Genomic DNA, 70,859 nt, shown 5'->3' with positions numbered 1-70,859 from the left:
GTCTGGATGATCAGAATGTATGGGGGAAATTTTGTGTCAAAAAAATTAATATAAATATGAACGAATTTATAAATGTATATATAATTAATATAAATATAAAAATGTGACACACAAATAAATGTATATATGTATATAAATATACATACATTTGTAAATATGTTTTCAAGATTTTTTTTTATATTTTATTATTTATATTATTTTTTTGACACAAAATTTCCCCCATAAGAATAAGACTGAGGATGTTCCATTAATCTCACTTCTCTGTTCCTCTCTGACAGTAACAGCCATGTGTGTGCTGTGTTTGGATCCAGTGTGATTTCACCTGAATGTCTTAAGAATCCAGCTCTGCTCTCTGCTCGTGGGTTCTGCTTCTGGTTCAGGTTCTGGTTCTGGTCCTGGTTCAGGTTCAGGTTCTGGTTCAGGTTCTGGTTTTGGTTCTGGTTCTGTTTCTGGTTCTGGTTCTGGTTCTGGTTCTGGTTCAGGTCCTGGTTCTGGTCCTGGTTCTGGTCCTGGTTCTGGTTCTGGCTGTGACAGTAAAACATCCACTTCAGCGACTCTCAGTGAGATGTTGGCCCATTCCTCTCTCAGGATGTCCTGTAGTTTATCTCTGAGCTCTGACACAGCTGCTGTCACATCCTCAAAGTGCCTCAGAGGACGGATCTGGATGCTGGGTGAGTGTGTAGCCCCCCTGAGTGCTGCCACTGAGGGGCAGCTGTGCAGAAACTGGCTGTGATCCTCTGTGTGTGAGAGCTGCTGCAGCTCAGCATCTTTCCTCTTCAGCTCAGTGATCTCCTGCTCCAGCTTCTCCTGAAGCTCTTTGACTCGCCTCCCTTCGGCTTCCTGCTGGGATCTGATCTGCTGCTTCACATCAGAGCTTCTTTTCTGGAGGAGACGGATCAGCTGGCTGAAGATCTTCTGGCTGTGCTCCTCTGTTTTATCAGCAGAGCGATGGATGGCCTCCAGCTGCTGCTGAAGCAGCTTCACATCTTTCTCTGCGTCCTGGATTCTCTGCTGGATCTGCTGCCGACTCCCCTCCAGCTCTCTCTGCCTCTCAGTCCTTTCTGCTGCAGCTGACACTGTGTCGTGGCCTTTATGTTCCTCCACAGAGCAGAGATAACAGATGCACTTCTGATCGGTACGGCAGAACATCTTCATCACCTCATCGTGATCAGAGCAGATGTTCTCCTGGAGCTTCTTGGAGGGCTCCACCAGCTTGTGTTTCCTGAATGGAGCTGAATCATAATGAGGCTGAAGGTGTTCCTCACAGTAAGAGGCCAGGCAGAATAAACAGGACTTGGTGGCTTTCAGCTTCCTCCCAGAGCAGAAATCACAGGCCACATCTTCAGCTCCAGCATAGCAGTGATCAGCAGGAGCAGCACGGAGTCCAGTCTTCTTCAGCTGCTCCACTAAAGCTGCTAACATGGTGCTTTTCCCCAGGACAGGCCTCGGTATGAAGGTTTCCCTGCACTGAGGGCAGCTGTGGATCCCCTTCTGATCCTCTCCATCCCAGTGGGCTTTAACACAGCTCCTGCAGTAGCTGTGTCCACAGGGAATAGTCACCGGATCCTTCAGCAGATCCAGGCAGATCGAACAGGAGAAGCTTTCTCGGTCCAGCTGAACTCCTTTCTGCGCCATTTCTCCTCTCAGATCAGCACAGTAGCGGCTCATGGTCTGGAAAATAGGCGGGGCAGATGATCTGCGTTATCAAAATGCAAGCTTTTATGGAGCATACGCAATAGGCCAATAGTCTATGGAACCATGCGCAGGGGGGTGGGGGGTGCGCACTCGCATAAAAGTCTGCCATACAACAAACACAAAAGCCCCGTGAAAATGAGCAAAGAGAAAGTTTGTGAAAGGAATGAATACTGCCTTTGTTTCAATTAGAGGGAAACATGTCGCAAACCTAGCATGGCTAATTTCATGGCACAATGCAGATGCACCTTGCTGGACTCGTCTGCATACAGCACAATTTTACAATGACTAAGATATAGCTTTTAGGCATTTAGTTCCTCACCAGACCCCCAAGATCCTGCACACTGTAAACTGTAGAGTGGATGAGGTGATTTAAGCAGTCAGTGATGCACGCTCGCTGCACTGTTGCATCAAACCTGTGGAAGTTCTGCCTGTTCAGTGTGGCTTAAAGCAGGCCGACCCGTTAATGTTGCTTCCTGTTCTCTGTTAAACTGCACAGAACATGAAGAACCACCACCCCGTGTTGTCACTTTTCATAAAGCGTGTAGGAGCCATAATTATTTCCTTTATATTTTTTGTTTTCATTATGGTTATTGGTTCACTTTGATTTGTGTTTTTGTTTATTGGTTATCATTGGACATGGGTGTGACATTGGGCGTGTGTGGTGCGTAATTGGAAACCCTTAATTAGCCCTACCTGGCCCCTGTGCGCGAGTTCAGTTTGGCGTGGGGTGAGTACGGGGGAAGGCTATCCTTTTGTGTACCGCATCGCAATTCTCACATCGCACTGCTCCTTTGTCTCAACGTTTTTGCGCTATCTTGCAACTAGGAAAGGACTATTGGAGTCATATTGGATGATATGGAGAGCAATAAACGAAAGAAACCGGAATGAGTGTGTGTCTGCTTAGCCCACAGCAGCGCTGAACGAATTGGTGTTGGATTTAGCCGCAATAAAGCGTATCAGTGTTATATGCTCACCTTTTAAACTCGGGTCGTCCAAAGGGAAGAAGGATTATGTGACATTACTTTGATTAATGGGATTTGCACATTTAACAAAGAGAGGAAACTGAAGAGCATCCAGTATGTTGAATATACTAAACAACCGGAGGTGTGAAAATGAACAAAGATTTTCTGAATCGTGACATTTTTCACAGACATTTCATTTCTGCTGATGACGAAGGAAGCACAGAAACAATTTAAGAAACATCCGATGAACTTTTATTCAAAAGAATTTGAGAATAAGAAAGTTTGCACCCGTGGTCTGCTGACTGACCTGCCTGGATGCTTTTGTTGACAAGTTTAACAGCCTCTCTGGGTGGTGGATGTTCTGGCGATGGGGCCGAGACGGGTGGGCGGTCGGGCCCCGCCCTTGGGTGAGGATGAGGAGGGCTCAAAAAGGGTTCCAGCAACAGCCATCTTGGCTTTAGGGGTCCCAGTCATCATATCCTTGCCCTCCTCGGGTAGGGAGTTTGGGATATTGTTAATATTTGCGTGGGCCCGCCGCCCACCAGCCTCGGCCGCAACACCAGGAGGACCTGTCTGTGGTGATGGGGGAGAAAGAGGATTATTGTTGGAAAAAGTATGTAGCTGCAGTATGAGTATTATAGTACGATATCAAATGGTCCTGGAAATATAAAGATAGACCATTTCATTGCAATCACTCCTGAGACAACATACTAATCAACAAAAAGTACAAATTAACAAATGTATATTGTGTTGCGTAAATAAAGCTTTCTTGCCTGTTTATCCATAATGATGACTGACGTAATTCCAAACAATGCGATAATACCGTTAATTTACAGAAAGGCCCCTTTAGCGTCAAGTACACATTCCTAATATTTGAAACTGTCCATTTTGCAGCTCTTTGTCATATAAGACAAATCAACTATTGTTGTTACTGTTGAACCTGCAGTTTGGCCTTTGGGGAGCCCCGGTTAATTTCGTCAACAATGCGATTCATAACTGAAAGATTACTTCGTTGATAATCAGAGCAAAAAGTAAATGCTAACTGAATGCCAACAGGTTAATGTTAGCCAGGCTGGAGACATGGCCCCGTTCATTTACTAATTATCGTAGAATTGCAATGGGGTCGTTGCAAGGCAACCGTGCAGTTATCATCACTATCAGTGGACGAGCAATATTTTGTGAAGTGTTGTGAAGCGTTGGTTAGCTCACAAGCTAGCAAAGCGGTTAGCAGTTAGCTTCTAACATCGGAACATGCTAATTTAACTTTATCCCTGATTTCAGGGATAGGAATAAAGTTAAAGTGCACCGGAAAAAGGCATTTTTTTTTTCTTTGTCAAGATTGAAGTAGAATTACCTCTTGAGGCTCCATGTTGTTATCGATGACAGTCCGCAAAGGGGAGCGCGCTTCCTCCACGTCGTTACCAAGGACCGTTGCTAGGAAATGCAAGGAAGTGAGATTAATCTGACAATACAAAGCACACCCCCTTAATGACCCTGTGTTCAAACGTTGGTACTGTTTTTGTTTCATCAAAAGGCCCTGGGAGTGTTACATGCTTTGGCAGTTTGACAGACATCCCCCGCTGATGTTAACATCTAGCAACACATTTTAGTTGAGAACTTACCTTTTTGCATCACTGCAGTGCGGACTCCCCGTCTGTCCTGCTGCCATATCACCTTCACCCATTTCTTAAGTTTCTCATTGTGGTTTTGGAAAATCTGAAATGTTATTTCAGACCATTGTTCTGAAGTTGGGATGTTACGATGAAGATTGTTGGCAATAAAATGATCCATTACGGCGTCTCTTCCTCCTGCCTGTGTCCAGAGGTCTTTATTTTTTTGTTTCTGGCCTCGTCGAAAACGCCCCATCGTCACTAGCAATGCAACTGTTCTCTCTCTCTCTTTCGGGTTTTATATTGGTGGTTGGCAAACAACTTATAGTAGTGTTAAAATTGGCTTTGTTCTTAGACACTAAGGCTATGTACACACGTAGCCGGGTATTTTTAAAACCGAATTACATTACACTTTACTGACGCTTTTTATCCAAAGCGACTTACATCTATTTAGATACAGGGTATTGGTTACAGGCCCTGGAGCAATGTGGGGTTAGGTGCCTTGCTCAAGGGCACTTCAGCCATGAATAGAGGTGTAGGGCGAGGTAATGGCGGGACTTCAACTTGCAACCCTCTGATCTTAAGTCCGCCTCCCTAACCACTAGGCCACGGCTGCCGAATGTTTCCCCCCCTCCGTTTATAAAATAATTTGTATCCACATTACCTCGTTTTCGAAAAAAACACCATCCACACATAACCGAACATCTGCGTTTTCACCTGTCTTGACAACCCAAATGCATTTGCTGTTTTGCGCAAAAAAAAAAAAGGAGTACGACTTGGGCGTCTAAAATCAAGGCAATAAACAGCGCCTGCACAATGATAACCACCACAGTTCTCAGGGCATCCATGCTTCTTCAGTAAACAAAGGCCGCACTTTAGACTTTAAAGCAGATTTGTTGTTATTTTGGCGCATATTGTGACGTTCGAAAACGCAAAACTCCGGTTATCTCTGTCTACACGCAGCTGCATTAACGGAGTTTTCAAAAATCTTCACTTTGCCCGGAGTTTTTAGAAACATTCGTTTACGGTGCGTTTTTATGCGTTTTCATGTGGATGACAGGTCCAAACGTAGAAAAATATATTCGTTTTAGCAGATACCCGGCTACGTGTGGACGGGGCCTCAGCCTCAGTACTTTTCCATATGACCTAAAGTGATCCGGGAGTAGAAAGACAAAACAATTAGGAAAGCCTGGGAAAGCAAGGGCAGATTCACACACACACATTATTTGGATTACTCAGAGACATTATTTGGGTTAGTACGCATATCCAATCAAATTTGATCAACAAGGGATCCACCGTGTGAAACTACGAGATATATATACAAATAGGAGGGTTTCACTTGACGTCACTTCCGTATTTTTCTACCCAGGTGGTGGGCAACCTGAGCTGGCTCCCATTGAAAACACTGTTTTGTCTGCCACCTTTTGCCCAAAGTGCCTCAGTTTTGTGCCGTTTTTGGATGTAGCCATCAGTCTAACCGAGAGAAGGGAAAGGGTTACTATCGGGTACCTAAGGTCAGGGGCGTCGCACCCGTGGGGGATGGGGGTGTTTTGACACCCCCACTTTTACAGCAAGATGATTTCATCCCCCCCACATTTTCCAAAGGTAAACCCGTTTGCCCACCCTCGTAGTGCACCAACATACAAAAAGGAGCGCACTTCAGCTCCCTTACGCTGCACGAAAAGGCATTGGTCAAACTGAACGGACATTCACCCAATCACAGACTGTTGTCCGCGACACAGCCCGGGAAATTTGATATTACGTCAGAGACGAACAGCCGGAGCTAGTGATGGGAAGCTCGCATAGGCGTCGATTACGGGGGGACGGTGGGGACATGTCCCCCCCACTATTTATCATTTGAATTTTGTCCCCACGACTTTTAAAAATGTGCTCTGATGCGACCGAAAAAAAATCCCCACATTCTCAACCGAAATCGTCGAGTGTAAATCATGCGATAGGCGCGCACGAACATGTGAAAACCCCAATTTGGTATTTAGTCGTTTGATTTGCCGACTGTGAGCCACTGTGGAAACATGAAGTTGTAAAATGACAGCGGAGTCGGTGCATTCCAATGACGTCACACCAGAGGTCCGTTTCACGAAGCAGGTTTAGCGAAAACTCTGAGTTTATTAACCCTGAAATGAGAGAAACTTTTACTCAAGAAACCTGGAGTTTCTCTCTGTCTCCGCCCTCTTTCAGCCATTTGATTTCCTCATTCATTCAGTCAGCAGAGTGAGTTCTTCTGCTTCTAGAAGTCCTTTAGGTACAGTAGGAGGCGACTTTTTTCACCAACATGTCCTTCTGACAACGATCCCGTGGATGAAGGAGCAGCATTATTGCGCAGAGAAATAAATATTCATCAGGAGATGGTTATCAGACCGCGCATAGATTTTTGCATTTACAGACAATTATCTTTTTGAGCGGCACCATCAGAATGTGTTGGGACAAAAGAAAAAAAAAGACATAAAATACAAATAAATATTTGTATGAATAGGCTTAAATTATATAGGCCTATTATATTTTATAAAGACACTCGTGTCTTGGGGGTGGACTCCCTCAGCCACTGCACTTATTTCTAAAAACGTATTGAAACTCGCCGTATGAGCGCATTAAGATTTCCAATTCGAGGTTGGTGAAAAACGTAGCCCCTCCTCTTCCCCGTTGCCATGGTGACTCGTAGAATCGGGGCTCCATTGATGCTGGCTTTTTAAAGTTGTGGTGCACGCGCTAAACTCAAGGTCCTACTCAGAGTTGATTAACCTCACTCAAATCAGCGTTTGTGGAACTGAAAACGAAAGTTACGTATGTAACTACGGTTCTATGAATCCTGGATGACCGCCAGAGGCGGTGCTTTCAAGCACTGGATGATACATCTTGCGCATGCGCAGGTCGAGTGTTAATACCAACAACGTCACTCGTGACCCCCTGCTGACCCCGGAGAGCCTATATACTTCCGGCAACATCAGCAGGTCAGTCCTTACAGAATCTTCTCGCGAGTATACGAGGATTCTGAGTGACAGAACGCTCTGGCGGTCATCCAGGATTCATAGAACCGTAGTTACATACGTAACTTTCGTTCTATTTCATCCTTACTGACCGCCAGAGGCGGTGCTTTCAAGCACTGGATGACTAATACCAGAAGAGTCACGAGGAATCCGGCCCTTACTCACTTTATTGAGAGGAAGCAGCCGAGTCGGGCAGCAGGACCACAGCCAACGGGTTGGGAGTGGCAACATTCACCCGATAGAACCTGGAGAAGGTACTTGGTGACGCCCATGACGCTGCCTCACAGATGTCTTCCAGGGGAACGCCCCGTAGGGCTGCCCATGAGGTCGAGACAGCTCTGGTGGAGTGGCAGCTCACCCCAGCTGGCTGGGGGCGCCCACTTCCCTCATATGCCTGGGTGATGGCGTCCACCACCCAGTGAGACAGTCGCTGTTTGGAGAGCGCACAGCCTCTTCGAGGGCCACCGTAGCAGAGGAAGAGCTGGTCCGACTGCCTGATACCGGCAGTCGCGGCCACGTAGGCTCTCAGAGCCCGCACAGGGCACAGTAGGTGTAACCTGTCCTCCCCCTCCGGGGGAACAAACTGTGCCAGGTGGATAGGTCTGTTAGATGAAGACAGCACCTTCGGGAGAAAAGCGGGGTTCGGCCATAGGGAAACCCCTGAGCCATCCGAGTTCCACCTCATGCAGGAGTCGCTCACCGACAGAGCATGCAGCTCCCCGACGCGCTTCGCTGACGCGATAGCGAGTAGAAAGGCGGTCTTAGCGGAGACCCACCTCAGCCCTGCCTGAGCAAGGGGTTCAAAGGGAGGCGCGCACAAGGCGCTGAGCACCAGGTGCAGATCCCATGGCGGGGTGCGCCGCACTCGTGGGGGGCGCAGCCGCCGCGCACCTTTCAGGAAAAGAGACACCAACCTGTGGCTTCCCACCGTGCCGTTATCCACTCGAGCATGCCGGGAGGAAATGGCCGCCACATACACCCTCAGGGTAGCGGGGGACCGGCCGTCATCCAGGAGTGACTGGAGGAACTCCAGAATCCTAGGGACAGGACAGTGCACAGGGTCCTCACCCCTGTCCAAGCACCATGTAGTGAACAGCCGCCACCTCTGTTCATAAAGCGCCCGGGTAGAAGGCGCCCTCGCGTTTAGGATGGTATGGCATACCTCGCCAGAGCACTCAGTCAGCATCGGGTCGGGCCCTGCAGTGGCCAGACCCACAGCTGCAGGCGGGACGGGTCGGGATGCCAGATCTGACCCTGCCACTGAGACAGGAGATCCCTCCTGTCGGGGAGGCGCCATGGGGAACCGCTGCAGAGCCTGTGCAGCAGTGGAAACCACGTCCTCCCTGGCCAAAAGGGGGCTACCAACAGCAGCCTGTGGCCCTGCTGGAGGACCCTCTGTAGCGTAGGGGCTATCAGAGGGATCGGCGGGAAAGCATAGAGGAGAACCTCTGGCCAGTCGTGGGCCAGAGCATCCTGTCCCAGGGGACTGCTCTCCTCTGTCAGGGAGAACCAGAGGGGGCAATGGGTCGACTCTTCTGAGGCAAAGAGGTCCACGTTTGCTCTGCCGAAGGTGGCCCAGATATTGAGCACCACCTCCGGATGGAGCTGCCAATCCCCCGGCGGAGGCTTGCCACGGGAGAGCAAGTCCGCCGTCTGGTTGCGTTCCCCGGGCAAATACATTGCCTTTAGGCTGGCTAAGCGTGGTGCTGCCCACAGCAGGAGGTCCCGGGATGCCTGCAGTAGCAGTGCAGACCTGGTGCCACCTTGGTGGTTTATGTGGGAGACGGCCGAAACATTGTCCGACCGCACGAGTACATGTCGGCCCCTCAAGAAAGGGAGGAAAGCCTGCAACGCTCTGTGTACAGCCCGCAGCTCTAGTGCGTTGATGTGCTGTGAGCGGTCCCGCGCCGGCCACAGCCCCTGAGCCGTCCGGTTCTGCCACACGGCGCCCCACCCCGAGAGGGAGGCGTCCGTCGTGACTGCCTCGCGACGGGATGCAATGGAGCCCATGGGCATGCCCTGGAGGAGAAACGAACGCTTCCTCCACGGGGCCAGAGCAAGAAGGCAACGGTGTGACACCGCAAGCCTCCTGTGCCGGTGTCTCCTGGCGTCCAGGTGAAAGCTGTGCAACCACCTCTGGAGGGGACGCAGCGACAGCAATCCTAAGGGGACCACAGCAGCCGCAGCTGTCAGTTTCCCCAGGACGCGTAAGAACTCCACGTAGTGGAACCGCCTGCCTTCCCGAAACGGGAGGAGGTGGCGGAGGATGTCGCTCACCCGCCGTGGCGACGGGCAGGCCATCATGGTGACCGCATCGAGGGTCACCCCAAGAAAAACTGTGCTCTGTGATGGGACCAGGCCACTCTTTGTAGAATTCACCCTGAGGCCCAAACGGGCCACATGGGAAAGAAGACACGTCGTGTCGAGGGCCACCTGAGACTGGGATGGCGCACAGACGAGCCAGTCGTCCAGATATGGCAAGATCTTCATGCCCCGCGACTGTAGGTGCGAGAGGGCTGCCGTCACACATCTGGTGAACACCCGTGGGGAGAGGGAGAGACCAAACGGGAGCACCCTGAACTGGAAATGACGCCCCTGAAAGGCGAATCGCAGAAACTGCCGATGGTGTGGCGCCACAGGAACGTGAAAGTAGGCATCCTCCAGGTCTATGGAGGTAAACCACTCCCCTCTGGAGACCGTACGCAGAACCTCTGCAGTGGTCAACATATGGAACCTCAAGACCTTCAGGAACCTGTTGAGGTTCCTGAGGTCGAGGATAGGTCGAAATCCGCCATCTTTCTTTGCTACCAGAAAGTAAGTCGAGTAGAACCCCCCGGGGTGCAACAGGGGGTCTACCGGTTCGATGGCACCCTTGCCCAGGAGGACGAACAGCCCCTGGGCGAGGGCTCGGGCTTTCGCCGGGTCGCGGATGACAGTCATCCTGACTCGGCCATGGGTCGGGGGCCGACGTCGGAACTGAAGTTTGTACCCGTGGGTCAAGGTGGAGAGAACCCACGGGTCCCTGGTGGAAGCAGCCCAGTAGCTGAGCTGCTGCTGGGAAAAAAGGCCGACGGTCGGCCCCGTGGCCTCAGCGTCGGGCCCCCCGACCTCTAGGGGCTCCAGGGGCACGACGGGTAGTATGTGAGACCTGAGGTTGCCCAGGGGGCAGTCGCTCAGGCGCCCGAAAGGACTGTGCCTGCCGCTGAGCAGGCTGTGGGCGTGAGTACTGGGGCCGAGGGAGGCCCCTGGCCCGTGAGTGGGTGCCGCGCTGCGAGGCAGCTGGACGGCCCCTAGGGTCGCCAGGCGGCGGCGTGCTTCTGTGAAGCTCAGACAGCTGCTGTCGGGTCTTCCCAGCCTGGACCGTGCGCTCGAGGGCTTCCAGAGCCGCGGAGCCAAACAGCTCCCCCGGTTCCACCGGAACACTGCGGAGGGTTCTCCTGCAGGCCTCCGAGAGAGGGGACTGCGCCAACCAAACCTGGCGGCGAGCCTGAACGAGAGTTGCCATTACCCGTCCCAACTCTCTAGACATCAATGCAAAGGCCTGTAGAGAGGCGTCAGTAACACTGTGGACAGAAGTGTCCAGTTCGGTCTCCTGCAGGGATGATGACAGGGCGAGCAGCAGGTGGGACATGGAATTACCCATGCGAGCCATGCGTGCTGCCGCCTCATAGGCCTTCGACAGCAAGTCATCCGTTACCCGGCACTGGGGGCGAGGACACCTCGCCTCCCGTCTCAGAGCCTCATCGGGTGACACGATCAGGGCGGCTATAGTGGGCTCAACCGCTGGCATGCGGTCCAGGCCGAACTTGGATGCGTCCTGCATGGCTGCCAGGGTCCGAGCATCAGCTGTCGGACGGGCAGGGGCCCTAGGGTCCCTCCAGAACGTCTGTAATTCCCTCAGATACTCCTCTGATGGAGGTACAGTTAGTTCAGCGGGGGTTGAGGAGCGCCTGAAAAAGGCACTGGCCGAAGCTGGCTGAGCCTGCGGCACGTCCAGCTGCAGCCTGGCTAGAGCCGTACGAATGGCGGCTCCCACAGAGCCTTCCTCACTGCCACCCGCCGGGCTACGGGCTGAAGAAAGGGAGCCCGCTGCAGAGGGACGGGAGGCTTCGTCTCCCAGGAGCACGTCCGAAGCGTAGTCCTGAAACATAGTAGCTGAAGCTGCTATGGAAAACGCATCCTCCTCCGGACCGAAGGAGGCCGTTGGAGGAACAAGGGCACCCGGCTGGGTTGCTCCAGCCCCAGGCTGGAGAGCCAGGAGGAGGGACTTCATGCTGTCAAGCTCTGCTGTCAGCTGATCCACTCTAGAGGTAAGCCCGGACCCCTTGGCCCTCTTCCCGGAGGTGGGGCCTGCAGTCTCAGCAGGCCGACGCCGTGGTCGGCTAGACCGAGACGGGGCCAGCCGCTGGTCAGGGGTCAGCTGAGGAGACAAGGGAGGGCCCAACAGGCGCTCTACCTCGGCCAGCCTTGCAGCCCTGACAGCGTGAGGCAGGATGCCACAATTCATGCAGGACTCGTCTGAGAGACCCTGCCTCAGATGTCCGAGGCCGAGGCACGAAGGACACAGATCATGGCCATCCTCAAGTTGTAGAGGAGTCATACAGGCCGAGCAGGAGTGGTTGTGATCCATGTCGGGACCACCTCTGGTTCCAATATATAAATATATATATATATACACACAGTATATTTGCCGATAGTACGTATGTACTAATTCTTATTTATATATTTCGTCTTTTTTTTTTTTTTTTTCAGAAGAAAATTCTTTACTTATAGCTGAATGCTGGGAGCCGCAAACGGTGCCTTCACCGACAATCAACTATAGGCCGCCTGTTCTGGGAGCGGGGGGCGCACACGCCGCCATACACCAGGAGAGGGGCTATTGCTGTATTTATACACCGTCTATAGGGGTATGTCGGGAGCGGGAGCCGCAAACGGTGCCTTCGCCGACAACCACTATAGGCCACCTGTTCTGGGAGCGGGGGGCGCACACGCCGCCGTGCACCAGGAGAGGGGCAGAACAATAGCAGCAACAAAATCAAAGAACCGGCACAACCGAGTTGGCCGTTTAGCATAAGTAGGTTACAGATGCCGGGAGAGGGCTAGCAATGTAGCTTCACCGACAATGCAACTGTAAACAGACTGTTACTCACGTGCAGCGCACAGCACCGGGAGAAGGAGCGAGCATGCTACCTAGACCGGCGCTTGTAACAGCTGGCAGTAAACTTCATCAGCCGAGGGAAAAAAAGGTTACATACCTCTCGGCAGTTCGCCGCGGTCTCTGAAGGGCGAGCAGCTCGCAGCCTCGACGGGACGTCGCGAGACCACCAGCAGCGAACGATGAAGTAGAATTGGTTTCAGAAATCGTCTCATATGCAGACGCAGTACTTACCTTGCGCAGCGAGAAGATGAAAAAGGACTGACCTGCTGATGTTGCCGGAAGTATATAGGCTCTCCGGGGTCAGCAGGGGGTCACGAGTGACGTTGTTGGTATTAACACTCGACCTGCGCATGCGCAAGATGTATCATCCAGTGCTTGAAAGCACCGCCTCTGGCGGTCAGTAAGGATGAAATAGAACTCAGAGTTTTCCATCTCAGAGTAGATCAGCTCAGAGATCAGGAATAGACTCAGAGTTGGTGGAACCTGCTTTGTGAAACGGACCCCGGGTAAACCGCTTTCCCGGCGAAACTCATTCAGAGCTACTTCTACACAAACAAAAATGCAGCGTTTCTTCGCAACTTCGCTGGTGGTTCTTCCAAGGATAACTTTAGAGGATATACACAGGATCGTGGAGTCACACTCACCAGCACCACAGTCCAGGCTGAGGAAAGGGTACAAGTTATTTGTGGAGTATATACACAGTTATCAAGGTAAATTGTCTAACGTTTTATTTTTAGCAGTAGGCTACTCAATAGCCTTCCACATTCATGTTTTGTAATGATAAGCAAACCATATACGATCCATAGAAATCATCTGAAATATTGTCTGTGTGTGAAATGTGTGTTAAATATTTGTCATGTGTAGACTATAATATTATGAATATAATTTGCCATGGTGGCTATGAAGTCTCCGCGTGCAGCGTTAGCATTTTAGTATTAGGTTAGCCAAGGAAACGCTAAGCTAGTTATTTGCTTGTTTTTTTTAGCAACTCCAGAAAATAACATTCTGTATATGCTCAGTGTCAAATGTAGTTGATGGAAAGGTGGTAGTGAGAGGCTCGATGAGGAGGAATGAGGAGCCCCACAGACTACAGGTTTCTGCTCAGTTATAGGGCCTGTTGGCCGAAGTCTGTGTTTGTTTTGATAGTCTGTCCGGACAAACAGCTGCAGTTGCAATTAACAGTAATTAATTCATGAATAAATACATACTTTCGAATCATATCATAATGCGTTACTTTTTAATGTGCTGGATGGTGGGTGGTCCGTGGGGGGCATAGAATGCATTACGTTTTTTGTCCCCACCACTTCTAAAACCAAACTGACGCCCTTGGAAGCTCGGCTCTTTTGACTCGGCTATCAAAGAAGAGCCGGCTCCCGAACGGCCACCTCTGGAACCTGATTGGACACCTCAGGTGTCACTCCAGTTGATTGACAGGCAAGTCTCGTTGAAAGATGAGTGAGAAATGCGGCGTCTTTGAAATGAGTGGCAGAGAGTGTCCTGTTGCACTGTCAGAGTGAACCTACTTTGGTGGAATACATCATTTTGAGTTAAGTTTTAATGTGATTTCCAAATGAGTCATTGTTTTTAAAGACTGCACATTTAGAGAGGAGATTTGTTGCCAATTGTTAGGTTAAACGAGTAGGCTAAAGTTATGAAAGGCTAATGTCACGTTAGCATGAAGCTATGTAGCACTTTAAAGTGGTACCTTGAGTTAAGAGTGTCCCGACATGTGAGTTTTTTTAAGAGCTGTTATTCTGTCTATTTTTATTTCATGGAACGGATTAATGGCATATCATTGTTGTTTTTCAGTAAGTGTAATCAACACAGTTCATAAGGATTTCATAACTGTAACGTTAGATGAAACTGATGAAAAGCTTTTTTGTTATTATAAAGGTCTAAAAGTATAACTTTAGCCAAGGTACTCGGATTACATTGGACTTTCTGTTTCATATATATATATGTACATATGTGTATATGTATATATATGTATATATGTATATATATATATATATATATATACATATATACATATATATACATATATACCGGAACACCTCACCAGGGAGGCGTCCAGGAGGCATCCTAACCAGATGCCCCAGGAGGCGTCCTAACCAGAGGCCCCAGGAGGCATCCTAACCAGAGGCCCCAGGAGGCATCCTAACCAGATGCCCCAGGAGGCGTCCTAACCAGATGCCCCAGGGTCGGGATGCCAGATCTGACCCTGCCACTGAGACAGGAGATCCCTCCTGTCGGGGAGGCGCCATGGGGAACCGCTGCAGAGCCTGTGCAGCAGTGGAAACCACGTCCTCCCTGGCCAAAAGGGGGCTACCAACAGCAGCCTGTGGCCCTGCTGGAGGACCCTCTGTAGCGTAGGGGCTATCAGAGGGATCGGCGGGAAAGCATAGAGGAGAACCTCTGGCCAGTCGTGGGCCAGAGCATCCTGTCCCAGGGGACTGCTCTCCTCTGTCAGGGAGAACCAGAGGGGGCAATGGGTCGACTCTTCTGAGGCAAAGAGGTCCACGTTTGCTCTGCCGAAGGTGGCCCAGATATTGAGCACCACCTCCGGATGGAGCTGCCAATCCCCCGGCGGAGGCTTGCCACGGGAGAGCAAGTCCGCCGTCTGGTTGCGTTCCCCGGGCAAATACATTGCCTTTAGGCTGGCTAAGCGTGGTGCTGCCCACAGCAGGAGGTCCCGGGATGCCTGCAGTAGCAGTGCAGACCTGGTGCCACCTTGGTGGTTTATGTGGGAGACGGCCGAAACATTGTCCGACCGCACGAGTACATGTCGGCCCCTCAAGAAAGGGAGGAAAGCCTGCAACGCTCTGTGTACAGCCCGCAGCTCTAGTGCGTTGATGTGCTGTGAGCGGTCCCGCGCCGGCCACAGCCCCTGAGCCGTCCGGTTCTGCCACACGGCGCCCCACCCCGAGAGGGAGGCGTCCGTCGTGACTGCCTCGCGACGGGATGCAATGGAGCCCATGGGCATGCCCTGGAGGAGAAACGAACGCTTCCTCCACGGGGCCAGAGCAAGAAGGCAACGGTGTGACACCGCAAGCCTCCTGTGCCGGTGTCTCCTGGCGTCCAGGTGAAAGCTGTGCAACCACCTCTGGAGGGGACGCAGCGACAGCAATCCTAAGGGGACCACAGCAGCCGCAGCTGTCAGTTTCCCCAGGACGCGTAAGAACTCCACGTAGTGGAACCGCCTGCCTTCCCGAAACGGGAGGAGGTGGCGGAGGATGTCGCTCACCCGCCGTGGCGACGGGCAGGCCATCATGGTGACCGCATCGAGGGTCACCCCAAGAAAAACTGTGCTCTGTGATGGGACCAGGCCACTCTTTGTAGAATTCACCCTGAGGCCCAAACGGGCCACATGGGAAAGAAGACACGTCGTGTCGAGGGCCACCTGAGACTGGGATGGCGCACAGACGAGCCAGTCGTCCAGATATGGCAAGATCTTCATGCCCCGCGACTGTAGGTGCGAGAGGGCTGCCGTCACACATCTGGTGAACACCCGTGGGGAGAGGGAGAGACCAAACGGGAGCACCCTGAACTGGAAATGACGCCCCTGAAAGGCGAATCGCAGAAACTGCCGATGGTGTGGCGCCACAGGAACGTGAAAGTAGGCATCCTCCAGGTCTATGGAGGTAAACCACTCCCCTCTGGAGACCGTACGCAGAACCTCTGCAGTGGTCAACATATGGAACCTCAAGACCTTCAGGAACCTGTTGAGGTTCCTGAGGTCGAGGATAGGTCGAAATCCGCCATCTTTCTTTGCTACCAGAAAGTAAGTCGAGTAGAACCCCCCGGGGTGCAACAGGGGGTCTACCGGTTCGATGGCACCCTTGCCCAGGAGGACGAACAGCCCCTGGGCGAGGGCTCGGGCTTTCGCCGGGTCGCGGATGACAGTCATCCTGACTCGGCCATGGGTCGGGGGCCGACGTCGGAACTGAAGTTTGTACCCGTGGGTCAAGGTGGAGAGAACCCACGGGTCCCTGGTGGAAGCAGCCCAGTAGCTGAGCTGCTGCTGGGAAAAAAGGCCGACGGTCGGCCCCGTGGCCTCAGCGTCGGGCCCCCCGACCTCTAGGGGCTCCAGGGGCACGACGGGTAGTATGTGAGACCTGAGGTTGCCCAGGGGGCAGTCGCTCAGGCGCCCGAAAGGACTGTGCCTGCCGCTGAGCAGGCTGTGGGCGTGAGTACTGGGGCCGAGGGAGGCCCCTGGCCCGTGAGTGGGTGCCGCGCTGCGAGGCAGCTGGACGGCCCCTAGGGTCGCCAGGCGGCGGCGTGCTTCTGTGAAGCTCAGACAGCTGCTGTCGGGTCTTCCCAGCCTGGACCGTGCGCTCGAGGGCTTCCAGAGCCGCGGAGCCAAACAGCTCCCCCGGTTCCACCGGAACACTGCGGAGGGTTCTCCTGCAGGCCTCCGAGAGAGGGGACTGCGCCAACCAAACCTGGCGGCGAGCCTGAACGAGAGTTGCCATTACCCGTCCCAACTCTCTAGACATCAATGCAAAGGCCTGTAGAGAGGCGTCAGTAACACTGTGGACAGAAGTGTCCAGTTCGGTCTCCTGCAGGGATGATGACAGGGCGAGCAGCAGGTGGGACATGGAATTACCCATGCGAGCCATGCGTGCTGCCGCCTCATAGGCCTTCGACAGCAAGTCATCCGTTACCCGGCACTGGGGGCGAGGACACCTCGCCTCCCGTCTCAGAGCCTCATCGGGTGACACGATCAGGGCGGCTATAGTGGGCTCAACCGCTGGCATGCGGTCCAGGCCGAACTTGGATGCGTCCTGCATGGCTGCCAGGGTCCGAGCATCAGCTGTCGGACGGGCAGGGGCCCTAGGGTCCCTCCAGAACGTCTGTAATTCCCTCAGATACTCCTCTGATGGAGGTACAGTTAGTTCAGCGGGGGTTGAGGAGCGCCTGAAAAAGGCACTGGCCGAAGCTGGCTGAGCCTGCGGCACGTCCAGCTGCAGCCTGGCTAGAGCCGTACGAATGGCGGCTCCCACAGAGCCTTCCTCACTGCCACCCGCCGGGCTACGGGCTGAAGAAAGGGAGCCCGCTGCAGAGGGACGGGAGGCTTCGTCTCCCAGGAGCACGTCCGAAGCGTAGTCCTGAAACATAGTAGCTGAAGCTGCTATGGAAAACGCATCCTCCTCCGGACCGAAGGAGGCCGTTGGAGGAACAAGGGCACCCGGCTGGGTTGCTCCAGCCCCAGGCTGGAGAGCCAGGAGGAGGGACTTCATGCTGTCAAGCTCTGCTGTCAGCTGATCCACTCTAGAGGTAAGCCCGGACCCCTTGGCCCTCTTCCCGGAGGTGGGGCCTGCAGTCTCAGCAGGCCGACGCCGTGGTCGGCTAGACCGAGACGGGGCCAGCCGCTGGTCAGGGGTCAGCTGAGGAGACAAGGGAGGGCCCAACAGGCGCTCTACCTCGGCCAGCCTTGCAGCCCTGACAGCGTGAGGCAGGATGCCACAATTCATGCAGGACTCGTCTGAGAGACCCTGCCTCAGATGTCCGAGGCCGAGGCACGAAGGACACAGATCATGGCCATCCTCAAGTTGTAGAGGAGTCATACAGGCCGAGCAGGAGTGGTTGTGATCCATGTCGGGACCACCTCTGGTTCCAATATATAAATATATATATATATACACACAGTATATTTGCCGATAGTACGTATGTACTAATTCTTATTTATATATTTCGTCTTTTTTTTTTTTTTTTTCAGAAGAAAATTCTTTACTTATAGCTGAATGCTGGGAGCCGCAAACGGTGCCTTCACCGACAATCAACTATAGGCCGCCTGTTCTGGGAGCGGGGGGCGCACACGCCGCCATACACCAGGAGAGGGGCTATTGCTGTATTTATACACCGTCTATAGGGGTATGTCGGGAGCGGGAGCCGCAAACGGTGCCTTCGCCGACAACCACTATAGGCCACCTGTTCTGGGAGCGGGGGGCGCACACGCCGCCGTGCACCAGGAGAGGGGCAGAACAATAGCAGCAACAAAATCAAAGAACCGGCACAACCGAGTTGGCCGTTTAGCATAAGTAGGTTACAGATGCCGGGAGAGGGCTAGCAATGTAGCTTCACCGACAATGCAACTGTAAACAGACTGTTACTCACGTGCAGCGCACAGCACCGGGAGAAGGAGCGAGCATGCTACCTAGACCGGCGCTTGTAACAGCTGGCAGTAAACTTCATCAGCCGAGGGAAAAAAAGGTTACATACCTCTCGGCAGTTCGCCGCGGTCTCTGAAGGGCGAGCAGCTCGCAGCCTCGACGGGACGTCGCGAGACCACCAGCAGCGAACGATGAAGTAGAATTGGTTTCAGAAATCGTCTCATATGCAGACGCAGTACTTACCTTGCGCAGCGAGAAGATGAAAAAGGACTGACCTGCTGATGTTGCCGGAAGTATATAGGCTCTCCGGGGTCAGCAGGGGGTCACGAGTGACGTTGTTGGTATTAACACTCGACCTGCGCATGCGCAAGATGTATCATCCAGTGCTTGAAAGCACCGCCTCTGGCGGTCAGTAAGGATGAAATAGAACTCAGAGTTTTCCATCTCAGAGTAGATCAGCTCAGAGATCAGGAATAGACTCAGAGTTGGTGGAACCTGCTTTGTGAAACGGACCCCGGGTAAACCGCTTTCCCGGCGAAACTCATTCAGAGCTACTTCTACACAAACAAAAATGCAGCGTTTCTTCGCAACTTCGCTGGTGGTTCTTCCAAGGATAACTTTAGAGGATATACACAGGATCGTGGAGTCACACTCACCAGCACCACAGTCCAGGCTGAGGAAAGGGTACAAGTTATTTGTGGAGTATATACACAGTTATCAAGGTAAATTGTCTAACGTTTTATTTTTAGCAGTAGGCTACTCAATAGCCTTCCACATTCATGTTTTGTAATGATAAGCAAACCATATACGATCCATAGAAATCATCTGAAATATTGTCTGTGTGTGAAATGTGTGTTAAATATTTGTCATGTGTAGACTATAATATTATGAATATAATTTGCCATGGTGGCTATGAAGTCTCCGCGTGCAGCGTTAGCATTTTAGTATTAGGTTAGCCAAGGAAACGTTAAGCTAGTTATTTGCTTGTTTTTTTTAGCAACTCCAGAAAATAACATTCTGTATATGCTCAGTGTCAAATGTAGTTGATGGAAAGGTGGTAGTGAGAGGCTCGATGAGGAGGAATGAGGAGCCCCACAGACTACAGGTTTCTGCTCAGTTATAGGGCCTGTTGGCCGAAGTCTGTGTTTGTTTTGATAGTCTGTCCGGACAAACAGCTGCAGTTGCAATTAACAGTAATTAATTCATGAATAAATACATACTTTCGAATCATATCATAATGATATGGAAACATGAAATTAAAGGATATATTTTATAAACTCTGTATGCGTTCATCAAAAAAAGGGCCGCTTATTAAACATGACGCTGGAATAGATCTAGAATGCGTTACTTTTTAATGTGCTGGATGGTGGGTGGTCCGTGGGGGGCATAGAATGCATTACGTTTTTTGTCCCCACCACTTCTAAAACCAAACTGACGCCCTTGGAAGCTCGGCTCTTTTGACTCGGCTATCAAAGAAGAGCCGGCTCCCGAACGGCCACCTCTGGAACCTGATTGGACACCTCAGGTGTCACTCCAGTTGATTGACAGGCAAGTCTCGTTGAAAGATGAGTGAGAAATGCGGCGTCTTTGAAATGAGTGGCAGAGAGTGTCCTGTTGCACTGTCAGAGTGAACCTACTTTGGTGGAATACATCATTTTGAGTTAAGTTTTAATGTGATTTCCAAATGAGTCATTGTTTTTAAAGACTGCACATTTAGAGAGGAGATTTGTTGCCAATTGTTAGGTTAAACGAGTAGGCTAAAGTTATGAAAGGCTAATGTCACGTTAGCATGAAGCTATGTAGCACTTTAAAGTGGTACCTTGAGTTAAGAGTGTCCCGACATGTGAGTTTTTTTAAGAGCTGTTATTCTGTCTATTTTTATTTCATGGAACGGATTAATGGCATATCATTGTTGTTTTTCAGTAAGTGTAATCAACACAGTTCATAAGGATTTCATAACTGTAACGTTAGATGAAACTGATGAAAAGCTTTTTTGTTATTATAAAGGTCTAAAAGTATAACTTTAGCCAAGGTACTTAAACTGACTGACCTACATGATCTAGTTTAATTAATTTAGATGCTAAATGCATCTCCAGTTTATAGAAGTGGAGCCTCACTTTGCCCAGATTGTTAATGTAAAGAGGGGGATGCGTAGGTCCTGCTGGTGAATATTGTGATCACAGTAGTGTGAGTGGGTGTGAGATGGAGAGAGATGCATCATTTTTGTTGTTTTTCTGTAGACATCAGTAGTGACTGGCCAGACCTGTGGACTGCCAAACAAAAAGAAGAATTTAAATCCAAGTTTTGTTGAATGATTTTAAAATAACATTCATCCAAAAAAATTAGTCAATATTTGCAGTGATATTTATATACTGTATATCAAGTTTATCTGATTGGTTTTGATGTTTGGAAGGGAATGATTTTTGGTGAAATATGAACATGGATGCATTGTCACTGCACCTGATCCAGTCATAATAATTTTGTATTAGTGAGACCCCCACCCCCCAAGCTACACATCGGAACGTAATCGCTCTTTTGGCGATCTATGGTGTGAGCCCACCGTAGATCGCCAAAAGAGGGCAATTTCGTAGCCTACAGTAAATCCACGGTGATAACTCCGTGATAGTGATTAAATGTTACATTTTGTGATTAAAAATGTGTAAATTATGATACCGTATCTCTATTGTGAGGCTTGACCTTTTTTATATGCAGTCTTTGGACTTGATGTGGTGCTCATGTGCCCCCCCTGGAACACCCCACATCTAAAATCACTGCTCCACCCCTGCCTAAGGTAAGCCTGAGGGAGATGATGAACTTACTGCAAATACTTCAGCCAGTAGGTTGTTTTACATTATCGGCTGCTGTAAATGTGGAGCAGCAGCCTGAAAGGTCAGAGGTCATATTTTTAATATGGTAAGATGTTTTAATTCCTGCGTTTTATCTAATATCTTGTTTGTACAGTCCTTGACTGTACAAATAATTTGTATCATTAACATTATTACTTGTCCCCCATTTTTCTGAGTCTGGTCCTACGTGGGTGTAGATCGGATGTTTGTTAGGTATTGATTAGTTTTAATGAATACCATGTTCTCTCTCATTTAATTTCATGTTCAATACGTGTGTATAGTTGCGTTTCTTTAGTTGCACTGGCACCGACTGATTGATTTTTCGAGACAGTGAAAGTGGTGATATGATAACCACAGTTTTTGCTTCGTTTTTTAGACGAGACATGAGTTGTGGGAGCGCAGAATTCTAGGTGAACATTTCTTTCCGGAGTCCGTTTCAGCCGGTCGGACATTTTTTGAGTTGCAGCTAAGCTAAGCTTCAACTTTACCCTGCCCGAGAGTTTTTTTTTTTTTCTTTGTCAAGATTGAAGTAGAATTACCTCTTGAGGCTCCATGTTGTTATCGATGACAGTCCGCCAAAGAGAGCGCGCTTCCTCCACGTCGTTACCAAGGACCGTTGCTAGGAAATGCAAGGAAATCCCCCCGGAAATGGTGCAAGATGACATTTAAACGGAAAAGAGTAAATGTACTCGGATTACATTGGACTTTCTGTTTCATATATATATATGTACATATGTGTATATGTATATATATGTATATATGTATATATATATATATATATATATATACATATATACATATATATACATATATACCGGAACACCTCACCAGGGAGGCGTCCAGGAGGCATCCTAACCAGATGCCCCAGGAGGCGTCCTAACCAGAGGCCCCAGGAGGCATCCTAACCAGAGGCCCCAGGAGGCATCCTAACCAGATGCCCCAGGAGGCGTCCTAACCAGATGCCCCAGGAGGCGTCCTAACCAGAGGCCCCAGGAGGCATCCTAACCAGATGCCCCAGGAGGCGTCCTTACCAGATGCCCCAGGAGGCGTCCTAACCAGATGCCCCAGGAGGCGTCCTAACCAGAGGCCCCAGGAGGCGTCCTAACCAGAGGCCCCAGGAGGCATCCTAACCAGATGCCCCAGGAGGCGTCCTTACCAGATGCCCCAGGAGGCGTCCTAACCAGAGGCCCCAGGAGGCGTCCTAACCAGAGGCCCCAGGAGGCATCCTAACCAGATGCCCCAGGAGGCGTCCTTACCAGATGCCCCAGGAGGCGTCCTAACCAGATGCCCCAGGAGGCATCCTAACCAGAGGCCCCAGGAGGCATCCTAACCAGATGCCCCAGGAGGCGTCCTAACCAGAGGCCCCAGGAGGCGTCCTAACCAGAGGCCCCAGGAGGCATCCTAACCAGATGCCCCAGGAGGCGTCCTTACCAGATGCCCCAGGAGGCGTCCTAACCAGAGGCCCCAGGAGGCGTCCTAACCAGAGGCCCCAGGAGGCATCCTAACCAGATGCCCCAGGAGGCGTCCTTACCAGATGCCCCAGGAGGCGTCCTAACCAGATGCCCCAGGAGGCATCCTAACCAGATGCCCCAGGAGGCGTCCTTACCAGATGCCCCAGGAGGCGTCCTAACCAGAGGCCCCAGGAGGCGTCCTAACCAGAGGCCCCAGGAGGCATCCTAACCAGAGGCCCCAGGAGGCATCCTAACCAGATGCCCCAGGAGGCGTCCTAACCAGATGCCCCAGGAGGCATCCTAACCAGAGGCCCCAGGAGGCATCCTAACCAGATGCCCCAGGAGGCGTCCTAACCAGAGGCCCCAGGAGGCGTCCTAACCAGAGGCCCCAGGAGGCATCCTAACCAGATGCCCCAGGAGGCGTCCTTACCAGATGCCCCAGGAGGCGTCCTAACCAGAGGCCCCAGGAGGCGTCCTAACCAGAGGCCCCAGGAGGCATCCTAACCAGATGCCCCAGGAGGCGTCCTTACCAGATGCCCCAGGAGGCGTCCTAACCAGATGCCCCAGGAGGCATCCTAACCAGAGGCCCCAGGAGGCATCCTAACCAGATGCCCCAGGAGGCGTCCTAACCAGATGCCCCAGGAGGCGTCCTAACCAGAGGCCCCAGGAGGCATCCTAACCAGATGCCCCAGGAGGCGTCCTAACCAGATGCCCCAGGAGGCATCCTAACCAGAGGCCCCAGGAGGCGTCCTAACCAGATGCCCCAGGAGGCGTCCTAACCAGATGCCCCAGGAGGCATCCTAACCAGATGCCCCAGGAGGCATCCTAACCACCATTCCACCCTTTTCCGGCTGAGGACCATGGTCTCAGATTTGGAGGTGCTGATTCTCATCCCAGCCGCTTCACACTCGGCTGCGAACCGCTCCAGTGAGAGCTGAAGGTCACGGCCTGACGACGCCAACAGAACCAAATCGTCTGCAAGAAGCAGAGACCCGATTCTGAGGTCGCCAAACCGGACCCCCTCAACGCCCTGGCTGCACCTAGAAATTCTGTCCGTAAAAGTTATGAACAGAATCGGTGACAAAGGGCAGCCCTGACGGAGTCCAACCCTCACAGGAAACATGTCCGTCTTACTGCTGGCAATGCGGACCAAACTCTGACACCGGTCATACAGAGACCGAACAGCCCATATCAAGGAGTCCGGCACTCCATACTCCCGGAGCACCCCCCACAAGAGTCCCCGAGGGACACGGTCGAACGCCTTCTGCAAGTCCACAAAACACATGTAGACCGGTTGGGCGAACTCCCATGCACCCTCCAGGATCCTGCGGAGGGTGAAGAGCTGGTCCACTGTTCCACGGCCAGGACAAAAACCACACTGCACCTCCTGAATCCGAGATTCGACTATCCAGCGGATCCTCCTCTCCAGTACCCCCGAATAGATTTTGCATCCCATTCCTACTTATCTTTACCTCTTCTATTTCCACCCTCTACCCGAACCGGGGTTTGCATCCCCACCCCGCTGTGACTGGTGTGCAGTTGGTGAGAGGCTGGGGTAGCTTTTGGTTATTTAAAGAAAAGATGGTTGTTGTGGCATTATGGCATTAATGTTGGCTGGCATTAGGGGAGTGACTCTGGGACGCCAGTGGTCACTCTCTAGCCTCCTGGAGGTGTCGGGGGCCCAACTAGATGAAACACTGATCAAAGAAGGTTCCCACCTGATGACCCCAATGACATGTTGGTCAGCACTGCTCACTGATCTATATTTCTTGTGTTTACCTTAAATCTAAGAATGAAGATTAAAATCACATTTTACAGGAAAGTCTGAAAGAAATTAGGCTGGATCAGGACAGATATGATAATAACTCTCAGATATAGAAGGTGTTCTTTATTGTTGGCGACTCAGACACTGACAGCAAGCTTTATATTTAAGTTTACAGTTTTTATCTTTACAGGTCAATAAACACTTCCTGTTTCAGATTAAACACTCTCAGTGAGGGTTAACGAAGACATAATGTGATTATTTTAATCTGCGGATGTTTCCACAGACTCCCGTCGGAGGTCGTCCATCATGGCCAGGAGGTCGTCTCCTTTACTGCTGCTGTGATTTTCAGGCTTCTCTTCTTCTTCTGCAAACTGTCCAGCGATCCGAGCCAGCTCATTGGCTGCCTGTTCGTCCTGGAACAAACAAACATGTCGACGTGTCACAGGTTCAGGAGTGGAATGCAGAGACAACGGCTGTGTTCGAAACCGCCTACTACATACTTCCATACTTCCATACTACATACTGGATACTCATCGATCAGAGCGTTTACCCAGGGGCGTAGCACCAAATTTGGGGCCCCAGGAACAACCACTACCATGCATATTTGAACCAACATCGACCCTATGTTAGCCTTTTGGGACACTTGTATAGGCTAATAGTTATTATGAAAATAAATACATTTAAGACAAATATGGCTTCTATATCAGAATTATGTGGTAGCCAACAAAATGAGAGATTATTTTTTAATTATTTGACTTTGACTGCTATCACAGTGGTATGCAACGGAATGGGACAATGAGTTACTGTAGGCTGTAATTTTGACATTTGGGCTCACCTTTCTTGGGAAAGAAATCAGTCAGCAGTTGCTTTCCTTCATTTTGTTTCCTCGGTCTCTCTTGCCTTTCTTTTCTTTTCTGAAAGCCTGATTTTTCTTTTTGGATGACATCTTTCATGTGCCGGCTGCTGCGTTTAATGCCTAATAATGAAGTGAGTGAAATTTATTGCGCATGTACAATCAAAAGTCCGCCAGAGGGCGGACTAAACCAATGCGCACTGATAATGGGGGTGTCTGATATAGATTATAGCCTATTTGCAGGCTGGGATATACATTTCGACAGATGTATTTCCAAAGAACATTGGACTTTAATAAATTACCAACATATATTGACATTATTCTAAAAAGGATTTTTAAAAAACGAAAGAAGAAGAAGAAAATTTCCCTTGGGAGGGCCCCCCTGTAGGCTGGACCCTGTGAATCAGTCTGGCTTTCTGCTCCTGTTCGACGCCGCTGCGTTTACCCACAATGCATTTCGCTCCTGCCCGAGCTGAAATCAGCCGGCCTGAAGCTGATTTCTCTTAAGCTCTAAACTCTGTCAACTTTAGCAACATTTGAAACATTTTCAGGTGAGAAAGTAGTCGTTTAGATCCCCAACGTGTTGAAAACCTGACAAAATACCGGCTATTTACCATTTTGTTCCCACGAATTCGGCGCTACTAAAGCTAGCTGCAGTGAGCTAACGCACTTCCTGTTATTTTCACAAAATAAAATACCCGTTGCCTTTTATCATAGGGAAAGCCATTACCATACAATTGGTGCTTTTGTTTTGAAAACAGGAAGTGAACCTACCCTCGTTGTAGCTAGCTTGAAACTGCCGTTTTGACAGGAAATGACGATCGGCGACGTCACGTTACGTTGCATCTTGGGTAGTTTGAGTATGAGTAGTAACCTCATGATGCATACCCAACATTTCGGAGAATCTAATTTGCATCCGGGGACTTAAAAAAGTAAAAGTTAGTAGGAGTAGTGGGAGAAGTATGCGATTTCGAACACAGCCAACATCTCCAAGCGTGAGGATTAACGCCATCAACAGCGGATGTTGTGGTGATGAACACAGGCGAACGTGCGTGCTCCTACCTGCATAGCTTGAATGTTGATCACTTCAGACTCCTGAGCCCCACCTGCAGCTCCCCTGTTCCACAACACAAAACACCTGTGTGTGTATTAATGCTGATTTATCTGTAGAGAATGAGTAACAGAAAAGAAAAGCACCCACGCCGCCTGCTCCTCCTGGTCCGTGTCGAACAGGTTGATCCGGAAGCCGACTTCCCCCCCGCACGCCTTCTCAGCCTCCATGCTGCCCATCAGACGAGCCAGCAGGTTGAGCTCCTCCTTGGCCAGCAGATTGGGGGTGTCGTCGGGCTGCAGAAGGACGGGGGGAGGGGTACACAAAGGAAAGTGCGTCCCAGTTACACCTGTTTAACCAAGGTTGATGATGTCACCCCTGTAATCCATAAATTAATCACTGCTGCCAACGTGAAGAGGACACTCGCCGCTAGGGATGGGAATAGAGAACCGGTTCTTGTTGAGAACCGGTTCCCAGTGTTTCAATTCCTTGGAATCGTTTTGGCGATTTTGCAAACGATTCCCTTATCGATTCCAGTGGGCGTGAATGACGTCACCGCGCAACGTTGCGTGGCGAGTCCAGCGCAGCCAGCAGTCAACAGTAAACATGGCGCCAAAGCGGTACAAACGCTCGAAAGTTTGGTTCCACATCCCTAAAAAAGACGACAACAGGGCAACTTGCAAAGTGAATATTTCACCAAAGGGAGGAAATACTACCAACATGCAATAACTATGAATGAATGATTAACGTCTGTGAATCTGAACCCAGCAACGTTAGCAACGTTAGCATGTCCTCGGCAAACACTGCAGGTAACTAACTAACTAACTAACACTGCCTATCATGTTAGCGCCATTTGCCTGATTGTAAAAGCTGCTGTTAGTAACGGTTAAGGTTAAATGAATGCCTTCTCAGGCATTACATTTAGATGAAATCATGAGAGACAGAGCCTGACTGGCTCAGAGCCAGAGGCTGGTGGTACTACCCCCAGTTCACCTCTACCTCCAGCTTCTCCTTTCACCAGAGCAGGAAGAGTTAAATTACCCAGGCCAGGATAGACCAATGTGGACCTCACCGTTGTTGGGTTTGTAAGGTCACGACTCGTGTTACTTCTAAACTAAACAAAGTTGATGCTAATCGACCGGTTTGTTGTCCTTTTTCTCCAAATGAGAATCGTTAAGGGAACCGATAAAGAACCGAATCGTTAAGCAGAATCGAAAATGGAATTGGAATCGTAAAAATCTTATCAATTCCAGGGCGGTCTGTGGCGTAGTGGGTACAGCAGACGCCCCATGTACAGAGGCTATAGTCCTCGTGCAGCTGGCCCCGGTTCGAGTCCCGCATCGGACGGCCATTTGCTGCGTGTTGTTCCCCCTCTCTCTGCCCCTTGCTTCCTGTCTCTCTTCACTGTACTATATAATAAAGGCATAAAAAAAATTAAAAATTTTTTTTTTATCAATTCCCATCCCTTGTCGCCGCTATCAACACCTGCAAGGCAACAGCTCCAGTGCTTCGAACGCCTTGTCATGTCTCATATCAAATCCATCCTCCCCTCCACCCTGGACCCCTTCCAGTTTGTATACCGAGCCAAACGATCTACAGAGGATGCGATCTGCTCTGCCCTCCACCCAGCCCTCACCCATCTGGACAATAAAGACACATATGTGGGAATGCTGTTCATAGGCTTCAGTTCTGCATTCAACACAATAATACCGCAACAACTCATCTGCAAACTCGACAAACTAGGACTGAGTACTTCACTCTGCAACTGGCTATTGGACTTCCTCAGTGAGAGTAGTACGTGTTGGCAACAACATCTCAAGCAGCATCACAATGAGCACAGGAGCCCCTCAAGGCTGCGTGCTGGGCCCACTGCTCTTCACCCTGCTGACTTTTACAGCAGGGTGAAGAGTACAGGCTTTTATTTTATAAAAGTCTGTTGCTCACTGGCTTTTATTCTGTAAAAGTCTGTTGCTCACAGGCTTTTATTTTGTAAAAGTCTGTTGCTCACTGGCTTTTATTCTGTAAAAGTCTGTTGCTCACAGGCTTTTATTTTGTAAAAGTCTGCTGCTCACAGGCTTTTATTTTGTAAAAGTCTGCTGCTGTCTGCTGTGGAACAGGAAAAGAAAGTAATCGGCGGATCCACCAAACATGGAGAAGGGTACGGAACTTTTACTCGGCCATTTTCATGTTAAAGTTCTTCCAGACGGCGGAGTCGACAGAACCAAAGTCATCTGTAAACACTGCCAAGTTGAATTGTCTTCTCAGCGTAGTAGTTCCAGTCTAAAATATCACTTAAAGGCAAAACACACAACTGATAGCAGCAAGTCATTCAAGGAAACAGACAGTGGAGCGAGGCTTCTACATAAAAACTACAGAAAGATGCTGATGTTAAAAGTGTGTTTGCACAACAAATGTTATGGCACTTTCATTCATATGGCAGCACATTTAAAATAAAGCTAAATGCTAAAAGCTATACGCTACTTTTGGATTCATTTTTGGATTCTGCGTACAAATGCGATTAATCGTGATTAATCAGGGAAATCATGTGAATAATTAGATTAAACATTTTAATCGTTGCCCAGCCCTAATATTTTATGTTTAGATACTTCTGTTTAATGTCTTTTAAATAACATCCTATATTATCTCTGTAATATATTATGTTACATTTCTCTGTTACCTTGACACAAGGCGACTTTGACGTGTGCGTCTCCTCCGGATGGTCCGCGGTGTATCTTTATAAAACATTGAAACAGTGTCACACAGAGGCGGATCAACCTTTAACCTTTTAGGGTTTAAGAACAACAGGGTACCGACATGTTCACGCCCAGCCGGAGGACTCGGCCTCCTCGTAGCTCAAACGATCCCTCTCTGACGGGGCTGCTGTAGCTTCCTCCGGTGGGGAACTCCCTCCGACTCGCCTCCCTGCCCCGAGCGTCAAAGGTCCTGCACACAGACGATTAACTAACTGAACCCCTGATCCATCTGCTCAGATCCTTCCGGATGCAGCCCAGGTGAGGTGTTTCAGACATGTCCTACCAAGGAGGCCTTGGTGGAAGCCCCAGGAAACGCCATGTTTATCGATAGGCTTGGGAACAATTCTGTGTCCCCCCCCTGAAAAGCTGGAAGAGGTGGTTGGGGAGGTCTGAGGATCCCAGAAAGTGGATCACAACTGATCTACATGAATTTGGGCTCTGGATGTAATGCTATGTTTCTCTGTCGTGGTTTGTCATTGTTGTAAAGGTTCTCGTCACCTTCGTACCTGATCAGTCCTGGAACGTCTGTCCCATGAGGCACCGGGCCCGAGGTGGTCAGGACAAAACGTCCGTTCGGATTCTGGATTTGATTCTTTAGGAAAAGCGACACCTGTAACGAGGCAGAGAGGATTATTCACTGCGTTCAGAATATTCTGCTGTTGTCAAACTTGTGAAGAGGACTCACTCGGATGTGCATGTCTTGAAAAAAGATGAGCAAAGTTTGTCTGAGAAGTTGGAACTCTCCATCCGATAAAGATGAGTAAACCTGGAAAGAGTTAAAACTGGTTTCAGGTGATGAAAGTGACCGACTGCATCTTCAGTTATACATCTGACAGCTGAACATTTTAGCTAGTTGAAGCATTACCTGGAAAATTATTAGGGCTGGGCAACGATTAAAATGTTTAATCCAATTAATCACATGATTTCCCTGATTAATCACGATTAATCTCATTTGTACGCAGAATCCAAAAATGAATCCAAAAGTAGCGTATAGCCTTTAGCATTTAGTTTTATTTTAAATGTGCTGCCATATGAATGAAAGTGCCATAACATTTGTTGTGCAAACACACTTTTAACATCAGCATCTTTCTGTAGTTTTTATGTAGAAGCCTCGCTCCACTGTCTGTTTCCTTGAATGACTTGCTGCTATCAGTTGTGTGTTTTGCCTTTAAGTGATATTTTAGACTGGAACTACTACGCTGAGAAGACAATTCAACTTGGCTGTAAATGCAGGAGTTTTTAAAAAAATGTATTTTGAAATACGTGCTTTTATGTTGAAACAAGTAAAACAGGAAGTAGCGCCGGTTAGCTCCGTGAGCTTCACACAGAGGCTGTGTTTGAAACCGCATACTTCTCCTACTTCTCCTACTAACTTCTTGAGTTAGTAAGCGAGTTTGAGTAAGCGAGAAGTTCCCGGATGCATACTAGATTCTCCTAAATGTTGGGTATGCATCATGAGGTTACTACTGATACTCAAACTACCCAAGATGCAACGTAACGTGACGTCGCCGATCGTCATTTCCTGTCAAAACGGCAGTTTCAAGCTAGCTACAACGAGGGTAGGTTCACTTCCTGTTTTCAAAACAAAAGCACCAATTGTATGGTAATGGCTTTCCCTATGATAAAAGGCAACAAGTATTTTATTTTGTGAAAATAACAGGAAGTGCGTTGCTCACTGCGGCTAGCTTTAGTAGCGCCGAATTCGTGGGAACAAAATTGTAAACAGCCGGTATTTTGTCAGGTTTTCAACACGTTGGGGATCTAAACGACTACTTTCTCACCTGAAAATGTTTCAAATGTTGCTAAAGTTTACAGAGTTTAGAGCTTAAGGGAAATCAGCTTCAGGCCGGCTGATTTCGGCTCGGGCAGGAGCGAAATGCATTGTGGATAAACGCTCTGCATACCGTCTGATCGATGAGTATTTAGTATGGAAGTATGTAGTATGCGGTTTCGAACACAGCCAGAGACCGAGGAGCACCTGTAACGGTCTTTCTTTTCCGATTCCGCAACAGACAGCAACACACTTTTACAATAATAAAACCTGCGTTAATGTGCGATTAAAATATTTATCGGCGTTAAATAATCAACAAGTTACTGCGATAATAACGAGTTAACTCGCCCAGCCCTATAAATGATTCATTCTTATATCAGAGTTGTACCTCGATAATCTTCCTGTGAGTCTCATCCACCTGGTTCACGATCACAGGAGTGTCTTTCACAAATTCTCTGATGGTGTCTATGTGAGTATATGAGATCAGCAGCAGGTCTTTTGGACGTGGACAGAGGAAAACTTGGTATTTGAAAGCCATGACCATCAGCTCATAAAGCTACAGGAGGAAAAAAGAAAAAAAAACATGTCAAACTATTTACTTTTGACCATCTTTCCCAGAACGTTTTTCAGGGATTTAAATAAAAATCCAGTCCCAACTTGTCACTCAGTAAAGTCTAATCTCGTTGGAGGAAAGAGTGAAGAAGGTTACCCGCTCCATGCTGGCCGGGTTCAGCCTCATGATGGATGTGTGTGCTAGCCGCGTTAGCACTGTTTTCATTGTCCTGTGAGAATACAGCTGCTGAGGTTTGAGAAGTTCATCCATGAACGCTTTACCAAACATGGTCCCAACGATGTCGTTCATCACTGAGTGTTTGAAAAAGGGCGAAAAAAACAGAATTTTGGTTGAATTTACCTGGAGATTGGGTTTCAGGAGGTGATTTACACCTGAAGTTACACCAGAGAATCTTTTGCTCTTTGGCTCCCCCTACAGTTGTTGGATATGGGACCACTCTAAGACATGTTTATGTTTTATAAACATATAAAAATGTTTTTTTTACTGATGAAGTCATGCAGAATACAGAATAATCTCAGAATGCTTACTTGGTTCTAGCTTTAGCTTGGTGATTAGCTAGCTAATTTAGCTCAGATTCCTGTCTGTAAAATAGCATTCAGTAAATTAATAAATTAATACTTTTTTTTGGGCAGATACTGATTAATTCTGAGCAGCTTTAAAGTGAATATCTGCAGATTTTTCCATGGTAACCATGTTTGTGATGTAGTACTTGAGAGAAAAGTACTACATCACAGCACATCTACATGAACATTTACTGTACCTCTTCTTCTGTCATTTTCTGACCACATTCCTGAAGCCCAGTGAGAATCACCGTGAAAGAGAACAAAGAAATCAGGGAGTTATGCAGGAAAGAGATGAAGGAAGCACGTTTTAGCTGCCGTCTACAGCTGGTTACTCAACTCAACTTTATTTAGAAATCCTTTTAACACAGCCGTGGCTGAAACAAAGTGCTGTACAACACAAAATACAAGGCATAAAATGCAAAAACAACAATATTAAAACAATACGGGGGATGGATGACTGGGAGCCACGCCTGTCGCCACCTCCAGAGATGGGACCAAGTCACACATGTGCAAGTCCCAAGTCTTAGCTTTTAAGTCCCAAGTAATATTTTCTTGGTCAAGTCAAAGTCAAGTCACCTTATTATTGCAATTTTACCTGCAGAATCTGATCTTAATAAAGTGAAAACTAGAGATGCGCGGATGACGTCTTTTCCCATCCGCAACCGCTGCAAAAAATATATATCCGCCCGCTATCCATTTGCACAAACATTTTTTCACCGATTTTCAAAACCGAACCCGCCCGCCATCCGCTGATAGGTGTAGGTCTATTGAAGGTGCCTTGGCTATTTGTATCGGCTTTTTCAAACAGCATAGTTCATTATATCTTGCCAATAAGTCCGCCTACTACTATGTAGTGGATAACATATACGCATTCACAAGTTTTGCAAATCACATACTGGTGTCATCCGAATTGATCACCTCGTGGAATTTTTCCCAAACGGCACTTTTAGCACCTTCTTTAGGTTTCGTTTTAAGATCACCCGTCTTAAGCCTCTCTCGCACTAACTTTGCTGCCGCTGCCATCTTTGATCTTTGTCATACTGTTTGTAATGTGTGTTTTCGTTCGTTACCTTTGGAAAATTATGTGGGTTTTTTTGTTTGTTTTTTTCAGTGCTTCAACCGCAACCCGCCCGAATTTAATTAAAATACGATTTTTCGGCGTGTCATCCGCCCAATCCGCGGTTAATCCGCGGGCTCCGCGGATTCAACCGCCAACCGCGCATCTCTGGTGAAAACACAAAGATATAAGTAACTGTCAGTAAACATCGTTGGCCAATGTGTCCAACCTGTCCACCCCGTATCATATCAAGCTAACGTTAGCTAATTGACAGCACTCACTGGTCAGAATGGATCTTCAAATGACGAACAAAGTTGGAAGTTAAGCTAGATGCTTAACACTCAAGTCATTCAAGTCATTCAAGTCATCGTGTCTCAAGTCAAGTGCCGAGTCTTTAACTTCCAAGTCCGACTTGAGTCTCAAGTCTTTTATTTTTTGTCAAGTCATCAAAACAGCAACTCGAGACGACTTGAGTCCAGGTCACAGTGACTTGAGTCCCCATCTCTGGCCACCTCTACCTTTCTCTGATTTGTCCTCGGATGTGTTGTGAGCTCGCAGGCGTTGGTCCAGGATGTAGAGCATTTCTCCCCCCAGATTAATGAAAACCAGGGGCAGCGTTCTCACGGACATCTTGCACAGAGAGGCGGGATTAATCCCCTAAAGGCGGACGCTGGTGGGAAGTGTGCGTCTGAAGCGGCTGCACTCGTTGAAGATCTCAAACATTCCTGTAAAAGGGAAGGCAGTATCTGCTGGTTCCTCCTTCAGGACTGAACTGACCACGTTCTTATCTGATCATGATTCTGCAGATTCTCACTAAGATGCAACAGGTGGCCAGGAAGAGGATCAGCAGTGAGCAGCCTCCAGCTTACTGGACGGGATAAGGATGACGTGAGCCCGCAGGACAGCCAGCCACAGAAGGTGCACGGGTCCCGTATGTGTGGGAGGAAACAGCCCTTTAAAGGCATGTGCTGCCATTTGGCCACCAGGGCATGAATGAGGTTGGCCGCTGATGCTGGAAGGTAAAGCGTCAGCTCATCACAAATGTGTTGGGATCTGACTTCAACAGGAAAGTCTTCCTCCAAACTCTGCGGGACACTTCCTGCACTCTAGTATGTAGTATGGAAATATGTAGTATGCAATATGGAAGTATGTAGTATTTAGTATGGAAGTAAGGCCTCAGTGTTATAATATCAAAATTAAACACGATGTAAAGTCATCATATTTAAACTCTGACCTCAAATGTTTCGTCCAACATTCTGAACAGGTTTATTTTCTGCATTTTTCCAACATCAGTCAAACACAGTTGTTTGACTGCTTAGAGCCACCATACATAAAGATGTCCGTCCGTCCGTCCTTCTGTCTATCCAACCATTCATTCAACCGTCCGTCCATCCTTCTGTCCATCCATCCATCCATCCATCCTTCTGTCCGTCCGTCCATCCATTCTTCTGTCCATCCATCCTTCTGTTCGTCCATCCATCCTTCTGTCCGTCCGTCCGTCCGTCCGTCCGTCCGTCCGTCCGTCCATCCATCCTTCTGTCCATCCATCCTTCTGTTCGTCCATCCATCCTTCTGTCCGTCCGTCCGTCCGTCCGTCCGTCCATCCATCCTTCTGTCCATCCATCCTTCTGTTCGTCCATCCATCCTTCTGTCCGTCCGTCCGTCCGTCCGTCCGTCCGTCCGTCCGTCCGTCCGTCCGTCCGTCCGTCCGTCCGTCCGTCCGTCCATCCATCCTTCTGTCCATCCATCCTTCTGTTCGTCCATCCATCCTTCTGTCCGTCCGTCCGTCCGTCCGTCCGTCCATCCATCCTTCTGTCCATCCATCCTTCTGTTCGTCCATCCATCCTTCTGTCCGTCCGTCCATCCGTCCATCCATTCTTCTGTCCATCCATCCTTCTGTTCGTCCATCCATCCTTCTGTCCGTCCGTCCATCCTTCTGTCCGTCCGTCATTCCTTCTGTCCATCCATCCTTCTGTCCGTCCGTCCATCCTTCTGTCCATCCATCCTTATGTCCATCCATCCATCCAACCATTCATTCGTCCGTCCGTCCGTCCATCCTTCCATCCATCCATCCATCTGTCCATCCTTCTGCCCATCCAACCTTCTGTCCGTCCGTCCATCCAACCATTCATCCATCCGTCCATCCTTCTATCCATCCATCCACCATTCATTCATCCGTCCGTCCATCCTTCTGTATATCCATCCATCCATCCATCCATCCATCCATCCATCCATCCATCCATCCTTCTGTCCATCCAACCATTCATTCAACCGTCCGTCCGTCCATTTTTCTGTCCATCCATCCATCCATCCATCCTTCTGTCCATCCATCCAACCATTCATTCGTCCATCCATCCATCCACCATTCATTCATCCGTCCGTCCATCCTTCTGTATATCCATCCTTCGGTCCATCCAACCATTCATTCGTCCGTCCGTCCGTCCATTCTTCTGTCTATCCGTCCATCCATCCAACCATTCATTCATCCGTCCATCCTTCTGTCCATCCATCCATCCTTCTGTCCATCCATCAATCCATCCAACCATTCATTCGTCCGTCCATCCTTCTGTCCATCCATCCATCCTTCTGTCCATCCGTCCATCCATCCAACCATTGATTCATCCGTCCGTCCGTCCATCCTTCTGTCCATCCATCCATCCATCCATCCTTCTGTCCAACCATTCATTCGTCCGTCCGTCCGTCCGTCCGTCCATTCTTCTGTCCATCCGTCCATCCATCCAACCATTCATTCATCCGTCTGTCCATCCATCCAACCATTCATTTATCCGTTCGTCCGTCCTTCTGTCCATCCATCCATTCTTCTGTCCATCCGTCCGTCCGTCCATCCATCCATCCAACCATTCATTCGTCCGTCCGTCCATTCGTCCGTCCATCCATCCATCCGTCCGTCCATCCTTCTGTCCATCCATCCATCCATCCATCCAACCATTCATTCATCCGTTCGTCCGTCCTTCTATCCATCCATCCTTCTGTCCGTCCGTCCGTCCATCCATCCAACCAATCCCTACAGAGTCCCGTGGGGAAAATGGTTTTAAGCCTTCTTGGGTCACAAAACACATGCAGGCTGGTTGGTCAAACTCTCATGATCCCTCAGTAACTCTTAAGATCTGATCTCATGTTATTAGAACACAAGGTTCTGGTTTGTTCATTCAACCTCCTAACAAGGCCGACCCCCCCCCCCCCCCCCCCAAAACCCACAGGGTTGCTAATGTTGTGGGACCTCAGGACATTTTTGGATGTTCTTTGTCCCGTCCTGACTGATCAGAGAAGGAATAAAAGTGAGACTTTATTACGACGGCAGCTTTTTCTGTGGGATTTGGTTTCCTTTCCACACAGAAACACAGTTTTTGGTCACTGTAAAACAAACGTCTGGTAAATTCAACACATGATGATTGGATTCAGAACCTCTATTTAACTGGAGTGTATTCAGACTGTGTCCCAGAAGCCACATTTTACTAACTGAACTGTCCCGACACGATCTGCTCAGCCCTTTTTTACGGCGCCTCTTTCTTTCTAACTCGCCTTCCGTGTGACAGATTAGCGAGTAGAGAATGCAAATGAGGCTTTATCTTTACGCTCGCTGCTGCAGCCACTCACCGCCCGACACAGCCGGAGACTTTCTCAGGTTCGTGAAAACCTTTCACAGATGGACAGCTGACACCAAAATGTGAGCACGTCTCTGGGAGAAATCTGGATAAATCCTAATTACAGATCATCCTCTGAACCAGTGATGGAGATCCATCGTCACCTCTGGCTATTCTCTGCGTAAGTCGACTCCTCGTGGTCTGAATCATTCCTCCTCCTTCCTCATTCTTTGTGGTGTTGATTTGCTGACTGAACTCTTTCGTTGAACCCTTTAATGATGAAGACTTTCTCCGCTTCAGCGTGACTTCCTGTTTGGGGGCGGGAGCCGGCTTCAGTGACCGTCCAGAACTCGATCCAGGACTGTACAACACGGACTGGATGAAGTCCGTCCCCGATGAGACGCCGCTGTCGGCCGTCGCCATTCCCGGAACGCACGAAAGCTTGACTTTATACGGAGGACCGCTGGCTGTCTGTCAGGTCTGGTCTCTGGAACAGCAGCTGAAAGTGGGAGTCCGATACTTGGACATCCACGCTGGGATTTGGCTTCCGACCCAAAAGGACGTTCACATCCGGGACGGTCACTGGATGTTTTGGCAGCACGTAACTTTGAACGAAGTCCTGACGAAGGTCTCGGACTTCTTACGCCGCCAGCCCAGCGAGGCGGTGCTCCTGAGGGTGACGATACACGGGCTCTACAAAAGCAAAGTGGAGCAGCTGGCGAAGAGGTTGGTGGAAAATTTTGAGAGCAGAATGTGGACGAAGCCGGAGGTGCCGAACATGAGGGAGGCCCGGGGCAAGATGGTTCTTCTGAGGAGCGACACGTTCAGATCCGGAGCGGAAAACGAAAACTCTTTCTTCTTTGAGTCCAACAGGTTGAAAGACGTGGAAGGAAAAATGAAACGGGTCAGGTTTCACGTCTGCGGTCGCCACGTCGTGCTGAGCGAGGCGGCCGCGCCGGCCATCAGAAGTCCGAAGGCGCTGGCTCGGACCGTCAACGCGCAGCTGAAAGAGTTCCTGGAGGACCGCCGGAGGAGCTCCTCAGGCTGCCTGGGGGTGTTCAGTCTGGACTTCCCCAGCGCTGAGCTCATAAGAACCATCCTCCAGCTCAGACCATGTGACTGTGCTCAGCCAATAGGAAGAGGGCAGGAAGGGGAGCCCGAGGTACCGGTGTCCACCACTGAGCCTCAACCCGGATCAGAACCGAAACCTGTGCCTGCACCTGAAACAAAGTCTGAACCAGATTCTGGATCAGAATCAGAACCTGAATCAGATTCTGCACCAGAAACAGAACCTGAACCAAATGCTGAACAAGAACCTGCACCGGATTCAGAACCTTCAGATGCGGAACCTGAACAGCCAGAACCTGCACCAGAATCAGAACCCGCACCAGTTTCAGAACCTGAATCAGATTCTGCACCAGATTCAGAGCCTTCAGAAGCGGAACCTGAACAACCTGAACCAGATTCTGTTCCTGAATCAGAACCAGAGTCAGAACCTGCACCAGATTCTACACCAGAATCAGAACCTGCACCAGATTCTGCATCAGAATCAGAACCTGAAACAAAGTCTGAACCAGATTCTGCACCAAAAACAGAACCTGAATCAGATTCTGCATCAGAATCAGAACCTGAAACAAAGTCTGAACCAGATTCTGCACCTGAAACAGATTCTACACCAGAAACAAATGCAGATCAAGAACCTGCACCAGGTCCAGAGTCTGAATCAGAACCTGGCCCTGAACCTTCACCTGAATCAGATTCTGGGCCAGATTCAGCGCCAGATTCAGAACCCTCAGAATCGGAACCTGAACAACCTGAACCAGATTCTGTTCCTGAATCGGAACCTGAGGAAGAACAGGCAACAGATTCAGAACCCGCACCAGATTCAGAACCTGAATCAGATTCTACACCAGAAACAAATGCAGATCAAGAACCTGAATCAGAACCTGGCCCTGAACCTGAACCTGTACCAGGAACAAATGAAGAGGCGGAACCTGAAACTGAACCACCCTCTGAACCTGATTCTGCACCAGAAACAAATGCAGACCAAGAACCTGCACCAGATTCAGAACCTTCAGATGCGGAACCTGAAAAGCCAGAACCTGAAGCAGAACCTGCACCAGATTCAGAACCTTCAGAAGCGGAATCTGAACAACCTGAACCAGATTCTGTTCCTGAATCAGAACCTGAGGAAGAACCTGCACCAGGTTCAGAACCCGGATCAGAGCCCGCACCAGATTCAGAACCTTCAGAAGCGGAACCTGAACAACCTGAACCAGATTCTACACCAGAAGCAGAACCTGAGCCAGAACCCGAATCAGAACCTGAGCCAGATTCAGAACCTGAACCAGATTCTACACCAGAATCAGAACCTTCAGAAGCGGAACCTGAACAACCTGAACCAGATTCTGTTCCTGAGGCAGAACCTGAGGAAGAACCTGCACCAGGTTCAGAACCCGGATCAGAGCCCGCACCAGATTCAGAACCTTCAGAAGCGGAACCTGAACAACCTGGACCAGATTCTGCACCAGATTCAGAACCTGAACCTGTACCAGAAACAAATGAAGAGCCGGAACCTGAAACTGAACCACCCTCTGAACCAGATTCTGCACCAGAAACAAATGCAGACCAAGAACCTGCACCAGATTCAGAACCTTCAGATGCGGAACCTGAAAAGCCAGAACCTGAAGCAGAACCTGCACCAGATTCAGAACCTTCAGAAGCGGAATCTGAACAACCTGAACCAGATTCTGTTCCTGAATCAGAACCTGAGGAAGAACCTGCACCAGGTTCAGAACCCGGATCAGAGCCCGCACCAGATTCAGAACCTGAATCAGATTCAACACCAGATTCAGAACCTTCAGAAGCGGAACCTGAACAACCTGAACCAGATTCTACACCAGAAGCAGAACCTGAGCCAGAACCCGAATCAGAACCTGAGCGAGATTCAGAGCCTGAATCAGAACCTTCAGAAGCGGAACCTGAACAACCTGAACCAGATTCTGTTCCTGAGGCAGAACCTGAGGAAGAACCTGCACCAGGTTCAGAACCCGGATCAGAGCCCGCACCAGATTCAGAACCTTCAGAAGCAGAACCTGAACAACCTGAACCAGATTCTGCACCAGATTCAGAACCTGAACCTGTACCAGAAACAAATAAAGAGAAGAAACCTGAACCTGAAACTGAACCACCCTCTGAACCAGATTCTGCACCAGAAACAAATGCAGACCAAGAACCTGCACCAGATTCAGAACCTTCAGAAGCGGAACCTGAACAACCTGAACCAGATTCTGTTCCTGAATCAGAACCAAAGTCAGAACCTGCACCAGGTTCAGAACCCGGATCAGAGCCCGCACCAGATTCAGAACCTTCAGAAGTGGAACCTGAACAACCTGAACCAGATTCTACACCAGAAGCAGAACCTGAGCCAGAACCCGAATCAGAACCTGAGCCAAATTCAGAGCCTGAATCAGAACCTGCACCAGATTCAGAACCTGAACCAGATTCTACACCAGAATCAGAACCTTCAGAAGCGGAACCTGAACAACCTGAACCAGATTCTGTTCCTGAGGCAGAACCTGAGGAAGAACCTGCACCAGGTTCAGAACCCGGATCAGAGCCCGCACCAGATTCAGAACCTTCAGAAGTGGAACCTGAACAACCTGAACCAGATTCTACACCAGAAGCAGAACCTGAGCCAGAACCCGAATCAGAACCTGAGCCAAATTCAGAGCCTGAATCAGAACCTGCACCAGATTCAGAACCTGAACCAGATTCTACACCAGAATCAGAACCTTCAGAAGCGGAACCTGAACAACCTGAACCAGATTCTGTTCCTGAATCAGAACCTGAGGAAGAACAGGCAACAGATTCAGAACCCGCACCAGATTCAGAACCTGAATCAGATTCTACACCAGAAACAAATGCAGATCAAGAACCTGAATCAGAACCTGGCCCTGAACCTGAACCTGTACCAGGAACAAATGAAGAGGCGGAACCTGAAACTGAACCACCCTCTGAACCTGATTCTGCACCAGAAACAAATGCAGACCAAGAACCTGCACCAGATTCAGAACCTTCAGATGCGGAACCTGAAAAGCCAGAACCTGAAGCAGAACCTGCACCAGATTCTACACCAGAATCAGAACCGGCACCAGATTCTGCACCAGAATCAGAACCTGCACCAGATTCTGCATCAGAATCAGAACCTGAAACAAAGTCTGAACCAGATTCTGCACCAGAAACAGAACCTGAATCAGATTCTGCATCAGAATCAGAACCTGAAACAAAGTCTGAACCAGATTCTACACCAGAAACAAATGCAGATCAAGAACCTACACCAGATCCAGAGCCTGAATCAGAACCTGGCCCTGAACCTTCACCTGAATCAGAACCTGAAACAAAGTCTGAACCAGATTCAGAACCAGATTCAGAACCCTCAGAATCGGAACCTGAACAACCTGAACCAGATTCTGTTCCTGAATCAGAACCTGAGGAAGAACAGGCAACAGATTCAGAACCCGCACCAGATTCAGAACCCACCCCAGATTCAGAACCTGAATCAGATTCTACACCAGAAACAAATGCAGATCAAGAACCTGAATCAGAACCTGGCCCTGAACCTGTACCAGGAACAAATGAAGAGGCGGAACCTGAAACTGAACCACCCTCTGAACCTGATTCTGCACCAGAAACAAATGCAGACCAAGAACCTGCACCAGATTCAGAACCTTCAGATGAGGAACCTGAAAAGCCAGAACCTGAAGCAGAACCTGCACCAGATTCAGAACCTTCAGAAGCGGAATCTGAACAACCTGAACCAGATTCTGTTCCTGAATCAGAACCTGAGGAAGAACCTGCTCTAGGTTCAGAACCCGGATCAGAACCTGCACCAGATTCTGCACCAGAATCAGAACCTGCACCAGACTCTACACCAGAATCAGAACCTGCACCAGAATCAGAACCTGCACCAGATTCTGCACCAGAATCAGAACCTGAAACAAAGTCTGAACCAGATTCTGCACCAGAAACAGAACCTGAATCAGATTCCGCATCAGAATCAGAACCTGAAACAAATTCTGAACCAGATTCTGCACCTGAAACAGATTCTACAACAGATTCAGAACCCGCACCAGATTCAGAACCCACCCCAGATTCAGAACCTGAATCAGATTCTACACCAGAAACAAATGCAGATCAAGAACCTGAATCAGAACCTGGCCCTGAACCTGTACCAGGAACAAATGAAGAGGCGGAACCTGAAACTGAACCACCCTCTGAACCTGATTCTGCACCAGAAACAAATGCAGACCAAGAACCTGCACCAGATTCAGAACCTTCAGATGAGGAACCTGAAAAGCCAGAACCTGAAGCAGAACCTGCACCAGATTCAGAACCTTCAGAAGCGGAATCTGAACAACCTGAACCAGATTCTGTTCCTGAATCAGAACCTGAGGAAGAACCTGCTCTAGGTTCAGAACCCGGATCAGAACCTGCACCAGATTCTGCACCAGAATCAGAACCTGCACCAGACTCTACACCAGAATCAGAACCTGCACCAGAATCAGAACCTGCACCAGATTCTGCACCAGAATCAGAACCTGAAACAAAGTCTGAACCAGATTCTGCACCAGAAACAGAACCTGAATCAGATTCCGCATCAGAATCAGAACCTGAAACAAATTCTGAACCAGATTCTGCACCTGAAACAGATTCTACACCAGAATCAGAACCTGCACCAGATTCTGCACCAGAATCAGAACCTGAAACAAAGTCTGAACCAGATTCTGCACCAGAAACAGAACCTGAATCAGATTCTGCATCAGAATCAGAACCTGAACAACCTGAACCAGATTCTGTTCCTGAATCAGAACCTGAGGAAGAACAGGCAACAGATTCAGAACCCGCACCAGATTCAGAACCCACCCCAGATTCAGAACCTGAATCAGATTCTACACCAGAAACAAATGCAGATCAAGAACCTGAATCAGAACCTGGCCCTGAACCTGTACCAGGAACAAATGAAGAGGCGGAACCTGAAACTGAACCACCCTCTGAACCTGATTCTGCACCAGAAACAAATGCAGACCAAGAACCTGCACCAGATTCAGAACCTTCAGATGAGGAACCTGAAAAGCCAGAACCTGAAGCAGAACCTGCACCAGATTCAGAACCTTCAGAAGCGGAATCTGAACAACCTGAACCAGATTCTGTTCCTGAATCAGAACCTGAGGAAGAACCTGCTCTAGGTTCAGAACCCGGATCAGAACCTGCACCAGATTCTGCACCAGAATCAGAACCTGCACCAGACTCTGCACCAGAATCAGAACCTGAAACAAAGTCTGAACCAGATTCTGCACCAGAAACAGAACCTGAATCAGATTCCGCATCAGAATCAGAACCTGAAACAAATTCTGAACCAGATTCTGCACCTGAAACAGATTCTACACCAGAATCAGAACCTGCACCAGATTCTGCACCAGAATCAGAACCTGAAACAAAGTCTGAACCAGATTCTGCACCAGAAACAGAACCTGAATCAGATTCTGCATCAGAATCAGAACCTGAAACAAAGTCTGAACCAGATTCTGTTCCTGAATCAGAACCTGAGGAAGAACAGGCAACAGATTCAGAACCCGCACCAGATTCAGAACCCACCCCAGATTCAGAACCAGAATCAGAACCTGCACCAGAATCAGAACCTGCACCAGATTCTGCACCAGAATCAGAACCTGCACCAGACTCTACACCAGAATCAGAACCTGCAGCAGAATCAGAACCTGCACCAGATTCTGCACCAGAATCAGAACCTGAAACAAAGTCTGAACCAGATTCTGCACCAGAAACAGAACCTGAATCAGATTCCGCATCAGAATCAGAACCTGAAACAAATTCTGAACCAGATTCTGCACCAGAAACAGAACCTGAATCAGATTCTGCATCAGAATCAGAACCTGAAACAAAGTCTGAACCAGATTCTACACCAGAAACAAATGCAGATCAAGAACCTGCACCAGGTCCAGAGCCTGAATCAGAACCTGGCCCTGAACCTACACCTGAATCAGATTCTGGGCCAGATTTAGCGCCAGATTCAGAACCCTCAGAATCGGAACCTGAACAATCTGAACCAGATTCTGTTCCTGAATCAGAACCTGAGGAAGAACAGGCAACAGATTCAGAACCCGCACCAGATTCAGAACCTGAATCAGATTCTACACCAGAAACAAATGCAGATCAAGAACCTGAATCAGAACCTGGCCCTGAACCTGAACCTGTACCAGGAACAAATGAAGAGGCGGAACCTGAAACTGAACCACCCTCTGAACCTGATTCTGCACCAGAAACAAATGCAGACCAAGAACCTGCACCAGATTCAGAACCTTCAGATGCGGAACCTGAAAAGCCAGAACCTGAAGCAGAACTTGCACCAGATTCAGAACCTTCAGAAGCGGAATCTGAACAACCTGAACCAGATTCTGTTCCTGAATCAGAACCTGAGGAAGAACCTGCACCAGGTTCAGAACCCGGATCAGAGCCCGCACCAGATTCAGAACCTTCAGAAGTGGAACCTGAACAACCTGGACCAGATTCTACACCAGAAGCAGAACCTGAGCCAGAACCCGAATCAGAACCTGAGCCAAATTCAGAGCCTGAATCAGAACCTGCACCAGATTCAGAACCTGAACCAGATTCTACACCAGAATCAGAACCTTCAGAAGCGGAACCTGAACAACCTGAACCAGATTCTGTTCCTGAGGCAGAACCTGAGGAAGAACCTGCACCAGGTTCAGAACCCGGATCAGAGCCCGCACCAGATTCAGAACCTTCAGAGGCGGAACCTGAACAACCTGAACCAGATTCTGCACCAGATTCAGAACCTGAACCTGTACCAGAAACAAATGAAGAGCCGGAACCTGAAACTGAACCACCCACTGAACCAGATTCTGCACCAGAAACAAATGCAGACCAAGAACCTGAACCAGATTCAGAACCTTCAGAAGCGGAACCTGAACTACCGAAACCAGATTCTACACCAGAAGCAGAACCTGAGTCAGAACCCGAATCAGAACCTGAGCCAGATTCAGAACCTGAACCAGAATCAGAACCTTCAGAAGCGGAACCTGAACAACCTGAACCAGATTCTGTTCCTGAGGCAGAACCTGAACCAGATTCTACACCAGGTTCAGAACCTGAAGCAGAACCTGCACCAGATTCAGAACCTTCAGAAGCGGAACCTGAACAACCTGAACCAGATTCTGCACCAGATTCAGAACCTGAACCTGCACCTGAATCAGATTCTGGACCAGATTCAGAACCTGAACCTGTACCAGAAACAAATGAAGAGGCGGAACCTGAACCTGAAACTGAATCACCCTCTGAACCAGATTCTGCACCAGAAACAAATGCAGACCAAGAACCTGAACCAGATTCAGAACCTTCAGAACCGGAACCTAAACAACCTGAACCAGATTCTGCACCTGAAATAGAATCAGACCCAGGGCCTGAACCTGAACCAAATATTGAACCGCAACCTGCACCAGAATCAGACCCAGAGACTGAACTTGTGCCGAAACCTGCACCAGATTCAGAACCTGAATCAGGACCTGAATCAGGACGTGATCCTGATCCAAAGTCTGTATCAGAACCAAAGGTAGAGTCAGAAGCAGCTCCAGAACCAGAACCAGAACCTGAACCAAAACCACACCCTGTGCTTCAGACTCCAGATAAAGAGGAGTCTGCACATGTGCCTGAGTCAGTGGATCATGTAGCACACCTGATGGACCCGGCAGCCACTCCACATGCACCAGAACCAGAACCACACCCTGCGGTTCTCCCTGACATCCCTTTGAATAAAAAGCACCGACCAGAACATCAGTGGAGACAGCGTAACTGTCACAGAGGTTAATAAAATCAGTACAGAGCTTTGGAATGATGCTGTAATACTAATAAATTAAAATAATATGAGGAGTCATTTTGTCTTTTGATTTATTAATGTTTCCTTTATTCGTCCTGTATCATAGAACCTGGAACTGGGTCATCACCAAACAGCTTTAAAGCTTAAACTGCGCTTCTATAGAGATGAGAGAGATGATAGATAACAGAGGAGCTGGTTAGTGGACAAGAGATTTAGGAAAAATGATACATTTATTCATATTTTCTTCAAACAACAACAGACTGAAGGCGATTAAAGGTCTCTCCAATCAGAAAGTGTGTTTAAAAAGATGAATTTTCACCACAAGGGGGCAGAGTTTTACCAGGTGAGCTATATTTCCAATTCCTCAGAGCTGAATAAGGCCAACTGGACTTCTTCTTCGGCTCTAAAGTAGTTGGCGGGAGTATCAGCTGATGAGCACCTGACCAGTGTCTGGGGGGGTTTAAAGGGATAGTTCGCCTCTTTTGACATGAAGCTGTGTGACATCCCATATCAGCAACATCATTTCTGAACATCTTCTGACCCCCTGCTGCGTCCTGTGAGCAGAGTTCCAGCCTCGTTTTGGTGCTGATGAAGGTAGTCCGGCTAGTTGGCTGGGGTTTAAAAAATAAAGCGTTTTGCTTCTCAAAACAATATGCGTTCAAAAGAACACATTTAAAATAAAACTAAATGCTAAAAGCTATACACTACTTTTGGATTCATTTTTGGATTTTGCGTACAAATGTGATTAATTGTGATTAATCAGGGAAATCGTGCAATTAATTAGATATAACTCACCGTCTATAAATCAGGGCTCCAACTTCATTCCTTCTCTGCCTGCTGTACATCTGTCCCTGCTGCATCTTAGCTTCCATGTGCAGTTATCTGTGTTTATGTTTTTTCTTTTTATTGCCTTTTATGCAGCACTTTGGTCACTCTAAACTATGGAAGCCCGTTTCCGCCACTTAATAAAAGTACATTTAGAAATACTATCTGATAATTATGAGATACTAAATCGAAATTATGAGATACTATTTCTAAATTTATTTTTATTAAGTGGCGGAAACGGGCTTCCATAAAAAGATGATAGGAGGTAAATGTTTTCTTATTCTCTGCCTCTTTCTCATCACCTGTTGGCTCCAGGCACCGCCTCATGGCCCCATCTAGTGGTGAAACGTGGTATTACAATAAAATGTGGTCCATTCTCGACATATCTCGGCCGTACGGTGCTTATTTATTTTTTATAGCAACTTAAGTATTTTTTGTTGATAGCTGTAGTTTAGTTTGTGATGTTTTAAACACTTTTTTTCCAACATGGAAGTACGTTTATACTTTCTGTGAGACAACACAGTCCAGGTTTGACCGGTCTAAGTCTCCGGCTTTTTCATTTGGACCTGCTCTAAATTGGTCTAGATTGCAAAACAGCATCAAAACAACCCTTTTCTGGCTTTCTCATTCTCTGCTGAATTGGATGCTGTGAATGAAAAGTGTTCCTATTTTAAAGGGACTGATGAGAGTGGTACACACCAGAAACAGGAAATTACATCGACCTGTTTCAAGCGTCCCTTCGTGCCGGTGTCCTTAAGGTCGCAGTTTGAAGCGTGTTGTTCCTTTTTGTTGTTGGACACAGATCAGTGTGATCGATGTGTCTGTAATGTGTGTTTTGGCTGATTTTTATTTCTTTTACACTGCTCTGTTGTCACGTGTGAAACTACCAGGGTGGCACGGGGTGGCAGGCGCCACCCCTGAAAAGTGTTGAATGCATCAAAGTGTAATATGGTTTCGAAACGTTTATAATTCCTCATAGATGGAAGTCGCTGTACAAAATAAAAGTATTATTATTATTATTTTCAAGCCAGTTCGGGTCTCGAAACGTTCGTAAAGTTACGAACGGATTTGCACAAAAAAATCTCCGGATAACCGCTAGCTACGTTTTACCTCGTGTCACGGTTAGCCACAAGATGGCTTTTCAAGCCAGTTCGGTAACTAGATAGCTGGCGCTACCTAACTGAAAAACATTTAACTAGCTAGCTACTGGCTAGCCTTTGACATCTTGAACTAAAACCAATTGAAGTTGTGGCATTTCATATAATTGTAGTTCTTGTTATTGTTCTTGTTAATGGGGGAAAAATAAAGAAATTGTTCTCACAAACCTGTCTAACCTATTCTGCACACATACACTCACAAAATACTTTGGCAGGCAGGCCTTTGAGAGAGCGCTTTACTTCTAGGATAATGCTGGGATTTTGTAAAGTGCTGGGAAGTCCTCAAATTTCTAAATAATTCCTATGGCTTGATTTAGCTTTCAGAGTGCCTCAGATTGATTTGATTGAATTAACAATGTTCAACATTTTCGACCAGGGGGATATGCCCCCGGACCCCCCCAGAAGGCCTGCTTGGGATGAGCAACATTTCTGCTGCTGCAATAATCCAAAGAAAACACTGTTTTAATGTACTAAAAAATGGAATGCTCATGTATGTAGACCAAATATTGAATTTATCACACTTGGGTGTTGAAAAAACTGTTTTATATGGGTTCATATAAAGTACAAAGTAAGATGGGCTTCTTAAAAAAATTGCCACCCTACAATATATGCCTGCCACCCCTCTGCCACCCCATGAATAAATCTCTAGAATCGCCACTGCTCTGTTGTGTGTTTTTCATGCTGCAGACACGGTGGATTCTCTCCGGTAAAAACAAGCAGGATTCTCCCAAACTTACTCCAGAAATAATGACATTTTCCTGTGTTTTGCACGCCGGAGCCGCCATTTAAATCATCGTGGTGCTGAAAGACGAAGGAGTCTGAAAACTCTCTGAGAAGCTTGTTTATTTCAAGTCTTTGTTAAAACACGTACAAAAAAAAAAGAAAAGACCTCTGGAACATAACTGATGAGGTCACTCCATTCAGTTCTTCTGGACTTAATCCAACGCTAAAGCACAGCTTCACGCTGCAGAGCCTCGTTAGTCAGCCTGAAAGCAAATTGATTTAAATTTGCATCTGTGTGTAAAATTCTTTCATCCAAAGCGACTCGAAAGGCAGCAGATTTAACACGAAACTATCCAGTCACACATAAGTAATCGTTACTTTTATTAGCGGTGCATAACATCGATTAATAAATGCTGACATCTTCGCTGACGCGTCTTGTCTCCTGGAACTGTTGCTCAACTCCCAGATTACTGGCTCTGGAAACGCAAGTCGGTGCCAATATGACACATACAGGTATTTATTTGTGTGTTCAGTGTTCATCTCATAATCAGTCAGACTCACGCCTCCGTGCTTTATAGCAGACTGACGTCATGAAGGCGGTTTCATCGTAATGCACAGATGTCTGAAGGGCTGAAGCGTGAACCCCGCTGTGCAGGTGTACCTCACAAATGAGCGTTAAGTAACATCAAATCTTTTGGTTCCTTTTTTTACATCTTTAAAATAAAGATACAATTTCCATCAGGGGCTCTGTGAGGCCCAGTTTACGGCACGGTGGATACCACGATGCCTAAAACACAAAGTCATGTTATTCCTCCATCTCTGCTGCGAAGGACGAGGGTTGGGGCCGAGGGCTGGGGCCGGGACCGAGTGTTCATCTCAGCGACCGGTTCTGACTCTGCAGCATGAGGATCTCGGCCACCAGCACCTGCGGGTCCAGCTGCTCCGGAAACATGTCCATGGCCGTGTCCACCAGCGCGGTGCTGAAGATGGCGAGGAGCTTCTTCCGGACGACTGCTCTCTTCTCGGCGCCGGGACCCGTCCCCGGGGCCTCCCGGTGCGGGGCCTCCCGGTGCGGGGCCTCCCGGTGCGGGGCCTCCCGGTGCGGGGCCTCCTGGTGCGGGGCCTCCCGGTGCGGCGCCTTGGCCGGCAGGCTGCGGGCCACCGCAGGGTGAGCGCTGAACTGGTTGGCCCAGCGGACTCTGCTGTGCTGGAAGTCCGCGGGCTGGCTGTAGGCCGGCGTGCTGGCCGGGTACACGCAGCAGCTGGGGTAGTGAGGCGGGCCGTAGGGCAGGACGTCAGCGCCGTGGCTGCTCATCCGGCCAATGGCTGGTGGCGGGAAAGGTGGCGTGCTGCCCCAGGAGGGTGCGCCGTACGGCTGCTGAAGGCTCCCGTAGGACGCCCCGTACGGCTTCTCGCAGAGACTCCACGCCGCCTCCACCGGCTGACTGTCGATGGAGCCCAAACCGGAGTCCATCTGCTCCTGGGAGCCGCTGCGCCGCACCGCAGGGCGCTCAGAGTGCGCGGCGGCCTTCTCCTTCCTCGATGAGGCCTTCTTGCCGGAGCGGTGACCCCCCTTCCCCTGTTCGGTTTTCTTTAAGTCGTGTCCCAGAGTCAGCTTTTTGGCCATGTCCTCCACCAGCGTGAGGCTGAGCCCGGGCACAGGGCTGCTGCCGCCGCCGCCGCCGCCGGCCTGCGCCGCCTTTTGGGAGGCGGGCGGGTGCTTGGCGCTCTCCCGGAGCTCATCAGCCAGCGCACGGTTCGACTGCTTGGCTCGCTCAGGATGGTCGAATTTACATTTGATTCCATAAGTGCATTTCTTCCCTGAAAGAAGAATAAAACAGAAGACTTTAGTAGCTTTTAAAGAGCCGTGACGTGTTTTCCATTCTCATTTCAGGTAATTTCCAGTTCATTTCAGGTCATTTCCAGGTCATTTCAGGTCATTCCAGGTCAATTCCAGGTCATTTCCGGGTCATTTCTTGTAATTTCAGGTCATTCCCAGGTCATTTCGAGGTCTGCCTGACAGAATCCTGATTTGAAAGGTTTTGTTTTCTTAAAGGAAAGTCCCGGCTGTGTTCCCATGATGGACCGGTTGTTCTTTACTCTCATTGGACGCTCTGATCGGTTGTTCTTTACTCTCATTGGACGCTCTGATCGGCTGTTCTTTACTCTCATTGGACGCTCTGATCGGCTGTTCTTTACTCTCATTGGACGCTCTGATCGGCTGTTCTTTACTCTCATTGGACGCTCTGATCGGCTGTTCTTTACTCTCATTGGACGCTCTGATCGGTTGTTCTTTACTCTCGTTGGACGCTCTGATCGGTTGTTCTTTACTCTCATTGGACGCTCTGATCGGTTGTTCTTTACTCTCGTTGGACGCTCTGATCGGCTGTTCTTTACTCTCATTGGACGCTCTGATCGGTTGTTCTTTACTCTCATTGGACGCTCTGATCGGCTGTTCTTTACTCTCATTGGACGCTCTGATCGGTTGTTCTTTACTCTCGTTGGACGCTCTGATCGGTTGTTCTTTACTCTCATTGGACGCTCTGATCGGTTGTTCTTTACTCTCATTGGACGCTCTGATGGGCTGTTCTTTACTCTCATTGGACGCTCTGATTGGCTGTTCTTTACTCTCATTGGACGCTCTGATTGGCTGTTCTTTACTCTCATTGGTTGCTCTGATCGGTTGTTCTTTACTCTCATTGGTTGCCTGGGCTGTCAGCTGATACACATGAATCTGAGCTGTGTGTTTGTGTTTCTCACCGTAAGGACACGGCTGTTTCTTGCGAGTCTTTGGAAACCTTCGCAGGAAGTTCTCCAGGCTCGGGCCGTGGCGGCCTAACGGATCATCGGGGGGCATGAACCTGCATGGGGGTGAAAGTCAAACGTTAGTCTGAAAACATGGCCGACTCCCTCGCCACCCGCCTGTCCGTGTGGGCGGAGCTCGCCTGTCCGTGTGGGCGGAGCTCGCCTGTCCGTGTGGGCGGAGCTCACCTGTTGTTGACGAAGGAGTACATGAGCAGCCGCTCCTCGATGAAGCGCTTCCACTCGGGCTTCTCTCCCTGCAGGTCGCGGTACATGTCGTTCGACACCACGACGCCGTCGGACTGGAAGGCGTGCTTAACGATGAAGCAGTCGTCGTTACAAACGACGCGTTTGCCCGCCACGCGCCGGGAGGGCGTGAACACCAGAATCTTCTTCCTTTCCAGGTCTCGCAGGATGTGCTGATCTGTGCAAAGACGCCAACACTTAATTTTACAATAAGTGTGCTTATTAAGAAATTTGCTGGTGGAAATATAGATTGTTGAACTCATTAAAGTTAAACTGCTCTGGTGAAATACATGTACTGATATACTATGATGTATCAATGTTTAATACTTGCTCCTGTTTCTTTTTCAGAATAACAGTCTGCTGCTGATCGAGCTGCACAAGTTGCCAAACCTCAAATAGGTTAGTGATACTGTAGTGCCATGGATAAAGAACAGTGGAATGCCACACGCAGTCATTTAAGGAAAAGAGCTGTAAAAAGAGTTAAGCAGTTTTCAGGATGAAGCAATCGCTGATTCACCACCAAACTTTGATATAGACAGTGGAGATGGTGGATTAAGTTATGATGATGATGATGATGACTGAAGGGATTTAGCAAGTTGTTTTAGAGACTGGAGTACACAATTTCTCACCATTGTGTGTAATGTATCAAAAGCTTTACAGTCTTCTCCATTTTTAGGAACAGTCAGAAACAGCCAGTTAACTGCCACTGACCAGGAGGTGGAGGCTTATATTAAAGGTAAGTCGGCTACAATGCCTTTCTTGCAATATGTGTGATGCTGTTCGACAGCAGAAATCAAGATGAAGCTGCCAGCATGCGTTTATAAAAAAAATTAAAAAAGAATGCAGGTGTATGCAGGAATCCTGAGGTTAATTTCAATATCATTTTAAAACTTTTTAAAGACCTTCCAAAAGCAAAACTTCACCTTTAACATGAAGACAAACTAACATGATGATTTATTACTGTAACTTTAGGTTAAATGTGAAGTTTTTCAGAGTGTCTGACTCCAGCTCACGTTGCCTGTTACCCAACTTTCATTGTTGTCTGAACAGAATGAGGTTGAGCAAGCAGATATTGGGTCAGTGATCAGGCATAATATCAACTATATCTTCAGATTAATTGTAATTAAAAACAGAATAGATTTTGAAGTTGAAGTTTTGAAAGACATCGACACAATATTATAATATATAACTCATTTCACAGGGCCTTTTTTGTTTGAGGTTTTATGTTTTGCACTTCACTGCCACCATATACAGTAACCACATAATGCTTTACTGAGTCAACTAAATTTGTTCTTTTGTGTATTTCTTAAAGGCCACAAGACGGATTTGGATTTTTGTAGGTCAACAACTCTGTTCCTTTGGCCTGGATTTTGTTTTGCCATTTTATTTTTCAAGTTATAAAACTAAAAAAATCACACCAGCTTTTTCTCGTGTTTGGTCATTTCTTTTTTTTTAGTAGGTTTCCTCATCTTAGACCGCAAGATGAGTCTCAAAAAGACTGGACCGCTGCATGCCACCATTCAAACAGTATCTGTGGGTACCATAATGTCATGTAGCCACAAATTCAGACCATTATTCTATGTTTTCATATTTGAAATACCATTTTATCATGGTCCTGACTCCCTAAGTATGCAGGTTAGTCAAGTTCACAGTGTAAACCAGTTCTGGACAGAATTAAAATGCACAGAGGCCCACATCCGGTTGAGTGCTGGTTTATTTGGTCTGTTTTTGGTTGACATCTGGAATTGTGATGGCTTGGTTGTGGCCCACTTCTGGCAAACGTGAGCGGACCGCCCAAGTGCCATCATTCCATGCTGTATGTGGGCCGGATGAACATGTCAGGTGTGGGCCGGATATGGCCCAAAAGAGTTTTGCTATCTGGGTTTGAATTGGACTGTATCTTCGAAGTGGCCTGAGATGAACTTTGTAGTAAAACTGAGTTGAACCGGGTCTCCAGTTCTGAGTTTTAGAAAACTTTGGCCAAAATCAACAATGATTTCAATCTATAAAGGTCTGTGAGCCCAGGCAGAGTTCCAGATACGCTGATGAATCACTGATTTATATCTGCTTTAAATAAACACAACACAAATGGCATCATCGCATTTCAGCCTTTGTTCTCATTTTCCAGGAAGCTGCATTTTAATTCGGGCCTTTCTCAGCAAACAGATTTGATCTTGTTAAACATTAACCAAAGACATCCTGCAGCGAGACAGTTCAGCAATCAGTTCATCAAGATAATGCAGAAGAGGTTTAGTTGTGAAATGACAGAAGAACGTGTCGCCATCATTGGGACAGCCCCACGCTTTCCTCTTCATGGTCACATGAAGCGTTTCTCACTCATTACAACCACAGATCAGAAAAAGCTGAATATGATAAAAGCTACCAGAAAAAAAGAAGAAAGAAAAGCTACTTGTTATAATAACGAGTTAACTTGTTAATTATTTGACGCCGATAAATTTTCTATCATTAACGTTTTATTTTTTTATTAAACAAAAAATTTAGAATTTTTTTTTTTTTTGGGGCTCTTGTGCCTTTAATGGAAAGTTCAAAGAGACAGGAAGCAGGGGGCAGAGAGAGGGGGAACAACATGCAGCACAGGGCCGTACAATGCAGGACTAAAACCGGGTTTTTATTTCCAGGTCATTTCAAGTCATATCAGGTCATTACAGGTCCTTTCCAGGTAATTTCAGGTAATATCAGGTAATATCAGGTCATTTCAGGTCATTTCCAGGTCATTTCTAGGTAATTTCAGGTAATTTCAGGTCATTTCTAGGTAATTTCAGGTAATTTCAGGTCATTTCCAGGTCATTTCCAGGTAATATCATGTCATTTCCAGGTCATTTCCAGGTAATATCATGTCATTTCCAGGTCATTTCCAAGTAATTTCAGGTAATATCAGGTAATATCAGGTCATTTCAGGTCATTTCCAGGTCATTTCAGGTGATATCAGGTAATATCAGGTCATTTCAGGTCATTTCCAGGTCATTTCCAGGTCATTTCAGGTAATTTCAGGTCATTTCCAGGTCATTTCCAGGTAATATCATGTCATTTCAGGTCATTTCAAATATTTACAAGAATGTGTTTGTTTTTCCGGAAAAAAAAAAAAAGATCAAAAGGTTTCATTCCACAACATTTCGGAGAGTAAATTATTTCAGTTCCAGTTTCAGACAGAACAAATAGTTGAATAAGATAATAATAATAATAATGATAATAATGATAGTTTGAGTGGAGAATGGGGCAGGTGATCTGGGAAAGGAAGCAGCGGCGTCCTCCTACCTGTGATGGGGACATCCGGTCGGGGCTGCTCCTTCCTCCACGATGGAACAAACACCGTGACATCACAGTGGCCTCGGTCCAGGAAGAAGTCGACCGCCAGCTGGATGCCCAGGCAGGAGAACACCTCCTTATTTCCGTGGCTGAGTGAGTAAATGGAAACCAGGAACATGAATAATCATTATAACTTTATAATCTTATAATCTTGAGATATGCCAAGTTTTCAGCTAACAGCTCTTTGGGAATCACCTTGTTGCTGCAGAAATCCTGTTTTCTGTCTGTCACACTGTGTTATCTTTGCTGTTTTTCACACATGCAGCTAAAGAAATGGGAACAAATCTTAATTCCAGTCTAAAACCCACAAAGAGCTTCTAGATTATTCATTTCTGGTGGCATAAAACAGTTTAATCATTTCATTTATATTAATTGTTCCATAATTAGTCATTAGATGATATCTTATATTCTTTTTAAGCTTTAAATTGAATCTTATTTAATTTTTCTTGATGTTGAATAACATATAATTCTTATTATTGTCTGTTTTTTTTCCTACTTTTAGACGTGATAACGTTCATTTTTTTGGGATTAGGATTTTTTAAAAACTGAATTTCTTATATTAATTTGACTCTTTTGGTAACTGAAAGCAGTTTTAACATAAATGTACAAAAAAGTTGAAACTATGAAGCTGTTTTTCACAGATGCAGCTAAAGAAATGGGAACAAATGATGTGTCTCTGTGACAGGCTGCTGGGAACAAAGTGCCTAAAGATCCAGTTTAAAATGTGGACACAACACTGGGTCATCCCTTGAGTTAGGAGCCTTTTTCCTGCCTGAATGGTTCAGAGCTCAGAGTTAATTCAATTCAATTCAAATTCAAAAATACTTTATTTATCCCAGAGGGAAATTAAATGTTGATGTAGCTCAATTAAATGTTGGAGTTATTATAGATGCTGATGGCTGTGGGCAGGAAAGATTTCCTGTAGCGGTCCGTTTTGCATCCAAACTGAAGAAGCCTTTGACTGAAGAGACTCTGTTTTCCGATAACAGTCTCATGGAGAGGATGTTCAGGGTTGTCCATAATTCTCTTGACTTTATGCAAAATCCTTCTTTGCATTATTGTCTCCAGAGGTTCCACAGTCGTCCCCAGAACAGAACCAGCCTTCCTTATCAGATTGTTGAGTCTTTTTAGGTCCCTGGTTCTGATGCTGCTGCCCCAACAGATGACGCAAGAGGAAATGACGCTCTCAACAACAGACTTGTAGAAGATCTGCAACATCTTGCTGCAAACCTTGAAGGACCTTAGCTTCCTCAAGAAGTACAGTCTGCTCTGTCCTTTCTTGTAGATGGCTTCACTGTTGTGTCTCCAGTCCAGTCTGTTGTCCACATGAACACCAAGGTATTTATATTCCTCAACCACCTCCACTTCTTCTCCCATGATGGAAACAGGGTTTGATCTGACCCTGTTTCTCCTGAAATCTACAATCATCTCCTTTGTTTTGTTAACATTCAAGATGAGATGATTGTTCCCACACCATGCCACAAAGCGGTCCACCAGCTCTCTGTACTCAGCTTCTTGTCCATCTCTGATACACCCGACAACTGCAGAGTCATCTGAATATTTCTGTAGATGACAGGAGTCTGACTTGTACTGGAAGTCTGAAGTGTACAGAGTGAAAAGGAATGGTGAGAGTACAGTCCCCTGTGGTGCTCCTGTGCTGCTGATCACCTGGTTAGACACACAATTCTTCAGTCTGACAAACTGTGGTCTGTTTGTCAGGTAGTCATTAATCCAGGTGATTGTTGAGGCCTCCACCTGAGTCTTCTGGAGTTTCAGACGAAGCAGATCAGGCTGGATTGTGTTAAATGCACTGGAGAAATCAAAGAACATGATCCTCACAGTGCTGCCTGCTTTGTCCAGATGACAGTGGGTTTGTTGAAGCAGGTGTATGATAGCGTCTTCAACTCCAACTCCATGGCGATAAGCAAACTGCAGGGGGTCCTGATATGTGCTGGTTTGCTTACACAGGTGGGTCAACAGGAGTCTCTCCAGGACCTTCATGATGTGGGATGTCAGGGCAACAGGTCTGTAGTCATTGTTGTCTGAAGGGTGAGTTTTCTTTGGTACCGGAACCAGACAGGATGTCTTCCACAACAGTGGTACCTTCTCTTGGGTCAAGCTAAGGTTGAAAAGGTGTTGCAGAATCCCACAGAGCTGCTCTGCACAGGCCTTCAGGACTCGGGGGCTGACACCATCTGGACCTGCAGCCTTGTTCCGGTTCAGTCTCTCCAACTGCCTCTTCACCTGACTTCTAGAAACAGAAAAGTGGGAGGGGGAGGCAAAGGGGACAGCAGCATCTCCTGATTGGGTTGAAGACAAACTAGTGGAAGCAGAAGAATCCATGACTGAGGTGGAGGTGGAGATGTTACAGGAAAGCTGCGGGTCAGAGGAGGGTGGGATGTCTCTTTGGCTGGGAACAGGAGGAGAGGATGGTGAGCTTGTTCCTGAACTGAACCTGTTGAAGAATGTGTTCAGCTCATTTGCTCTGTCCAGACTTCCATCCATCCGATCCTCCCTCTGCTTGAGGCCTGTGATCTTCTTCATTCCTGACCACACATCTCTGATATTGTTCCTCTGCAGTTTACTCTCAAGCTTCTTTCTATACACCTCCTTGCTCTCTCTGATCTTGACTTTGAGCTGCTTCTGTATACTCCTCAGTAACTCCCTGTCTCGCTCCCTAAAGGCTCTTTTTTTCTTGTTCAATAGTTCCTTTAGCTCACTGGTGATCCAGGGTTTGTTATTAGGGAAGCATCTCACTGTTCTGGTGGGGATGGTGTTGTCCACACAGAAGTTTATATAGTCAGTCACACACTCAGTCATGGCATTAATGTCCTTTCCATGTGGCTTACAAAGAGAAATCCAATCGGTTGTATCAAAACAACCCTGTAAGGCTTCTTCATCTTCATGTGACCACTTTCTAACAGTCTTTTTTGTGACAGGTAGTCTCTGGACAAGGGGTTTATATGCTGAACAGAGAAAAACAAGGTTGTGATCTGATTTTCCCAGGGGAGGTCTTGATTTGGAAATGTATGAATCCTTGACATTTGTGTAAAACAAATCCAATGTCTTGTTTTCTCTGGTAGAGCAGCTGACAAACTGTTGAAAGGTTGGCAGTGTAGCAGAGAGTGAGGCATGATTAAAATCACCAGATATTGCCACAAAAGAATTGGGGTGTTGTGTCTGTATCTTAGCAACAACGGAACTGATGACATCACATGCAGTGTCGGCAACAGCTGAATAAGTGGCTGAACAAAGAAAAAACACATTCCTCTGAAGATGCTCAGGTACAAGGACTGGACTGAAGATGAGGGAAGAAGCAGAAAATGTCCAAAGAGAAACTCTGAGAGCTTCAGGAAGCTGTGCCTCTGAGCTGTGACTCATAAATCTGCGTCTGCGGTTCTAAGATGATCATTTATCAGCTTCAGTCATGGCAAAGGTGTGAAAGGTGTGAAAGGTGCTCAGATGACATTTATGAGCTGCTGAAAGGAAACAAGCTGCTCTTTGATTACTGAAGACAACGATTTACAACACGCCTGTTCGAGCAGGCTGAGCTGTGGAATCAGCCACAGAGGGGTGTGTCGAGTCTGCACATGCACTAAACTGTATGGAGCTGAATTATGGGGGAAATTTTGGGTCAAATTGATCGAGATATATGTGAGTAAAAATTAATATAAATATGAACGAATTTAAAAATGTATATATAATTAATATAAATATAAAAATGTGACACACAAATAAATGTATAAATGTATATAAATATACATACATTTGTAAATATATTTTCAAGATTTTAAAATAAATATGCTTGACTTTGTGTGTGCAGTCTGCATTTGTGGATCCATTTTTTGCATTTGTGGATCCATTTTTTGCTCTCCTGTCCATGGCGTAATTTTGACACTCCTACTGTGCTGCACGATGCACAAACAAATGCATGCCGATTTGAATGTGAACAGCGGCACAGCCCTCTATTCACGGAGCATCCACCAGATGGCAGTGTGCAAGGCACAGGGCAATGGCAGTGCCTAGCAGTCCAACACAGAGGCTTTGGACCATCAATATGGAGTCGACAAGTGGAACAACTGGATGGGTATGACTAGCAGTTTAATCATTTATGACTTTTCCTAATCCCTTTGGCTAGGCAGAATGAAAGGTAAAACGTATTAAACTTATTAGTCCAGGGTATTCTTCATTAAAACTGGTCTGGAGCTAGCATTGACGTAGATAGAATCAGAGTAGATAGAACCTAGAGAATCTTTGATAGATTCCGATTCAGGTTCTAGGTCAGTGGGAGAAAGCATTCTGACAACAGAATAGCTATTGATGCTAGCGGAGCTGATATGACTAGCGTCATTGATGATATGTTACGCAGGACAAGATTCACAAATGTGCAGGATGTATGTGGCGAGGTTTATGAAGCCATCGGCAGGTCGGACAACCTGCCTGTGAGCTGAAACCCGTCCGCCGCCGTCTCTGAAACTACAAACATCTGGAAGCAACAAACACAACTTCAGCTCCAGTTAAAGGGATAGTTCACCGCTTCCAGCTGAGTAAAGAAAGGTTTTCGCACATTTCATCAGAGTCAACAACGTCTCAGCCTTCAGTTCAGCAGCAGAAACGGTTCAGACTCATATCTGAGTTTATAAAACAAATGGTTTTTAGGCTAAATTTATCATTTTAGATCCCAAAAAGTTTCAGGAAGAATAAACTGGAGAATTTGAGCAATTTTGACTGATGAAACAAACGATAACAATGTAAACTGTGTAAAAACCAGAGAAAAGCAGCAGATTCTTCATCTTTAACCTGTTATTCAGCCTTTAAATGTTCAATTCTCTGCCTAACTGATACTGAAACAGAGCAGAAGCTGTTTTTAGAAGCTTCCAGCAGCCTTTTTCTACATTTCATCTTTAAATGACCATCACAACAGAAGCAGAGCTGCTGATTGGTCGCCTCACCTCATGGCCACGTTGCTGCCGTCGATCACCACGGCTCTCAGGGCGTCTCCGTCCTCGCCGCCCTCCTCTCTGCTCTGAGGAGACGAGTCGGAGGGGGGGGGCCCGGGGTGGGGATCCCTTCGGGGTACCAGCACTGACAGGGTGGTCCCGGGCCCCTGCTGGGCCTCCCGGCCGGCCCCGATCCGGACCAGCTCCCCCAGCACTTTGTCGGTGTCCGTGTTGGGGCCGAACTTCTGCTGAACGGCCAGCACCTGCGCCCTGGAGTAGCCCAGCTTGTGGAAGAAGTCCATCTGGGTCTCCGGGAGCCGGGGGTCCGGGGACGGGACGGCGGCGTGCATGGTCTCACAGGGGGACCGGGCGGAGGCGTCCCATGCAGAGATGTGGGAATCCTTGGTGCTGGTTCGACTCCACGGCTGCACAGCTGGAGATAAACTAACATCTGCTTTCATTCTGTCTCAGCCATGTTTCACCTGGGAGGAAAACACCAGACCCCCCCCCCCCCCGATTAGTCAGCAGAATTCAGCAGAATTTATAACAAATAACCAAGACAAAGGGCGGAAACGCTCTGCAGCCGGCCCGGTTCTGCTCAGTTACTGTCACATTAAAGCCAGAAAAAACCCAAATGTAGTAATACATTTATATTTTATTTATATTATTTATATTATGTACATATATACATTTATACATATATATTATATATTTTTAAACTTTTTTTTCTTTTTCTTTTTAAATTCTTAGTTTATTTTTAAAGTGTTTATTATTGTATAAACATTTTTATTGCTTTATTATGTCTGCTACTGGATGCTTGAATTTCCTTCGGGATCAATAAAGTATCTATCTATCTATCTATCTATCTATCTATCTATCTATCTATCTATCTATCTATCTATCCATCCATCCATCCATCCATCCATCCATCCATCCATCCATCCATCTAATAACACATCTAAAGATACTCTATTATAAGAAAAACCAAAAACATCTGAAATGTGACGCATTTATACAGGCTGAGACTCACCTGGGAGGAAAACACCAGACCCACCCCTGATTATTTAGCAGAATTCACAACAAATAACCAAGAAAAAGGGCGGAAACTCTCTGCAGACGACCAGGTTCTGTTCAGTTACTGTCACATTAAAGCCAGAAAAAACCCAAATGTAGTAATAACACACCTAAAGATACTCAAGTACAGCTGAAATGTGACGCATTTATATTACATTTAATATTTAATCCAATAATTAAAGTTGGATTAGAGTGTAGAAGTGTACCGTCACCAAGTTAAAGTTTAAAGATCTTTAATTTCTTCTTTCAGGTCCAAATATCTGCAGTTTTCTTCATCTTCAGTTCTAATTTACTAATTAACTTAATTAATTTCATTAAGTTTTGATGAAAAACCCCAGATTTTATCCGTTTATCACACCAGCTGCAGACAGACTCCTTAATCTGCAGGTTTCAGTTCAATCTGAGGATTTCTTTTCACTTTTTAAACAGCTGCTGGTGTTTTTCACCAGTTTCCTGCAGCCCAGACTCACCTGAGACTCAGACTCACCTGGGCTGGACCGAGCAGCAGACCGGGAAATGAAAGCGTAGATTCTAACTTCCAAAGGAGACAGAAGGAGCACAGAGAGCGGAAATAGTTTCACTACCTGACTCAGAGACATGCAGCTCATGTCGGGTTCTGCTTTGCTGTCTGATCCGGGTCAGCTGCAGCGGCTCCGGGCTCTCCGGGGGTCTCAGGCCCGGCGACACGTTCACCTGCGCGGCGGAGCTCAGGTGCGTCTCTCCGCGCCGCTGCACGGAAGTTGGGTTTTTCCCTTTTCTTGACTCAGCAAACCTGCTGAAAGTCACGTGCTGGCTTCCAGCTCACGTCTCCCCCCCCCTCCTAAAAAACAAACAAACACCTGACTCCAATAAGGAAACTGAGATATTCCTTCTGATAAAGTGACTGAGAGCGCGTTCATATTTTAGTTTAATTTGTTGGAGTTCAGGCAGATTCCCCCCCAGGGAGAGAATCATCTGTGGGCTAACCACCAAACATCTGTCATGTGGCATGTAAGGGCGTGCTCAGACTTTTATTGCCCACAGCTGTATTTATGCATAATAAAAATATTATTTTCCCACGTGAGCATATTTTTGACACTGATGGAACCTGGTGATTGCATAAGATCGCCTGCATGATAACTCTTCAGCTCTGAAGACAGAAATCACTTTGTGTCTCATTATGAGATGATGTTTTGTATTGTTCCAACTGGTTCAAATGTCTTAAAAAAGTGAACTGTGGGTGCGGTGGGTTAAAAGCCTTCTCATAAATCAAATCAAATCAAATTTATTTGTAGCACATTTCATGTACAGAACAATTCAAAGTGCTTCACATAAAATAAAAGCATTGCAGCAGGGAGTGGAAGAAGCATTAAAACCTGCAAACAAGTGGAACAAACTGCCAGTGGAGATTAAACTTTCACCAAATGGAGACATTTTTAAATCCAGGTTAAAAACATTTCTGTTCTCATGTGTCTATGCATGAAATCTGCACGCTATCTTTGAACTTATCTGGACTGTTGCTGGTTTTTAAATTCATTTAAATGATTTTATTTGTTGACTTAAATGGGTTAAGATGCTTTACATCTGAAGCTTTTGGGAGATTTGTTTGCAGACGACTGTTTCCTCTTCAGATGCTGCAGCAGAGTGTTAACGTGCTGAAGAACTGAAGTCTGTGGACACAGATCAGCATTAAAACATCCCACGCTTCCAGAAAATAAACAGGTGAGGTGAGGCGAGGGGACCTAACACCAAACCACATGTCTGATGTGACTGGCTGAACTTTTCCTCCCCTCTGATCAGATATTTGATAACTTGAATGAGTTGTGAAATCACTTGGTGCCGTCTTTGAATCGGCTTTTGGAAACATAAGTAGGTGGAGCAGACTCCTCGGGGCTTCCTCTGAGCCTGCATGGGCGGAGAGCACAAACTGTTCGCTCACTTATCTTAAAAATGCCATCTCTTAGTATGAGTCACACTCTGCCCCAAGCCTCAAATAATATGCAAATCCTGTGGCCGCTCCGGTGAAAGGGGACAACAAAGTACAGCTCGCACAAGTCTGGACCTGACCTGTCTGTCTGCCTTTGCTCCGCCAACTGGACTCATGAAGAAACCACAAGCAGTGAGAAACATCCACAGTCTGCAGTACAAACAAAGTCAGTATCACGGCTGGTTTTCCTGCTGGTTTAATGCTGCAATAACATCAGGAAACTTTGTCTGTTTGAGACAGATCGAATCAGCACAAGAGTGAAAATTAATCTCCTGAGGAATTTAAACAAGGCAAGGCATCTTTATTTATATAGCGCAGAATAAAAAAATAGAATTAAAATTAAAACACACAGTTAAAAGCAATCAAAGAAGAGGGGAAAAAGGCAAGGCAAGTTTATCTGTACAGCACAATTCAACTGCAGGGCGATTCAAAGTGCTTTACAGATACATTAAAACAGTAGAAATAAAAAGCAGGATTTAAATTTTAAACAAAAAGAAAGAAATAAGAACAATATAAAATCAGTAGTTAAAATGTGATTAAGTTTTGAGCTTTGTTCAAAGAAAAAAAAAAGAAAAATATGAAACAATGAAGAGGATTTATAGCTTGGAATGTCATGATTTGTTTTCTATGTCCGATGAGTGCAGACTAACATATTTGTTTAGTGAAAAAGTGTTTTATTTAGCCCAATATGTGTTGGAAGTGGGGTTGTTGTCTACTGAGGACCGTATATGTTGGATTAGCAATTATGGAGATGTTCTTTTCACTATTGCTTTTTATTACTTATGGTGTGTCTTGTAAGCCCATGCGGGCACCTTTTTGGTGTATGACACCGTTCAACAAAATAAACAAAACAAAACAACAACAAAAAAATATAGCATTATGCTTTAAAAAGCATAAAAAATGATGCTTTTGTAAGCTTTACCGGGAGTGAAAGCCCTCTAAAACACGATGAACACTGCTCACACTGAGCTTCCTCAGGTTTCATCTTCCAGGTTAATTTGATAACATTTCTCCTTATGGGAAATGAAGGTGGACAAAGTGAAGCCGCCAAATAAATACAAATATCTAGAAAGTAGATTATTCTTGTCAGTAGAACAAAAGAAAGTCCCATAATTGTACTTAAATTATAGTAAAATTAAGTTTCCATTTGTGTCACAAAGAGTAATAAGTAGGAAAGTAAAATATTTTATTCATTTCAACTTCACAATATTATACTATTATTTATAATAATATTATTTATACTAGGTCACTTTTCTTTTTAGTACTTGCTTTTTCTCTTAAAAAAAAAGTTTTCTCTTTTTTTAATTTCTTGTTTCATGTCTGTTGTTGCTGCTGTGACAAGTGAATTTCCCCGTTGTGGGATAAATAAAGTACAATCTAATCTAATCTAATCTAATCTAAAAGATAGAACTACAAGCGTTGAGATTAAAACAAACTACACTACCCATAAGTCAACTGGGCGCCGCGCAGACTCGGTGAGGGTCCGCCTCATGACGCTGGTGTTGTTTAACCCGGTTAGCGCTGCTTTATGCTCTCCAACAGCGCCAGAAAGTGCGTGTATAAACCGTGATGTAGCGCCCAGCAGCGGCACCAGCCCACACCGAGGAGCCGTGACCAGTTACCGGCCGCTCATGCTCCTGTCCTTCGGCCTGAGGACCGTCTGTGAAGCCGCCGCGGCTCCGTTTGACCACCAGCTAAGCTAGCCAGCAGGCTAACCCCCCAACTACCGTTAGCTTACAGCCGGGTGTGAGTCTGCGATGTGCCGCCGTGTGCGTCTGTCGCCTCGGCCAGCTGTGTAACCCGCCGGCTAACCCCGCCAGGCCCCGGTGCGGAGCCTCGGAGCCGCCGCCATGTGGCAGAGCCTCGGCCTCACGCTGCTGGTCATCGTGGCCACGCTGCTCTGCGCGCTGCTCTTCATGCTGTTCGGTGAGTTTACACAAACAAACAGCCTCCATGAGCTCAGCAGAAACGGTCTGCTGGGCTCAGGCCTGAGTCAGCTAACAAACAAACAGTCTTATAAATGTGGCACTGGTCCTTTAAACGGGCCTCTCTGACCCTCAGCTGGATTGAATGTCTTCTATTTTTACGCTGTGTTGAGCAGCAGCTTTTTCCTCTCTGTAACTTCTGCACTGAGTAAAATGAGAGAATGATCTCTGTTTTCATCAGATACCTGTGAACACATGAGGCTGCAGGTGTGTGTTCATATGATGAGTTATAAGCAGCAGCTGGACACACCTGGAGCTCTAAGTTTATAGACATCCCAAGTTCCAAAAACTTATTTCAGGGAGATGCTTATCGACCCCCCCAGGCCAAATTAAGTGTATCCCCGCATTCCTGAGACATAAATAAGTGTGTGGGAGCGTTTTCCTGGCGACCCAGGCATTGTCCGAATCTCACAGCACTGACCACTGCTTGGTTTCCGTAATACCTCCATGCTAGCGTCGCCAATCAAAATATTTCGCCCAACATGAATTAATTTACTTGATTTACCTTCTAATTACTGTGTGAGTGGTGTACTTTCACATCGAGTGCAAATGACTGTGTAAATCTACACGGAAGGCTTGCTTTGCTCATGTCGGTTTGGGAGCACACTCCCCACTACGTCTTTGGGAACCCCCCCCCTGGCTGCTAAATTACAATCAGATTGAGTTATTAAGTGCATGTAGACACCTTAATCTGACTAAGAACTGGATCGGATCAGATTATTGGCTAAATTACAATCAGACTGAGTTATAAAGTGCATGTAGACACCTTAATCTGACTAAGAACTGGATCGGATCAGATTATTGGCTAAATTACAATCAGACTGAGTTATAAAGTGCATGTAGACACCTTAATCTGACTAAGAACTGGATCGGATGGGATTCAGACCCCGAGATAACTGGGTTAAAGTCACTCTAAACCTGCTTGTAGACGCTGAAGCACGTGGTGAATCAGACTTTGCGTTCTGCGCATGCTCCAGATGTTTTCCCGGGGTCGTGACCCGGAAGTCAAAGGAGACGATATTCCTGTTGTTGTCGCCGTCAGAAAGAAACAAACAACGCGATGGAGAATGCTCCGTTGGGCATCGAGTTTGTGCAACAAGCAGCTCATCACAGAGCAAATGTAGAGGGACGTAGCTTCATCTGGCTCTGCGTTCTCCATCTTTCTCCAATGCCTGAGTTTGTTGTTGTTGTTGGTGGTGAAGAGGTCAACAGGAAGTGGCTCTATTAGCAACAGCTGGAATGGGTACAGCGCCACCTATCATACCGGGGTATGACACGCTTTGTGCCTCTGATCCCATTCATTCACCGCCACATATCCAAGGAGAATTACCCTTTAATAACTCAATCTGATTGTAATTTAGCCAATAATCTGATCCTTTCAGGGCCATGTGACCCCACTGAGTGAGTTCAGGTGATTTTGAGTATGGATGGGTATCCACACGCAGACTGTGAGGGGATGCAGTCTGGTTAACGTCACAGATGGGTTTTATTTCCAGGGTTTTTACCTCCTTTGTTGTTAACCTTTGTAAAGCAGCTGCTCACATGCCTCGGACACATGGAAACACACTTCCAGGGAACTCCAGTTTTTCTAAATATACTACATACTCATCGATCAGACAGTATGCAGAGCATTTACCCACAATGCATTTCGCTCCTGCCCGAGCTGAAATCAGCCGGCCTGAAGCTGATTTCTCTTAAGCTCTAAACTCTGTAAACTTTAGCAACATTTGAAACATTTTCAGGCGAGAAAGTAGTCGTTTAGATCCCCAACGTGTTGAAAACCTGACAAACCTGACAGCTCTCTGTACCCCTTCTTACTGCCATCTGAGCCCAGTACAGCCCCCAGATCAGCTGTTCAGGAACCAGTCGAGTCAAAAAAACTAACTGAGGCGTCCAGTTCAGTTTCAGAACAAACGGCTATTTTTACCTTATTAGATTAAAAAAACAAACATTTAAAAATCCGTTTAAAGGGACATTATGTAATTTCTTCCCCCATCTAGTGGTGCAATTTTATTTTGCAAAGTCGAATGAATTTGCTCTCACGGCCTCGCGTTTTCAAATGTGCGTTGCAACTTCTTGAACTACGGCAGGCGGTATGTGTCAAGATTCAAGAAGCTCACGTTGCCTTTTCAGATCTCTTTTTGGCTTTTTTGGTGACGAGGATCCCTTCTCCTGTGGCGTGGCATAACTCTGGTCTTCCATTGCCAACAAAAGTGCCGGCCGTTCAGGCTGGTTTACACCAGAGAATGTCTGCGTAGACTGGCTCTGTTTATACCTGCGTGCAAACGTGACGTCAAAATGGGGAAAACGCGATTCGAAGTGCTTTATGTCCCTCTCGGCACTTCGTCGTTTTTCATAGACCGGAAGGACATGGCAGCCTCCATAGAGCTCGCCCGCTCTATGTAGATACAGACAAGTTATTCTGCACTCAGGAGGATAAGGGAGATTATTGACAGAGATAATTTTACACCAATGAGGACTAACTTATGAATGAATATGTTGATTTGAGCTAATAAATTACACAGTGTCCCTTTTAATGAATGAAAAATGTATGAAATGCTCAAAGTCTCTCATCCAGCTGACAGTTTCCCGCCCTTCCCCCTCAGGTTGGTACGTCGTCTGGCAGCTCTTCCTGTCCAAGTTCAAGTTCCTGCGGGAGCTTGTCGGGGACGCCGGCACCCCGCAGGCTGAGACTCAACCGTCCGAAACCAAGGCCGAACGCACGGCCGGCGCCATGACACGAAGCCGGAGCCGGACCGCTCGCCAAAGAGTCGCCTCACCAGAGAGCGCCTCATAGATGAGCCGCCAGTCACATGACGCCCGTCGCTCCCTGAGTCGGACCTTCAGTCACCCCTTCTTCTTCTCTTCTTCTTCTTCTTCTTCTTCTTCTGCTTCTGCGGGACACTTTAAACTGACCAGGCAGATCTCCTGGTTCAAAGGGAAAAGCCATCTTCACACAGTGCTGTCCGTTCCGTTCTTCGTGTCACCTGCTCGTTAGAAGGCCGCGCTGCTTCCTGCTTCCTGCCACCTGCGTGGAGTTACCGGGCTCCACCACCCGAGCTGCACGCCTCCATCAGTTCTGCAACGGAAGATAAACAGCTGCAACGGTCATTTAACAACCGACAACCTGCTTTATGTCAAAGAGAACAAAGTGCAATGAAAGGAGCGCCATGTCGTGGACGATCATCCGGGAGCTGGAAACTGTCACATGACGCCCAAAGATGAGCGACGGGGCCTCATTCCTCCTGTGCTGAAACGATCCTGTAACGTCTTCTGCTCCCTTTTTATAGATTTATACTTTAAGAGTCAGGATTGGTGTTCAGAGGCAGCCGTGCACGTCGTCAGCTGACCGCTGTTGGTCACATGACCTGTCCTTGTGCGTAGTGGGGCGTCCGCAGCCGTCAGTATTTGTGATGCAGCTCCTGTAACTCGGCCACCTTTTTATCACCAGTGAGTTTTAATTTCTTCAGTGGAGTTTTAACTTCAAATAATAAAAAAATGCCATAAAATATTCTGAGTCTCTTTCTTTGTTGTTTTAAAGGTTTGATGTCGAGTGCCTGAAAATCCAGACTTAACTTTTTATTGCTTGTTGTTCCGTAAACGTCCAACTTTGTGTTTTACGGTCCTCGTCCTGTAAATATGTTCAGCCTCAGGTTGGCGGAGACCTCGGTCATAAAGAACTTTACGGATTCCTAAAGGGAAATCAAGCTGTTGCAGGATGAATGAATCATTCAGGAGAAAATAACTGACAGACGGGGAACGCAGGTGAACGCTCTCAGTAGAAAACATGGACAGAAACTGTTGTAAAGTCCCTCCTCCTATGGTTACCGCTCTGTCTGCGGTCTCCGTCCGCCTGCAGTCATTAAAACTCAGAAAATCGATCATCAAGAAAATGAAAATGACTAACATGAAAGTTTTAAAGAATCTAACTTTTTCATTGTTTCATTTTTTATATTTTCCTTCCATTAAAGTTAGTCAGGTTTGCCTTTTTTTTTGTCTCTATTTGCTTTTTTTTCCTTTTATTTAAATTAGGCTTAGTTTAGTTTAATTCTCTGCTTATTTTTTATTTCTGTATTTTATTTGTAATTTAAATAAATGGTTTTGTTTAATTTGCATTTCTTTTCGTATTTATCTATTTAATTATTCTTTTCTTTTTACTTTGTAAAATTCTGCTTAATTCAGTTTAATTATATTAATTAATACATTATTAGTAAATAAATAAAATAAGTATCTTTAATCGTTTATATTTTATTTTATTCTGTCTAAATCGTGTTTAACTTTATTCTATTTTCAAATGCATGTAAGAATATTATTTTTTACAGTATATATTATTATATATACATTATTCTCTCTATTTCGTTTTTTTTATTGGCGGTTGGCAAACAACTTAAAGAAGCATTACCGCCACCAACTGGTAAGGAGTGTGGATCACATGACAATTATATACACCTATATTTGTATATATATATATATATATGTATATATATATATGTGTATACACCCATATACTCATATATACACCCATATCCACATATGCCTACACTTTTACATAGTCCCTACTCATATACATTAATTTATATACTAAATTCTATTATACAACCTACACTGTTTTAAATAATAAAAAATAACCTGATATCCTGTTTCCTGATTCTTTTTGCAATAAATCTACTATATCCAATTTCATTTTCATCCTACTAAGATTTCTAATAAAATTATTTCTCTGAGCCTACCAATTCCTACAATATAAAATAACATGTTCAATTGTTATACATTATTTATACATGTATTCACTTATTTGTATTTGTTTGTAAAAAGTTGTTCGCACAGATCACACGTGAAACTCCGGCACGGTGAAACCGAACTACCGCTATTCATCTGACCAATCGCATTTCGTCATACTATCTCTCTCAGCCAATAGGAAGCAGCTGTGGTGCGTCCTGTGTCGTCACTTCCGGCAGCGCGTTAATCATGTCCGAAGTTGTTAATTTTTTTGTCTTTTCCTGAGTGTTGAAACCCGCCACAATGAGCAGCTTCTGCAGAGAAGTCATCACGCTACAGCTCGGACATTATTCCAACTTCGTGGGAACCCACTGGTGGAATTTACAGGTGAGAAACACATCGCGGCTAACGCTAAGCTAGCTAGCTGTGGTTAGCTTGGCGTGTGTTGTCAAATGTAAGACGCTGCAGAATTGATGCTCCCTGTAAGAGGCTGAGGGCTCGTTGCATTAACGTCGCACCCGTGGGGGACTTTTACAGCAAGATGATTTCACCTTTTTGAATTTTCAGTGACCAAATAAAGTTTTAACAAATCATAAAATGTATAAAGACTCTGTACCCTCTTTAGAATAATTCCATCCAGATTTGAGCAGTGTAACTATTGTAGTTTCCATACAGGACCCAGTTTAGGGCGATCAAAATGCAAAAAAAATGCTGTAAAATGGCCCTTTATGCCCATCCATTTAATTCGCGAATCGGATGCCAACTTCAGCGTCTGTCTATGGGCTTGATGTGGCGCTCATGTACCCCCCCGGAACACCCCCACATTTAAAATCCCTGCTCCACCCCTGGCTTGTTGTGATTAATGAGTCTGGCTCCACAAATTAAACACTTTTAAAAAGTCACGCCGAGGGTTTCTTCCAGGTTCTGTGGGTCAGAAGAGGAACACCACCCAAGAAATGGGTGTTTTTTTTCTGCATTTTCACAAATACAACAACGGCTCCGCATACCACTGAACTGTGTTTTAAAGAACCTCTTCAGAATAGTCTGGTCCAAAATTTGACTTATTTAAATGTTGTTTCATCTGAACCTGGTCTGAGATGCTTTTTGCCATTAAAAAGCTGTGAAATGGTCCTTTAATGAGCTGCTGAATCAGAGGATGTGGATGCACCAAATTTCACATTACACTGAAGTTCAGTCATTGTGGATCAGGTTCATAGTTCTTTTGACTTGAGAAATAGTTTTAGAGACATACGAGGGTAAATAATGAATATGGATCATATCTGCTGACATGTTCTGTCTTCATCATCTTTATAAGAGAGGAGCAGCTGAATGTAAATGTATTTTATTTC

The 70,859-nt window shown here is 47.1% G+C and overlaps 4 protein-coding genes across 6 annotated transcripts in view; 2 read left to right on the top strand and 2 right to left on the bottom strand.

Annotated features, from left to right (window-relative positions):
• Nucleotides 1-318: 318 nt before the first annotated feature.
• Nucleotides 319-4,072, bottom strand: LOC142368198 (tripartite motif-containing protein 16-like). Its single transcript, XM_075450334.1, has 3 exons — nt 4,012-4,072; nt 2,965-3,230; nt 319-1,671 (listed from the first exon to the last, which is right to left on the bottom strand). The coding sequence occupies exon 3, from the start codon at nt 1,666-1,668 to the stop codon at nt 319-321; it is 1,350 nt and encodes a 449-aa protein (XP_075306449.1). The 5' UTR covers nt 1,669-1,671; nt 2,965-3,230; nt 4,012-4,072.
• Nucleotides 4,073-24,706: 20,634 nt separating this feature from the next.
• LOC142367879 (protein OSCP1-like) lies at nt 24,707-61,762 on the bottom strand. Of its 2 annotated transcripts, XM_075449901.1 has the most exons (14): nt 61,425-61,762; nt 59,779-60,248; nt 54,776-54,915; nt 51,443-51,677; nt 51,212-51,312; nt 31,743-31,897; nt 31,422-31,589; nt 29,948-30,028; nt 29,769-29,872; nt 29,324-29,452; nt 29,187-29,241; nt 26,660-26,805; nt 26,521-26,575; nt 24,707-25,018 (listed from the first exon to the last, which is right to left on the bottom strand). In XM_075449901.1, the coding sequence occupies exons 2-14, from the start codon at nt 60,225-60,227 to the stop codon at nt 24,866-24,868; spliced, it is 1,971 nt and encodes a 656-aa protein (XP_075306016.1). In that variant the 5' UTR covers nt 60,228-60,248; nt 61,425-61,762; the 3' UTR covers nt 24,707-24,865. The 2 variants fall into 2 exon arrangements, with proteins under 2 accessions (XP_075306016.1, XP_075306017.1); XM_075449902.1 differs by lacking the exons at nt 24,707-25,018; nt 26,521-26,575; nt 26,660-26,805; ... (4 more) ...; nt 31,422-31,589; nt 31,743-31,897 and adding an exon at nt 49,300-50,272 and having other exon boundaries at nt 61,425-61,737.
• Nucleotides 61,763-64,267: 2,505 nt separating this feature from the next.
• smim13 (small integral membrane protein 13) lies at nt 64,268-68,900 on the top strand. The gene is made up of 2 exons (XM_075450085.1): nt 64,268-64,732; nt 67,398-68,900. The coding sequence occupies exons 1-2, from the start codon at nt 64,657-64,659 to the stop codon at nt 67,586-67,588; spliced, it is 267 nt and encodes an 88-aa protein (XP_075306200.1). The 5' UTR covers nt 64,268-64,656; the 3' UTR covers nt 67,589-68,900.
• Nucleotides 68,901-69,721: 821 nt separating this feature from the next.
• The window catches only part of msto1 (misato mitochondrial distribution and morphology regulator 1), a 13,101-nt gene continuing 11,963 nt past the window's right edge, over nt 69,722-70,859 (top strand). For both annotated transcript variants that reach the window (XM_075450050.1, XM_075450049.1), the window contains exon 1: nt 69,722-69,897. In XM_075450050.1, coding sequence (XP_075306165.1) covers nt 69,814-69,897 — 84 coding nt within the window. In that variant the 5' untranslated portion in view covers nt 69,722-69,813. The remainder of the gene's footprint in view (nt 69,898-70,859) is intronic.

The sequence above is a fragment of the Odontesthes bonariensis genome, chromosome 18 (assembly GCF_027942865.1).
Source record: "Odontesthes bonariensis isolate fOdoBon6 chromosome 18, fOdoBon6.hap1, whole genome shotgun sequence".
Taxonomy (NCBI): Eukaryota; Metazoa; Chordata; class Actinopteri; order Atheriniformes; family Atherinopsidae; genus Odontesthes; species Odontesthes bonariensis.
Note: the sequence above shows the minus strand (reverse complement) of the source record. Positions and strands in the feature narration are given on the sequence as shown.

Excerpts from the sequence above, each read along its gene's own strand:
- LOC142368198 (XM_075450334.1), bottom strand. The coding sequence starts at position 1,668 with ATGAGCCGCTACTGTGCTGATCTGAGAGGAGAAATGGCGCAGAAAGGA.
- smim13 (XM_075450085.1), top strand. The coding sequence starts at position 64,657 with ATGTGGCAGAGCCTCGGCCTCACGCTGCTGGTCATCGTGGCCACGCTG. Across the intron at positions 64,733-67,397 it reads GCTGCTCTTCATGCTGTTCG|GTTGGTACGTCGTCTGGCAG; the intron begins GTGAGTTTACAC and ends CTTCCCCCTCAG.
- LOC142367879 (XM_075449901.1), bottom strand. The coding sequence starts at position 60,227 with ATGAAAGCAGATGTTAGTTTATCTCCAGCTGTGCAGCCGTGGAGTCGA. Across the intron at positions 51,678-54,775 it reads ACCGGATGTCCCCATCACAG|ATCAGCACATCCTGCGAGAC; the intron begins GTAGGAGGACGC and ends GTCTTTGCACAG. Across the intron at positions 31,590-31,742 it reads ACCCGGCCAGCATGGAGCGG|CTTTATGAGCTGATGGTCAT; the intron begins GTAACCTTCTTC and ends TTCCTCCTGTAG.